Source organism: Cyrtonyx montezumae, unplaced genomic scaffold, assembly GCF_038088225.1.
Source record: "Cyrtonyx montezumae isolate F1298 unplaced genomic scaffold, pur_monq_1.0 scaffold_17, whole genome shotgun sequence".
Classification (NCBI taxonomy): domain Eukaryota; kingdom Metazoa; phylum Chordata; class Aves; order Galliformes; family Odontophoridae; genus Cyrtonyx; species Cyrtonyx montezumae.
Window position 1 is genome coordinate 10,893,916 of NW_027071903.1, and position 72,089 is coordinate 10,966,004.

Below are 72,089 nucleotides of genomic sequence, written 5' to 3' on the forward strand. Positions count from 1 at the left end.
GTGACAGTGTTATGGCCTAGATAAGTATAGTCTTCATGATATATGGATGTGGTCCCAAAGTAATTAATATAATATTGCAGAGCCACTGAAACGGTAGCTGTTACTAGGCTGTAAAACTAAGGCAACACCCAACTTACAAAAACCTCTGAAAGACAACAGAGAAGCACATACTCAGGACAGATTGTCCATTAGCCATGTGTCTCACAGCTTGATAATCAGAATTAAATACTGCCATTCTTTAGCCAGATGTTCTCCTCGATAGCAACCTTCTGTGCTTCCTTTCCATTACGTATATAACGCATGGGGTATGAATTTTGTACTCAGGTCAGAGCTGTAGAGATTACCTCAAACAAGAATACACCTTCTCTCACATTTGATGGAGTGACCATCGTTTGTATTTTTCACTCCTGCCAGGGTTGATTGTTAACCTTTCCACAAGTCCTCCCTCCACAGAGAAGTTAACTTAGGTAGGATTCAGCATTCTCAGAAATGGCAAAGTGCTGTTTGACTGGCTTCACCTGGAGGAGGAAACACCTACAATTGGTGTCTGAAAATGCATCCTTTAGATTACACTGACTGAAAAGATATTTTTCTTCTTGAAAGCAAATAATTTTCCCATAAGCAAGCAATGCTGTTGATACTGCAGATTCGAAAGTGCTTTATTCATAGTATTTTCCTGACAGTCCATGCGAAATTGGTTATGTTCAAAATACTATCAAAATAAGCAAACCATACAAGATGTTTTGGTACAAATTTATTTCTAGAGGTCTCTTGATAAGCTTAGGTCTAGAGTAAATATAATATTTCCTAGCACATGTTGAGAAATATTTGATTTTTTTCCCCTATGAAAGTTACGTTACCTTTAAAGGTAATTTCCAGTTATTTCTCTTTCAAGATACTGTGTTCAGGAAAAGGAGCAGACAGCTTTGCACTTTAATTCAGTTACTCTTCATTCATTTTACATACTCCCGAACTGTGAGCTCTTTCAGGGAAAAAACCCGTACGGGATCTTTTTTTGCCTTCCATTCTTCCAGTTTCTCTTGCAAAGACAAAAAATCCTTGCCAAGCTCATATGCCAAAGTGATCATGGCTTCTAACAACGGGATATAGTACTTGTGACTGTTACGTGCACAGAGGTGCGATAGAGCCTTTTCCCCATATTCAAAGGCACTTGCTGGGTTTCCCAAGTCCTTGTGGCACACCACAATAGCACAGAGAGTAGGCACAATTGTGACAGGGTTGCCTCTTGTCAGCCTCTCCTGCAGACCGATGACTTCTAACAGGATTTCCAAAGCCTTGTTGTACTGGCCGCCCCGCAGGCAGCCATATGCTTCCTGAAGCTCAGGCTTTGTTAAAAAGTCAATAAATTTTTTTGATCTCCTGATATATTTCATAGAATACAGAAGCCTCAGGTAGTCTTTAAAGGCTAATTTTCTCTCATGGATTATTTCATCTGTGAAGTTCCCAGTTAGGGCTTTTTTTGGAAAGGTCACATCTTCCATTTCCTCACTGAAGTCCTCCAGAAGACTTCGGTGCAGTTTCTCAAAATCAGAATAGCGCCGTTCAATTACAGACTTGTTGCTGTCAAAGCTTCCAGTTTGCAAAATTATGATCTTATACATCTAAACAACAAAACAGAAAAATAACATGAGAAGGACCATCCTAACCCTAGTGCAGCCACATCTCGGGTCTGTTAGTGCTTTGAAAAGTCTGCTAGTATACTGCTCCTGCTGAAACCCTCCTGTACCAATTTTATGCATGTAATCTTGTATACTCCTCTGGATTGATGTGGAGCTGCTAAATTAGATGCTGGTTAGTATAACAAACAGTGTAGGGCTGATCTTTGAGATCTGTAGCCATCAGATTAATAATTCCCACCTCCAGCTGTTTTGGATTTTTGTCATCATATTTAGCCTTTGCACATGAGTGAGTTGTGGATATGCAAAGCTCTAACAGATCCTGTTGTGCAAAGTGCTGAGGAAGGTGGACTAGAAGACTGATATGTATAAAATCCATTGATCTGTACAAATATTTTGTTTGTAACAGCCATGGGTGCTGCAGTCGGTCATTGTCAGTGAACAGAATGGATTTCCCAGACTTAATAGTGAATGCAGTGTATTTTATGTTGGCTGTAGTACTCAGAAATGTTGCTCGTATCAGACATTTCTAGGGATTTGGAGGCATTATTGATGCTGTGAAAGAAGGAATATTTGGCATTAAAATTTAGTGTATACAAAAATAAGATGGAACAACTCTGGAGCTGCTTTTCCCCTCCAAATCATTGTCCTGTAATTCAAACTTACTTGGCATGTAAATAATTCAAAGAAGTGACATTTCTACAAAAGTCTGTGTGTGCTAGCCCAAATCCTTCACTAACAGCTAACAGCAACACTGTCCCATGTTATCAGTTCTTGAGAATATGGCTTCTGCAGCTCTTTGTTGGTGTAAAAGTAAAATAACTAATGAATGTGATATCCAAAATAGCTGCAAAATAACACTGAGCGTTATGTGTTGTACAAATATATTCTCCATTGGTCCTGATCCAAGTACAGTATTGTTGAGGAAGGGCCAAATATCTGATATGCGTAAACCAGTGGAGCTCCAGGGAGGCCAGCTTAGCTGTGTCCCTGTGCAACAGCCAAGGGCAAGGACTGTTGGCTTGCTGGCTTTTGGATGATGACCATGACCATCACATTCAACTTTCTCCTGTTCTCACTGAATTACACAGGAATTAGAACAGTTTAATGATCATGAGTTGTTTTCAGCACTGATATAGAAGGGTGCAAAACTGTACTAGCAATGGTTTCTTTCTGATTCTATTCCTTGATTTTCCTGAAAGATAAATGCTCTGTTTTAATCTTCATAAATGATCTTTACAGGCACTTCTTGAAAGGTTTGTAAATTCGAGCTGACTTCTCTGATCTCTTTTCATTTGTAGGCACTGTGACATTTTCCTATAGTTTGCCCTGCTCCCTGCTGAAAAGTGTATATACTCTTGAAGCATATCCAAAGCAATCATATGAGCAATTTTTAAGGTTATCATTTTATCAAGGGCAGCTAAGTGAATAATTTACAAGTACTTGATTTTTTTTTTCTTTATGGAACATGCATGAGAATGGGGAGAAATGCCATTTAATTAAACTGTCATTCAAATTGGCTCAATTTTGTTGTAACATAGCTACATTTAACTACCTGCACGTACACCAAATGATAAACTTGTCCTCTTACAGCTGTACTAAAATATTTTTAAATTATTCAGTAAGCTGGATACTCTCTAGCATGTGCAAGACAGTAGCATCACACATAGGTGTGTATAGCATGCAACTGGATCTTAGGACAGTCTCTAGAATGTAAATGTACCTGCTTTAAATTCTACTGAGCTGCATCACCCAGCATCAGCAACACCAGTATGATTATTAGCATTTTTAATCTATAGATCTTAGAGGTTGTTGCAAACAAGAAAAACATCCCTTTCTGAGCATCACCAACCAGAACTCACTCTAGCTCAGTGCTCTAGAAGTCTGAGAGTAGAATTAGAAAAAAAAAAAACGAATCTCACTGCTGGGAGAAAGGATATCAGAAATCCAACCTGTTCTTTGTTCCTGCCCCTCATACTCATTCTTCACTACAAAATGCAGAAGAAAAATGACGTTTAATGGAGCTCTAAGTAAGGAAGGGGAACAATCCCAGAAGAGTTCTAGCTGGAGGACATCTTAAGCTTTGTCAGCAGCAAACTTGAGCTAACATAAATCTTCAACATGGAAGTTATATAAATATAATGCTGCTGTTAGAGCAGTCTAGCTCGGTGCAGGTGTAACCACATTGATATTTTTATACTTGTGTGAATTTCTTTAATGTTGACAAGCCTTTAGGTGTAAAGGTATTTGAGTACTAATTTGCTTGATATCACTTTTCTACTGCTGCAGGTTTTATGAACCAATTGTCAGAGGGTTTCTTAGGGGCAGATTCCACCAGCTATGCCTACGTGAACAGTGAGAACAGGTTCCACTCAGTATGATCACGGCTTGCAAAACTCAGGCACCAGAGAGGCTTTCATGTAGTGAAGCATGCTGTGTGCTGTGAAGATCCCTGTAGAGTGAATCAAAATTAATGATCTTCTTACATATTCATTTTTTCACTTACCACATATTTAGATAAGTGGTGCTCTACAATTCTGGTTGATGGAATTTCAAACAGGAGTTTGACCTGTCTGCACTGGCTTTTTTCATTCCTCCAGTATTCCTGAAGCTCCTTAGTGGTCATTGAAGAGTTGGGACTTAGGGATGCATTGGAATCTAAAAACAATATATTCAGTGTTTCAAATTATAACTTTTGTATGTGGAAGGAAACCTTTTACACATTTATTGTGAAAGCAGAGCTTAGAATTTCTGTCAGTGTAAAAGCAAAACCTAAAGCATGACAAAGTAAATGATTTCACTGCCAACAAAGACAGCTCCAGATTCTCTGAGGAAGGCTGTAGTGCTCTGGACTATGAATGACAATAAACTGGCTGCAACACATAAATTTATCTCGTTATGGAAAAGCATTGACAATATGCATTGTATATCCATGTCGTAACCTCAGGCACAGTCTGAGCAGGAGGTACACGTCCCTGTCCCACAAGCAGCCCTACAAACCCTGACTTGCTCTTTCGAGTCAGATATTTCTCTGGGCTAAGAGAAGATGAGGATGTTTCTATGATTGATAATGCAATGCAGATGCAAATTCAGACTTACACTGAAATACTGACCATATTCACATATTGTGAAGTAACAGATTAAAGCCGAGAATACATCAGCATCCTAACCTTAAAGGAGAAACTCAAATAACCAGTGCAGCTGAAGGAGAAATTCTCACATCCTCATTTTCTTTTGTAGCTGAAGTGATGCCACAGCAATATTTTATTTGTGCACCTCCCTCCCTCTCCACCTACTTACAGTAACAATCATGCAAAAAATCCCCACCATGTATGCACATGTAAAAATGTAGGTCGGCTGGCTGAAGTGTTTGCTCACAGGAGAATTTGACATAGCTTTTCAAAAGGGTGAGTTCTCTGCCTTTGAAATACGGTGACAACAGTTTTCATGAGGTGCCATACAGGCTACCAAAGTGGATAAAAGAAATGGAGTATCTGTATTTCAGTGGGCACAGCATTCTCCATCTCCTCTCAGCAATGTCTCTGTCAATGCAGTCAGCTGAAGTCAGTCCAAAACTTATCCAGCATTCAGACAGAGGAAATGAATGACCACAGATGAGTGGGAGGATAACTGCTTGATGCAGAAATAGAAACATGAAGGCTCTGTAGTACTTCCTCAGTGGCCCCATTTTTACATGTTGTTAATCGTTTGGTCATACAGTTTCAATTATCAGTGCCTCTGGGGTTTGGCTGACTCTCTACAAAGCATAATTTCTTAAGAGAGAGGTGCTGTTTATGACAGCTTTACAGGCTGAAAATCTTGATGAAATCGCATATATTATGGGTTATATTTTACATTTTATTTAACAACATATGACAGTAATATTAGGCACAGTAAAAGCCCAGTGCTGCCTCTTCACAGGGCATGTGAGAGACTACTGCTTCAGGGTAGTATCAGTCAAGCCTGGTGTCCTTCCTTACTGATACTGCTTTAATACTGGATAAGCATTTTATAAATAAGCATTTTTTTATTATTTTAAAGGATTAATAGCTACATAAAATGAAAGGATGGCATCTACCTTGGAGGTCTCCTTTTTCTGGATTTTCTTTGCTCAGTTCACAAGACATTTCAGCTTCGGGTTGATTCTGTTCTTCATCAGGAGGTGCTGAGATAGAAAATGTAGCAACCCTGCTTGCAGCTTCCAACAGCTCTCTTTCTTCTGTGCTCTCTGAGTCCTGCTCCATTGCAATGCTGTCACAAAAGAGTATAAAAGGTGACATTACTTAGTAACATGCCTTCAGAAGATCCAGGCTGGTTATCTTTTTTATTGGCTTGCTCTCTGCTCCCTGTGAACATGTATGAGGGCAACTGTTGCTTCATGGGAAATAAAGGGAACCAATGAAGAACATAAGCATCAGTGGAGGGCGATTTATTCTCCTGGTATTTTGCCCTCAACCTCACAAGTATTACTTCTGATCTAAACTCAGATCTCTGAGATTATTGATATCTATAGCAGCCTGGCTATCCTATATTGATAGAAATTACTGTTCTCAAGACTCCCAAACTTGCCATCTGCTCTTAATCATGTTGTTGGCCTATAAGGCAAACTAAGGCGATATCTGTAACAGTAAAATATTTTTGTTTTATTTCATAGTTTCAGGTTCTCTCCAGAGATTTGTCAGTGTATGTTGAGAACAAAAAAAAACTGAGCCTGATGACACCTAGGTGGAAGGTGATCAGAGTTTTCTAATTATTATGCGTTGCATTTTCCTGTTACTTGTTCTTTTAGCCCATATACTGTGCTGCTGATAAGTTTGTAGGTCTGTCCTTGGACAGACATTTCACCAGATACTCATAAAATGCTTAACAAAATCTACTCCTGATCCATAGAGTGGATTGGTTATTCTGCTATGTAAATGTCTCGTTAAGATTTTGTTGTTGTTGTTAAGTAACTACTCAAAATGTCATTGTGTTCTACTAGCAGTTGAGAATATTTAAAGAGCATCCTAAGAGCTCTGCCAGGGGATTGTGTTTGGCTAGTTAGCTTGAGGGAAGTGTTCCTCACAGTTCATCCAGTGGGTGAAAATCAAATAACATGAAAACCTGCTCTAAAATAAATCCAAGTTTCCTTGCTATAAATGTAAAAATAATGTGCAAGGAGAGGTTATTAAGCAAGGCAGGCAGAGGTGTTGCTACATATCATTTTGCCACCACTTGTCTACCACACAGTTGAGCAATGCCTGGCACAGAGGTGGGGAAACTCCTTTAGCAGACCTATTGATTTCTGGTAAACTACACAAGAAAAAGCAATTACTTTCCCCTCTGGAAATAATGGAAGTGCTTTCCTCTTAACAACAGCCTTTCCTTCGCCTGCCTTGGCCAAACAAGAATGTACACACTGTCATTCTCATTATTAAGAGCATCATGTTCCCTTATTTTTGGAATTTGGACTAGGGGATGAAAGTTCTCGCTGTTCTAGTCCTCAAAACCTCCTTCTGAACATTACAAGTAGCCAGACATTTCCAGCTGCTCAGCCCTTCTGATAGCTGTCACAGTTTGTTCCAAGAGTATAACCTTTCAAATCTTTGTTTTTCATGTAAGGATAATCTCATATAGAGCAGATCAAATGAGAATTGAGAAAATTTTTCTTGCTTATGAGTTTGTCTAACCTGATAAGCAAAAGTGTATTTATATTCAAAATATACATCTTTCTATATATGTATAGTTAATGTTCAATACATATAAATATATGTGCATACACGTGTAAATATAACTGTAAAATATGATTTGTCAGAGAAATACTGTGATATGCAAGACTTCACATGTCTGCCTTGAAAACTACTCGTACTTCACAGAAACATGTTGTTTCACTTTCGCATCTACAAGTCACTGTAAGCAGTTTTAACTAAGCAACTATTTTTTTAACACTAAAAAAAAAAAAAAAAAATGTTAAACAATTCAAGGAAACCTGCAACAAATGACACAATTTTACTTTGATGAGACACCGGGTCTGCTCTCTGTCACAGTAAACACCACTCAGATTGAGTTACGAGTAACAGCAGAAACCGAAGTGCACAGAATGCTCACCTGGGGAATGCTGAGGAGGTTTTAGTTGTGGTGCATTTGTAGTCCGTATGAAGTCAGGAGAGGCCTGCTCTGCATTTTAAAAAACAGAAAAATATGTCTGTGTGTGCTTTGAGCAGGCACATTCTGTATGTTACAAAAAGGAAGGAAGTAGTCTTGATTAAATCAGACTTCCTCGTCCAATTGGCTTGCTGTTTTGGTGCATTAAATTTTCTATCTGCTTTGAGCAGCCCAGCTACTGTCTGCAGACAAGATGCAGCAATGCAGCTCCAGCCACGAGAACAGGGCTGCAAACCCCAGTGTCAGTCCTACATGTGCAAATACAAAATGTGGCAGAGGAAAGAGCTCAACAGTCAATGCGATTACAAAATCGATGAAAACACATCCGCATGGGTTTCTGAAGCCAAAAAACCCCACACTTAGCAAATAAGAGATTAAGAAAAACGAGTCAAATATGTAAATGCACTTATGTGGAAAAATAGGCCCTGTAGGACATCTTTAAAATACAGACTTAACATCTAGTTCAGGAAAGAACATGCAGATAGTACCACAATAAATAGCCTTGTTCAATGTAAAATTGCACTTCTGACAGAAATCTGAATTCCACACAGTCCTTAAACATGTGATTGATTTAAAATATCTGCTTAATTGAAGTTCAAAAAGGAACATTATCATATTTGATGTGACTACTAAGCTTGAAATGAACTTATGTGTGTGCCTAAAATTAATCCTGTGCTTCAATTCTTTGTTGAGCTGAGGACAAAGTTAAGAATGATGCATTAATCCACGTGTCCAGTGGCCAAGATGCTTCCTTTTGTAGTTCACTTCACTTTGGAAATTCGCTTTAAAGCATTAGCATAGCTATTTCTGGGTAAATAGTGTGGACGCTATCTTTTTAGTAATGTAAGTTTCCCTCTTGCCAAAGCTCACTCAATGAAAAACCAAGAGATTTTAATGCAGCACAAATGTGGGAGGCAAACATCCAAAGAACCACATGGATCCTGCCCCACACATTCCTTTAGAACAAACAATTTCAAATAATGTAAGATCAGGGCCAGAAACTGACAATGTCTCTCTTCAGCTTTATTCACAACAAAGAACAATGCCAACTTTAACTTGGACTCTGTTTAAATGTAGACGTTTTGCCAAAATTGCTGTCAGAATGATGAAAAATCGCTCCTATGCAACTGCAGCCATACTGGCAAAACCCCTAGCATAGATGCTGTTACATTGGCAGAGTCCTTCAGCCCATTTATCATGTTCCATGTGGAAAGTGATTTAAATTATACCAGAAAAGAAATCTGTGTTTGCCAATACAGCTCTAAGGTGTAGCTGTACCAGCCAACGCTTTTAAGTGTAGACAAGGCATGGGTTTCTGGCTCAAGTCTCATTCCTTTAAAGTTAGATTTACGGGTTTGGTTACAATTGTGAATGAAATCCAAGGAGGATTCCAGTGCATTTCACTCATGCTGACAGTTCACAGACGTATCTGAGCTTTGAATTCTGAATTTGCTAATTTATGTGTTGCCAAAAAACAATGTATTATTTCATGGAGCTTTGTGCCCTTGTCCTGGTCTTGATGAAGGTGATGGAAAAGGAGAAAGTACATAATGACCTCTATGTTGAATTATCTCAGAATGAGTACCTCCTAGTCAAATTAACCTGGATGATTAAAAAGACGTGAAATCTGCTACTACAAGCATGACTGAGTGATATGGGATAGTTTACAAACCAAAGGTGTTCTGCAGGAATGCTGCCTGCCTTGTCAGCTCAGCTGTTCTGCATACAGCTGATTCCTGAGGCACCCCCAGGACCACTGCCATGAGAGGACCAACCCCATGAGCAGTGTCACCCATAGCATGTTATCTGGCTGCTCCTCCTCATGCTGCTCCCATTCACTTGGGCTTGGTCCCCACAACCCTTGGCCCTTCACTGGGACTGTTGTTTGTCTAGCAGTGTTTTACTTTTTGGAATGTCTGCTTGATTAAGCACATTAAAAAAAATCTACAATATACATTGATGTTTGCTAGCAGAATGCATAACTGATAGCTCTTTCTTTGTACTTTCAGTTTCACTTTCAGCAGTCAGATACTATACAAAGGATTAAGCAGCAGCAAAGGAGAACATTCACAGGGGCAGCATACCATTCTGAGAAGAAGGAGTGCTCTTACACTGTAAATTAATCTGACTACTCATAAAACTTTGGTAAGTTTTAATGAAAAAAAAAAGTGCTCTGTCATATTCAGTGATGAAAAAAGGTTGCTTATACACTGGCTCACTCAGAATTTCTATTCTGTACAAGCACTGACTTTGGCTGGCATACGTAAGAGCACAGTATTAAATGTATTTACTAAGGGATATGGAAAAATAATGTTCTGCAGTAACATAGGAGCAAGGCAAGGTTAAAATTGATATACTGCAGTTCACAGAGTTGATTGTCCTAGAAGTTTTGTCCTCCATACATATTTAAGAGGAAAGGACTCATTTTAGGAAGAGTTGCCTAAAACCTGGTAATTAGCCACCAGATGAGCTAGCCCTGTGATGTCACATTAAGGATGCCTGCAGGGAAAGAGCAGTGTTCATGCTTCTGATGGTTAAAGAACCAGAAGGGACTGCTACAACAGTGTAAAACATCGTGTCGATTTGGGCACTTAACATTTTCCCAATCTGATAGTTACAAAAACCCCAACGAAGAAAATATTTAAACCTCATATTAGCTTGAAAAATGATGAGATAAACCAGTGTTACATAGGAACTGCACTTTACTACCAGATTTTTCCAGTTATAACAGGCATTGTGAACTCCTGTTTGGGTTAAAGAATATGGTTGTAATTCCCTGTAATAAAACCTCTTCAGCTCCAGCCCCATGAAATACAGCTTCAGATCACCTCCTAGGGCTTGTGCTGCTTTTCCGTCTCAGGCTCCAAGCTATGTAACTAATCCTTATTTATTTTACCAAATCATTCGTTAGAACTGTGGGTAATGAAAAATACCAAGAGGAGACAGAAATACCCAACATGTTTATCCACGTCCTCTTCTACCACACAACTAATATTTAGAAAGTGCTCTGATGTTGTCTTTGATGCTTCTGCAGGAACTTTTCCTCTCTTTTTTCTTTTACTGCAGCTGCATAAATACCTACTGCTTCCATGTTTGAAGAAGAAGAAATAATCATATGTTCTGCACGAATGTTCAGCACTTTTGGGTACTGATAAATGTATAACATGCTACTACCCTGGCACAGCACAAAATACTGTTCCATGAGGTTCATATAACGTTTAGTTGTATGGTGGTGTAACTTTTGAAAGTGGAATTTGTTTACAATGCTTCATTATTACAAAGCATGGTTGTTGTTTTTTTTTAAATCAAGAGTGCAGTTATAAAACACATTGTGCCACTTAATGGCAAGTACCAAGTGCTGGCGTTACAGACAGGGTTTCTAATATGAAAGAAATGCAACAGGCCCATTTTACATTTCCAGAATCCTCCGTTATACTTCTAACGGAGTACAAAGGAGCTGCAAAGCAGCAGGCGTGGTCTGCCCTTCATCTGTGCTCCGTCGGTGGCACGGAGCTGCAGCTACAGTGTCATATTAGCTTGGGTTATGTTTCAGGAGCACTGCTGCATCCCTGTGTAATGACAGGCTTTCTAGACAGTGTATGCATGCTGGCCATCTTCCCCGCTGATAACATTGAGAGCTGAGTACATAATTACACGGACTAGATAAGTATTTTCAAATATTTGTTGTTCAGCTCGTAGACATGCCATGGCTTGTGTTTTGTTACCTAATTCTTAGGACTTCGGATTCCGTCGACTTCTTGAGCACGAGCACAGCGTGCTTCGGTTAATGCTTACAGTCACGTTCCACGTGTGGTTTATTTATAGCCACGTGTAAATAGCAGAACCTTTGGGATAACGGGATTTCAGCACACAGGGCGCTTGCAGCAGCAGCAGCGCGGAAGGCAGCAGAACGCAGCCATAGATAGCCACCTGGAGGCTGAGCGCAGCATAGCCTGCTTCTGCGAAAGGAAGGAGACGCAATACTTAAATCTCAGCGCACTCGCTCCACTGGTTATTCTTTATAAATCAAGCAGCTCCGAAGGGGAGTCCTGCTGTTACGCGACCAACCCCACCGCCGAAGCGCGGGCAGCACGCGGCGAGGGCCGCACCCCTTGCCTGGCAACACTGCCGGCTGCACTCAGACGTTGGGCTGGAGACGAACCGCACCTGGCCTCGTTAAGCCCACATGCGGCACTGCTCCGTGCACCTGCGAAACCACCCCCCACCCACGGGCCCACCATCGCGCGAGAAGCCACGAGCCCGGCGGGCCGCGCCGCCAATGGGCGGGCAGCGGGCGCGGATGTCATCCAATCGGCTCCCGAAGTCAGTCCCTGCTCCCGCCTCCTGCGCGGACAGCCAATCGGCGCTCTCCTCAGTTCCCGGAGCCCTCCTCTGCGGCTCACACAATCTTGACGGCGTAGAAACTTAGAATCTCACCGTCACTCGTCGGCGCTCTCCGCCAATGACGTCGCGAAGCGGCCGCGCCGGCGCTCTCCGATTGGCTACTCCGGGGACGGGGAGGCGGGCCCGGCGGAGCGGCAGGCTGCGTTCGGGCCGCGCCGAGGATGGGGCCGTGATGCGGGGACGAGCAGGTGAGGAGGCGCGCGGGTGGACGCACGCATCGCTCGGCGCCCTCAGGTAGGGGCGGCCCTGCCCGGGGCTCGGCCGCTTCGCTCGAGCGCTCCCGGCGGTGCGGCGTCGGCTCTCGGGCCCTTCCCGAGGCCCAGGGAGCGCCTCGTACGGTGCGGGCCCGGGGGCTGCGGGCAGCGGGCCGAGCCCCAGCATTCGGGTGTGCGCTGCGGCCGCTGTGGCCGCGTCGCGCTACGGGAGCCCGGCGGTGCTGCCCGCGGTGGGGGTGGGAGGGGGCGGGCAGCGGCTCCGGGGCTTTCCGCCGCTCTCCTTCTGCGCTCGCGCTTCCTCATGGGCGCTGCGGTTGCGCGGTGTGCCCGGCCGCCGTTACCGACTCCGACGGTCTTCAGATCGCGTTTGCTTTTAGATGGGTGTGCTGGTTTCTGTCGGGCGATGTTTTCACTGGCGCTCTGCTCCCGGCCGCTGGCGGCACCTGCTCTCGGGAGCAGCGTTATAAATAACGCGTTTCCAGCGCGTGCGGTCCTCGGCAGCCGCTCTGTGCCAGCACACGGCTGCTTCGTGGCCCCCGCCGCTCTAGGGCGGTGCGTTTGGCGTGGGGAAGCGGTACATAAGTGTTCAGAGATGTGTTTACTAGTGATAGCAAGCTGGTAATGAACTTTGTCGTCGTGGGAAGCTCGGTAGCGCTTCACGTAGCGGCTGTGTGCCGTGCCTGTGGGTGCCGGGACTGAGGAAGAGTGATAGTGCGCTACATAAAGTTATTTTGTGATCTGACTGTGGCTAGTAATGTGTTCACTCGCTGAGCTCTTTGCTACTAGGGGTGTTGAGATTATATAACACTGCAGTGGACAGGCAGGTGGAGCAAATCAGGGGGTTCGGTAGCAGCAAAACCTGTCCCGTTCCTCGTTTCTCTTTTTAAGCTCTTGAGCCTTCTCATAATACGCTGTTTCCACACATCCTTAGTATAGCTACCGAGAGTGAAATAAGGACCGGGGTCTTTGTAGCATCAGCGTACTGGGCATTGCTTAGCTGTGTGCAGGGGCTCAGGGAAAGGGGAGATAAGTGCCTCAGCTGAGACCTGCTGCAGAACTGTGAAGGGCACAGTGGTGTCTATTGATTGCTCAGTGTCTGGGAAAAGTAGAGGGGGAACACAACTAGGCAGAACTTGGGTAGAGCTTGGGTTTGACACCCGAATAGACTTAGAAAAAAAACGTGGTCATTTCAGTACATTCCTTTTAGGGAAAAAAGGATCCTGTTTAACTCCTGATTGTTCCTCTTACGTAATATTACTGTTTCAGTCTGATGTTGGCTCACGGTGTCAGAGGTGGATGTTGGTGGGATAGCAGTAGAGGTTGAACTTTCCCACCAGTATTCCATTACACTTTGTTGCCATGTGACGGATGGCAGTAGAGGGACAGTCTGACAAATGGTGTCTGACATGGAAGTGGATGAAGCAAAGAGGTGTTTTTGAATTCTTCATTGGGGAAAGTGGCACCCACTGATGCTTGCTGAACGTTTATGGAGATCTGACAGTGGATGTGAGCTCAGAGGGGCAGTGGATTGTGTGTTTCAGCAGTGGTGACTGTAATGTGAAAGACAAGCCATGTTACTGTTGGCCATGCAGAGCAGTCACACCATGAAATGAAGAACATCTCAGCCACCTTGTCTGTGGTAATTGGTGGATTATGACCACAGCAAATAGAGCTTAGGTGTATGGAGCTGAGTATCAGCTTCACTGTGTTGGAAACAGTGGTGGCAGTGTTGGGATGATATCATGGAGTTTGCACCATGTGGGTCCCACAAATACACAGGAAGAGAAAGAACACTGTGCACAAGTTTGTCGGACCTATTGTACCAAAATAGTACTGAAGGTGACCATTTCCTGCATCACATCACTACTGGTGATATGATGTACCCACTATGAGCCAGAGTCAGAACAGCAGTCCATGGAGTGGCTATATGTGAATTCCCCATCATAGAAAAAAAATCAAGATGTAGCCCTGAGCAGGTGAAGTGATGTGCTCTGTCTTTGGCATAGAAGAGGGACAAACTTTCTGGGTTTCCCTGAACCTGGACAAGCCTTGTTAACTCTGACCACTTCATTGTGGTCATACTGTTTGAGGACTGTGGAGCACATTGCTGGCTGTAACTGGACTGTCCTACCGTACCCATTGCATAGCTTGGATCTGGAGTGTTTGGACTTCATCTGTTTGGCCTGATGAAAGATCAGCTGTGTGAGCAATCATTTTCCTAGCAGCTGTGCCATTATAGCAGCTGTGAAACAGTGGGTTGCCTCTGCTGGTGCAGGCTTATGAGTGTGGCATGCAGGCTCTTGTTCATCACTGGTGAAAATGCATAGTGAACTGCTGAAATATGGTGTTTTGTAGCTGAGAAATTGCTTTATCAGAGAGTTTTATTTTGCACTCTGCATCTGTTGTAGTCTCTGGGGAAATAAAGGGGCATTACTTTCGGAGCAGCCTACATGTATGCATGTTACTTGTATTTCTGCTGCCATGAGTGATTAAATAATGTAGTTACTTAAGTTTATTGATTGTGAACTGTAATTCTTAGGATAATGTTTAACAAAGGTGCTTTCTTCCAGACTACTTTATGAACTGATGTATTTCCTATTTTCTTGAAATGGATTACCTCTCTGAAATGATAAAGAAAGCTGCTAGGTTTGTCTACATAATAGAATGTTTCAGCACTGATGCAGTTTGGCTTTCATACGTTGTTTATTGTTCACTGTAACTGCCCATCTCTGTTGCTTTAAGGAGTGACTATTGCAGACGGGTGGAATCTCCACTTTCTGTTCATTGCATTACACTGACACAATTTTCTACTTCACTAAAACAAAGTGTTATCTGAGATGACAGATGTAGTGCACTTTGTCAGAAGTCAGCAGTCACTGGGCATGAGGAAAGGTCTTCCTAGCAAGAAGCTTCCACAGAATATTGTTTGTGTTTGTGAGGCTATCTTTTCCAGTTCATTTGAAGTTGAGATTTTTTTTCCTTTCACTTGAGTGGTTCCCTCATTTCAGTGTGCTTTTTTCATAGCCCATTCAGGGAAACAAGGGAAGGAAATCATAGCATTTCCAAGCACAAGTGTGTGTGTGTGGTCAGTGGGACTGTGGCTGTTTAGGGTCTGTTTTTGCTGCCTTGGATTTTGCCGAAGTGCTTTTGCTGTGTTGGAGGAGTGGTTGTGGTCACAGATTTGAACAATTTTCTGTTCTTTTACTTAAGACTAGCAGAATTTCCCCATTTTAAATTCCCCTATATTTCTGTTTTTCCTAGGCCTTCTGCTCTGGATTTGGTTCTTTGCAATATGAAAACTGAATCATTTCACAAAGTGTGGACCTTTGAATAGAGTTTTTCAAGATCAGTAGACATAGATCAACAGCTTTATTTTTTTTTTCTTGAAAACTTCTGTGCAACTTCTGAAGTTTCAATCACAATGAGTTCAGGGTTATGGAGTCAAGAAAAAGGAAGTTCGTCCTATTGGGAAGAGCGCATCTTTTACTTGCTTCTCCAAGAATGCAGTGTCATAGACAAGCAGACTCAGAAACTGTTGAAGGTGCCCAAGGGCAGCATTGGGCAGTTTTTTCAAGACCGTTCTTCCCTGGGGCACTCCAGAAATATTCCTTGTAAAGGCAAGAAACTGCAGATTGGCTTGAAGATTCTGGAACAACCTCATGCAATTCTGTTTGTGGATGAGAAGGATGTTATTGAAATAAATGAAAAGCTAGCTGAACTGCTTTTGGCAATTACGAACTGTGAGGAAAGGTACAGCTTGTTTAAAAGCAAAAGCAGGTTAACTAAAGGCATCCAGATAGATATTGGCTCACCTGTTAGAGTACATCTTAGGTCGGGAGAAGAGAAGTTTCCTGGAGTTGTTCGTTTCAGAGGACCCTTGTTGCAGGAAAGGTCCCTAACGGGGATATACTTTGGAGTAGAGCTGCTGGTAAGTTTCTTGCTAAGGGAGAGCATCATATGTATTTGATAAGATGAATTGAAAATGCCTTTAAAGAGGCGGTTATAAAGAATTTTGGACCTGTTGCCCCTCCATACAGCCACCCCAACTGTGTAGCCTTTGCTCTTTTCATAAGTACTACTGCCTGTGGAATCACACCGTATTGCATCAGCCTTAAATGCACAGCATACAATGAAGACGTGTGCTGGCAGAAAGATTCAAATATATTCTGACTCTTCCAGTCTAGAATGAGTTAGTTACTTATGCTTCCATCACAACAAGTATCTGACTGTCAGGTTTCTGTTGAGTACCCTGGTTTTCCATGCATGTGGCAGCAGTGCCAAGATGCAGTCAGTCCATAAGTGCAGGCCTAGATTTTAACCATGTTGGAGAGCACAAACATCCCAGTTGCAACTAGTTAAGCAGAGGGTATTGCTGTTGTGTGCTCCAGTGAGGTGTTAGAGCACACGTGTTACCTAGCATGTGATGTTGAAGGATTAGATTCAGGAGAGTGCTACTTGTGCTCTAGGAATGAATTTTTCTAAGTTGTTCATTTTTTTCCACACTCTTTGCAGTTGCCAGTAAGAACCTCAGGGAATGTCAGGCCTGAGCATGGGTGAAAACTATCTCTCTGAGTTCTTAACGTTTGTGTCTAGTATGAGGTAGTCTTGCAAATCTGGCAAAAATTTGATAATAGAAGGAAAATCTGCTGCTGAAGAATATGTGCTTCTCCAAGTAAAAAGCCTTCTGCCTTTTAATCCCTTAGGATAGGCAGCGTGTACATTTCCCACAAATTCTGACTTCTTTTCCCACTGTAATGATAGTTCATCAGGCTGATTCATACTGTGGGTTCTCCAGGTCAATGGGATTATATTACTGTTTCTGAATAGCCTGCGTTTGCACAAAATGCACTGCTTTTTTTCTTCTTTGCTCCTCCCTCTGATACTCAGGAAGAAGGTCGTGGCCAGGGCTTTACTGATGGACAGTACCAAGGCAAGCAGCTTTTCAGATGTGATGAGGATTGTGGGGTTTTTGTTGCTTTGGACAAACTGGAGCTGGTGGAAGATGACGACAATGAACTGGAAAGTGACTATGCAGCTCCAGTTGACACAATGCAGGTAGAACTTCCTCCTCTGGAGATCAACTCCAGGGTTTCTCTGAAGATAGGAGAGAGTATAGAGTATGGGACAGTTATATTCTGTGATGTCTTACCAGGAAACGAAAGTTTAGGATACGTTGTTGGAGTGGACATGGTAAGAGAATAATCCGACTTTAATAACTTTTGCATGTGTGTTAGCTAGTAAATTACATGCAATATAAAAGAAGAAACATTATCCACAAGCTGCTTCAGTGGAGGCTGACCTAAAATGGGAAAGAAACAGTAGTGCTTGAAAAATGTCCCTTGATAGTAACTGTTTTTTGTCAGTAGGTAAATAGTACCGTATTCGATGCTAAATGCTTCAGGACAAATATTCTGGTTCTGCTGAGGAGCCTCCACTGAGCCACTTGCAGTGTTCCATGTCAGTCTTCAAGTAACAGCGTTGAATGTTTGTCTTGTGAGACTGGCTTTGTTCTGCCTTGGAAAAAATAATTAGGTTGCATTCCTATTTTTTTTTAGTTATTTTTTTCCATGTAGCTTTCGTCTGTTTGTATTTTAGTTTATCCTTAAAATTCAGTATTTAAAGGTTGATGTTTCTAGAAAACATGATGTTTTTTATAATTAAAATTAGAAACTCAAATTTCTTAAAGTGAGCTACTTGAGCAAATTGCTGGCAGTTCAAGGGTGCTTTTGAGACCAGGTGCTTCTGTTTCCTTGATTGCCACAGCTGTTACTTAACAGCACCACAACTGTTCTGACTTGTGTAAAAATGACGAGTTTTAGTGGAGGAATGATTGTTGAAACAGGAGATACTTTAGAAAAAAAATGTTTGTCTTTAATGTTTGACTCAGTTTATACAGAAAAGATATTTGCTGTCAAACTTTAATTTTCCTTTCTACTACAAATGGTTAAACATGTTCTTACAGACACCTGTTCTGTAAGCCCTACGTTTTTTCTTGGTGTACATGTAACGTGTTTTCCTATTTTTAGGATAACCCTATTGGAAACTGGGATGGAAGATACAATGGCATACAGCTATGCAGTTTTGCAAGTGTTGAAAGCACCCTTCTTTTACATATCAATGATGTTATACCAGGTATGCTCTACTTTCTTAATCCTTAGGCAGATGGATAACATCTCAATCAGGCTCAGTTATGTGATTAAAACAATAGTGTGAAATTACTGTATTCTGAATTCATTTGAATTTGTATTCTCTTCAGTTTCTCCCTCCTATTGTTTGCAATCTCACTTGTGGAGACTGTTCTAATGTTGAACAAAGTTCATGTCAAATTGTACAGTATAAGATGTAAGCATATGTAAGTATGTGAGAGGTGGCAGCAGAAATCATTCTTGAATATTTTTTTACTCAAGGAATTTAAATACTGGGGATCGTTACACATTTCTTCCTTGGATTGAAATGTATTGGCAGCATAATTTATGCATTCTGTGAATACACACTTGAAAAGATTCTGAAAAATTCATAGCATTCATAATTCAGTTACCTTGTGACAGCTGTAATCTTGTAATTCCTCTTCTGAAGTAAGAGAATAGTTTCATGTTATTTATTTGTGCTCTCTCTGAAATCAGGTGGGAGTGTGGTTTTGTCCAGTGTGTAGCTATTGTCCCTTCTCTCTTCAGCCTGGCCAGCTTTTCATAAGCTCACCCACTGCTTGTTGACTTGCTGAGGTGCATGTTTTTGGGCTCTCTTTTCACTGAAGAATTCAAGGAAACGTTTTCTGGAGTTCTGTTTGTAAGAATTTCACGCATTTCCTGTAGTGTAAGCATGAATTGTACATTGAAGAATCTGAAGTCAGTCTGTTTGGTGTGCTAAATAAATGCAGAATTAGAATAAATAATGGTTGATGCAATGGAGGCAAATCCTGACAAATAGAAGAAAACGTTGGTTGTGTGTAGCGAACACTGTTTTACCCCCTTCAGCTTGAAAACTGTGTGGCAGACCTTTAATTCAGTTGCATTTCAAGCAGAATTTTTGCAAGATGTAGAAAACTAATGTTGCATTCATGTGCACCATCTTAGAGACTGTGTCACAAGACAGGAGGCCTCCCAAGCTTGCCTATACTGCGAGAGGTGGTGATAAAAGCTCGTTCAACCACAGTAAGCCAAAGGCAACAGGTATGTATGAGAGGTCATTTTATAGCGTAATATTACAAATTTATATTGCTTGAGGAAAAGCATTGCCTTACACTTCATTTATTCTTGCTGTTACTTAGAGAAATTTAACTCAAAGTAGTGAATGCTCTGATATTTTTGTCAACTTAATTTTCACAGTAAGGATAGTTGACAGTTTTCTGAGGTGTTTTTTTTTTTGTTCAGCAAAAATTGAAGGGCATGTTACCTCACAGCCCAGTCCTTCTCTGAAGCTGTGGTTTATTTGTTTTTAAATTGAGTTTGCTGTTGACTTTGTTCTGCTTAAGAAACTTCCAAATATTTAACGGTGGAGCAGATCTATTTAATAACAAGGTTATTAATTTTGCTGTGATTCAAAGCCAAAATGAACTTTTATAAAATACAGGCTTATTTTGACTTTGGTTTTGGCTAGATTTTTCCTATGGGAGGGAGTGGAAGGAAGTAATATGTGTGTACATATATTTTTTTAAAAGGCATAAATCAAAGTGCGGTGTCGTCTTATTTCTGCTGTCAGTTTTGGGTTATGGATTACTAATGACAGGATGTATGCTCTGTAAGCTGCTGTTCTCCCTTGCATCTTCTGCTGACTGAGATGGATGGTGTTATGTCAGCACAAGTTAAAGCTGTGTGGAACTGGATTGATAGTTTATTTGCCTTTTCAAAAGTTTTTTTTTTTTAGCTTTAAAAGCAAGGATTAAAAAATGCCTAACAATGTGTTTCTTAAACTGCTTTCTTATATCCATAATTCATAGTAATGGAAAATTAGCACTTGTGGGTGGTTTTCTGCTTTTTCAGATTCTTTAATTTTCAGTCTGAGTGAAGTCAGGGTAAACTGCTCTATGGTTGCAAGTCAACAACTGTTGTTCTTGATACATGAGTTGCTGCTTTGTGGAAGGGCAGTTCTGTTGTGTTGGAATTACAGTAACAAACCAAGTTCTTTCATAGTATAAACTAACCAGCTGTGAGTGGCAACGAATCTCTTCAGTGCAACATGCTTTCTTTTCCAGGATCTACCTCTGAGCCTGGAAATAGAAACAGATCTGAAGTCTTCTACACGTTAAATGGCTCATCAGTTGATTCTCAACCTCAAGCAAAAACAAAACCCCCGTGGTATATCGATGAAGGTAATGAGAGGTGATAGTCTTTAAAGTACACGTGCATGTTATTTCAAAAGAAAAGCATATGTATATTTTTTACATAAAACAATTAGAATTTAGAGCAAAACAGTTGGAGTATATAGAAAACATACTCTTGTAAAGGGATTTGGAATCCCAGTGCAAATATACTGTCTTAATTGGCAGACCTGTTTGTGTCCTGCATGGGATTACATCTTGGAAGTGTATTTGCAGCACTGTGGGAGCGTGTGTGTCTTGCAGGCAGAATAACACCTTAGTAGGAAGACAAGATACTCCTTGTTGTAGGCAACTATATACAGAAACTGTACACTGTCTTCTTAATATTGTAGTTCTCTTAAATCTGTAATGCTATAGCTGATGAGTCTTGAAGTAGGAAGAAAAGTTACAAACATACACATCTAAATAAATTACTTTTAGGAAATCTCTCCGAATTTTCACAGGTGTGGGTGCATATACCGAGAGCATTACTGGATTTTCATTTGCTTCTGGATCTATTGCATATATATATATTTTCTGATTACTGTTTCCTGCGGTGTGGCTAACTCAAGGGATAAATACTGAACTAGTAACATTGGTTTACTGTGGAAACCTCCAGTAGAATAGGCCCTGCATTCTGTGAACAGTAGAAGAAAATTAGTTAAAATTGTTCGTGAGGCTTTACAGATGTCAAGCATGGAAATATATTTAAAAATCAGTTTGTCTTTTTTAAGAAAAGAAAAAGTGACTTTTACTCTGTAAATATCAGTTGTGTAGTAGAGACAGCGTAGAGAGATGAGAGTAGATGCAAAACATCTGTGTTATTACATCTAGTTGTGATCTCATTAATTAAGCACTACATTAGTTATGGCTCATTAAAGCCCTTTATTCTCCATGGACAGAGATAGATTCCCTGTACTAGAACTGAAGTATGTTGTGGTGCAGCCAAGGGGAAAAAAATGCTTTTCCAGTTGCAAATCATGTCCATAAGCAATTACTTATTTCTCTGTTAACTGATCTGAGCTTTCTCCTCAGTTGTTCAGTGTTCCTAGTTTGTCCCACTACAGTAGTAATCCTTGGGGCTGTTAACTTGCATTCAAACACGAGTTCTGCCTTGGGTTACTGAAAAACATTAATTTTTCCTGTAATTTCTGGTCAACATTTTTCTTTTTGCTGTTTTTCCATTGGTTGTGTGATGCAAGTTGGAGGGCTATAGTAGTTTTTCCTCACCCAGTTCTGTCTCTGGTGCTGTGAAGTGACAGACATCTTCCTGCAAGTCTCCAGCTTACTGCTTCCTGTGCAGGACGCACTCATTAGATCAGATGTAGTTGCAGATATATTTATTGATTTTTACAGCTAAGCCTCCCCTTTGGCAAGGAGAGGGAGGTGCCTCAAACAAAACTGGAGGTAACATCTTGTTTTTGATTCTTAACAGTTGCTGAAGACCCTGCAAAATCACTTACTGATTCATCTCCTGGATTTGGGCATTCTTCACCACCACTGCAGCCACCTTTAACAAACTCTGTGACTACAGAAAACAGATTCCACTCTCTCCCTTTTAGTTTGACAAAAGCATCAAGTACTAATGGTGCTATTGGACACAGTCCACTGTCTTTATCTGTTCAGTCAGTCATTGGTGATGTAAATACCACAGCTAACCAGGAAAGTCCATCAACAGGAGGCCCTGTTGGTAACTCGCATGGTCTTGAAGCAGGCTCCTTGGCTGAAGTTAAAGAAAATCCCCCTTTCTATGGAGTAATCCGTTGGATTGGCCAACCCCCGGGGGTAAATGAAGTACTGGCTGGACTGGAACTGGTAAATATCATCTGATAAGTTATGGTTCATATTAATATTATCTGCTTGATTTTTGAGAGTTGGTGCCTCTATGCTTAGCAGTAGTAGTCAGTTTGGAGGAAAATTTGTCTCATTGCTGCTTGATCTTCTTGTGACATAGGTGAAATGTCAGATGGGCTCTGACTTTCATGGCTGCCCTGGGCCTTATTCTGTTACCAGGCTCTAAGGTGGCCTTGTGTTGTGAAGCATAATTGGGTCAGAATGACTGTAGGTGACTGATTTGCTTTGTAGGTTACTTGCTTAAGTGGAGTATCCTTTGTCTACCTTACTTATGAGCTTGTCACTGAAGCAAGAAGCCCCACACTATTTAAAGGTTCTGTGATACACAGTTCTGTAAAATAAAATAAAGTCCTGGGTGTAAGAGCCTCTAGTAGTGTATGTGGCATGCCAGCAAGCAGACAGTGTCAGGGTCCATCAGCAGAATCGTAATGCTGGTTTTGGTAATCGATGGTAGCAGTATTCTTGGTCCAACAGCTGGGTGTTCTGCATTCCTACCAGCCCTTCATCAGTTCACAGTTGCTGCAATGCATGAATTGCTTTTATGTATTTAGAGTTACTCTCTAGTTGCATCCACAGCAGTGAATGGCTGTCACTTATTCTTGTGTGTGCAAGTAGAAAAATCTAGGTTGGAAAAGGCTTTCAAGATCAAGTAACTGACCTGACTTAACAAGTCCTGTCACTAAACTGTTAGGAATGTGGAGTTGTTTTTTTTGGGGATAATTTCTGATAAAATTTCAGATAAAGTAGTGTACAGTTATATGAAATAAGTTTTAGTAAAGTGAATGCAAATGAGACTGTTGGAAGAATCCTGACATTTGTGGCTTCTTTGGGTGACGCTCAGTGTATAGTTTGCCACAAGTGTTTGCATCTTAAGATGGCTTTTGTCAAGCTGGGCTCTTGTGCCTGTTTGTTATGCATTTCTGCATTAATCCTAGCAGTTTTTGTAAGCAGTAATATACCTTAAGTCATGTTATCAAAGCTATTTAATGACTATAACTTGTTATACTTCAGATCTAGCTTGTCTTCCTTGATGTGTCGTCTGTAGTCCACGTGACACTGAGAGTATTCACACTTCCAATGCTTAATGATTTTAATAGAGTTCTGAAAGATGCTTGGTAGTACACACGTTGTTTTTTCTACTATAGAAGGTATCTGGATTAAGGGGCTAGCTTAGCTAAAGCTCTTGTCTCCCACCTCCCCCAGAGTTTCTTCTGAAGGAGGTGCACCTCTTAATTTCCTCAGTGAATTCAGGTAAACTGCACCTCAGCTGAAGCTTTGTGCACACACTGGAAAGCTGCAACATTGCTTACTAAGCTTCAGAGTACTCAAAGGGTAATTTGTGGGTAGTATTTTAGTCATATAATTACAGAATTCTGGAAATATGAAATAACAGTGAATTCTCACTTCATTTTCAGGAAGATGAATGTGCAGGTTGTACAGATGGAACATTTAAAGGAACTCGATACTTCACTTGTGCTCCGAAGAAAGCTCTTTTTGTTAAACTGAAAAGCTGCAGACCAGATTCCAGGTTTGCATCACTACAGCCAGTCTCCAATCAGATTGAACGCTGCAACTCTCTAGGTACTGAGCTTCTACTTAGTTATTTATCAGCTGGGAACTGACACGGGGTTTGGTTTCATTGAACACTTGGAGATCTCTATGGGTATTAAGTAAGGATCATGAATAGAAAATCAGTCTCTATAGAGCTTCTCTGGCTTTTTTTGTACATAATGGTAATTTAAGGAAATTTCATAAAGCTTGGGAATTTGTTATGCTGTGTATTTCTTACTTTAGAAATTGTAAAGCAGTGTTGCTGAAGATGGTATTGCAATCCCATATTGTTGGATTTGCACATATCAGAAATAAGAGTTACTTCTGTCAAAGGACTAATTAAATACTGAAAGAGTGTACTTTTATGATGAAAACTAGTGGTGGAAAAGTTTTTTTCTAACTTTATTAGCTTTCTTGGGTCACGTCATTTTGTTTGGGAGAACAGCAAAGGATAAAGCATCTCGGTATTGGGAAGGTGGCCTGAACAGGGCATTGAAACTGAGAATTTCACTCCTACTGAACAGAACTAATTCAGTGCTGCAGGCTATCTGAAGTACTCCTGTGTGCACTGTGTGGAATGTGAGGCCTTGTTTGCTTTCTGGAAGAGAGTTAAGTCTTAGTATAATAAAATGCTATTCTAGTCCTGAAAATGAATGTTTTGTGCTAAGGCAGAAGTTTAGCTATAAAACATTAATAGGAAAATCTCAAGGGGGATAAAATTGGAGGCTTTAAAGTGTCTTTTGAAAAAAAAATTTCAGCCTTTGGAGGTTACTTAAGTGAAGTGGTAGAAGAAAACACTCCTCCAAAAATGGAAAAAGAAGGTTTAGAGACAATGATTGGAAAGAAGAAAGGTATCCAGGGTCATTACAACTCCTGTTACTTAGACTCCACCTTATTCTGGTAAGTTCACAATTTGTCTAGTGGCATCCCAAGGTGTGGGTTAGTGGGAGGTAACATTAGAAACACAGAACACACAATCCTTGTTGTAATGATTCTGTTTTTATTACTGTGCAGCTTAAAAAGTCATGCATTACACTCTTTAGCACATACCATGCTCCTTAAATATGAAAAAGTTCTTCAGGATGTCCTGCTTAGCTTGAAGTGCTCATCAGTCACCCATGTGTCCAAATTGTACCGGGCTTTCAGGATTTAAAGGGAGTTTATAAAAAGGGAAATTAACTTTGTATGAAGGTAGATAGTGACAGGATGGGGGAAATGGTTTTAAACTACAGGGTGATTTAGATTAGAGAAGATGTAAGATACTGCCCCCCAGCTAACAGAATGGAACAGGTTGCCCAGAGAGACTGTAGATGCTCTGACCCTGGAGGTGTTCAAGGCCAGCTTGGATGGGGCCCTGGGCAGTACTGGACCCAGTGGCCGGCAGCCCTGCCTGCAGCAGGGGGCTGGAACTTCATGATCCTTGAGGCCCGTTCCAACCCATGCCACGATTCATACTCTTCTTGGTTGTGTGAATCTGTGGACTTCTGAAGGATTAGGGAATATGTGGGTGGGATAGGGTCAGAGAGGAACTCTTTTTTACCTGCTTGCAGAATACTGCCTTGGTAACTGGTTTTGTACTCTGCTGGTGTGAGGGTATGGGGTTTGAGTGGACCATAACTACTTAGTACAGCTGTGTTGTCCTGTGTCTGTAGTTATCTCACTTTGTGCTTGTTTAGTTCTTCAGTTCTTCCCGTGGCTTTGCTTCGCTCATCTTGTGTTGTTCAGCTGGTTCTGTCTTCAAAATCAAAACCAACCTGCCTTTTTCTTTCCTCCATAGCCTGTTTTCTTTTAGCTCTGTTTTGGACACTGTGTTACTCAGACCTAAAGAAAAGAATGACGTAGAGTATTACAGTGAGACTCAAGAGCTATTGCGAACAGAGATTGTGAATCCTCTTAGAATGTAAGTAGAGACATAAATGGGTCTTCAGTCTAAAATAAATGTTATAATAAAGCCTGCTGCAATTACATTCTTGATGCAAACCTGCCAAGTTTCCCTGTTTAATAATTGCTCTTCACAGTAAACTACATCAGTGCTGCCTGGAGATAGTTGCACATAGTTTGGTGATGAAATACATTAGTCTCTATTTGGAATTAGAACAAGCATAAAACTTTTGTAAAATTTATACTAGAATGTTGGTAAATGAGTTATATTCATTTATAATGTCCCTATTTATATCTTTTTATTGCTGTTCTTGACAACAGAAGTATTTGGGGTCAACTTACACCAAATTTTCACAGTGTCATAGATTCCTGGGGGCTTACAAAGCTTCAGTAATTCTGCAAGTGACCAAAATGCTTTTATTAAACATGAAATAATAAACATAAAATAAACTTCATAATTTCTCAGCTATAAGGAGCAAAGGGAGTGTGGTGAAAATCTTTGTATGGTGTTTGCTTTCATACTTGCAAATAACACAATTCTGAAATTCTGTGGGCAAGACTTTCCTTGGATTCCCAGAGGAAGATGATGTGTTGTGAACCTAGTTGTTGTTTCCTAGTTTGCCTGGTGTATTCCAGGGTTCTGTAGTGCAGGTAGAGGAGTGCACATAGAGCACAGCATTCTCAAATGGCTGAGAGGGCTGAAAGGGTTGCTCTGCCTTTCTACCATGCTTACAATGTTCTCTGTATTTTCTATAAAGTTTGAGAAGGTGGCAGAAAGCATCAGCTCCTCAGATCAGAAATGTACTTCTGTATCTTTCCTGTATACAGTAACTCTTTATTAATGACTCTGATGGTGCTGTTGTATATGACATCCTGAAAATGCTGCATTAAGTGGTGCAAATTAGTGTGAAAACTAATCAGAAGTGACTGACTAATCAAAGAGTACTCCTGGTAAGTTACAGTTTAAAAAACCCACTTTTAACAGTTATGTAGGAATACTGAGTAAAGTTCAACATTTACAGAGCTTTTAGAAACCTTGGAGTCAGGTGAGTATGAGGAATCCGTACATAGGTTTGCAGAAATACTGCACAGTTACTAACAGATCTACAGGCCTGTGTTTCAGCACTTGAGTTTTTTTTCCCTCTGACTTGATTACAAACTAGCTAATAGCTTGTTAAACCCATTTGTCTTAGATACGGGTATGTATGTGCTACAAAAATAATGAAACTGAGGAAAATACTTGAAAAAGTTGAGGCTGCATCAGGATTCACTTCAGAGGAAAAAGGTAACTGGGAAGGCTTTTCCTTTATTTTATAATTTGTAAGAGCTGTACTACAAAATAATGTATTATACAATGTAAAACAGATTTTTTCTGGAGCAACAATATATATATTTTTTTGCTTCCTCCCTTCTATAAGAAATCCTCTAGCTTTATTAATTTCTGTATCCAGTTTTTTTCTGACTGGATTTATTGCTTTCTTGTGCCCATGTCTCTATGAGATGAGACACTCCCTTCTAGCAGTTAGGGGTGATCTCAGAAAAGACTGTGGTACGGTTGTGGTCTCCGTCCTCTTCCAAAATGTCACTTTGCTTCTTTTGATCTTCCCCACGACGTTTTGTCGCCACAGTGGTTACGTAGTATTCTAATAAATACAATGTGTAACATGTTAGGAAAATCAAACTCAATCTTTTGATCTGCTTCTGCATATAATGATGAATTAACATTTTCATTATGTAGCTGTTCTGATTTTGTGTGGGAGAACACCATGTTCTTTGAAAATGCTAAATGCTGAAAACCAATATTTATTGCAGTTAGTGGCAGGAAGTAAAATAAAACAAAAATGCAGGAGGTGATTAGATCTCTCGGAAGCTGATGCTGGTTTGCTCTTCGCCAGAGGGCTCATTCTCTAGGTTAGATGAACTTTATACTGCGTGTCTTCATACAAGCGTTAGCTGTCATGTCTCTTCATTTGTCAGTTGTATTTTGAAAGCTTCTATTTCTCCGGGGAAGGGGTGTGAGGGACGAGCAGTGAGCGAGGGGAACAAGTGTGGTACCAAATGATTCCTCTGAAATACAGAGTGTCTTTGCAGTCTGTGCTGGAGAACCTTGTTAGCGTGTTGAGAACATGCATCTTTTTGTAGTGTCGAATGGCCTTAATAGAGGCTTGTGCCATGAAAATGTTCATAGTTTGTCATAACCTTACCTTGACGTATCATGAAATTGTACAAATGAAACTTCACATTTTTCTTATTTAAAGTTTTGTGACTTTTGTTCTTAATATATAAAAAGCAGCATTAAGACAACTTTATTTTTTTCCCAGATCCAGAAGAATTTTTGAATATTTTATTTCATCATATTCTAAGAGTTGAACCACTGTTGAAAATAAGGTGAGTCTCTGTTCTTTGTTGAACTCATCTGTCTATAGAGGCTGATGTCACCTTTCTCACCGAGCTGCACGTGGGAAAGCCTCAGTGTGTTCCTATTAGTTGTACTGGAGAGAGGCACAATAATACTTTATTAATGAGGCCTACAGCTTATAGCTACTTATTTTTGGTACAAGCTGCAGGGTTGTAGCTGAAATATTTGTGCTTAAAAAAATGCTAAAGTAGAGAGGATGTTGGATAGACTAAGTTCTTGTAGTTTGTGTTCTTTGCAAAGTATAGCTGTTGTTATGGTATGTCTGATAATTTCTTCCCTCTCTGAAATCTGTTTTTAGATCAGCAGGTCAGAAAGTACAAGACTGTTACTTCTACCAAATTTTTATGGACAAAAATGAGAAAGTTGGAGTCCCAACAATTCAGCAGTTACTGGAGTGGTCTTTCATCAACAGCAACTTGAAATTTGCAGAGGTTGGTGACAACTGCTGCTTTGTCAGAAATGGTGATGGCTCTGTACTTACCCATTCAGCAAGGGGAGAGAAGTGGGGTTGGGTATGAAAGGAAAATGCTGGAGTGGTCAGTGGAACAGGCTGCCTACATTACAAACATACAGTTTGGTTGGCTTGATGCGTACGTTACCAAGACTGCTCCCATCTGTTTAGCCAAAGAATTACTAGAGTAAAACTCTTTGATTACTGTAGGTGACTTGCCTTAAGGACTAGTATTTTGGGATTCCTATGTTTGTGAAAAGCTTTACAAAGGAAAGACTTAAAACAAAAAAGCACGAATTTTTTTTAGCTGTAGATCTTTTTTTCAAAGACTTAGTTTTGTCTTTTTTCTTAATATTTAAGACAATGGACTGCAAATCTAAATAACATTTAAATACATTTATAGCATTAGAAGTATACTTTATATTAGAAGTCTAAATTTAAATAATAGTCTTTTTCAAGCTTGCCTGATTATTTTCTTACCTTTTACCTAGGCTCCTTCTTGCCTGATTATTCAGATGCCTCGATTTGGAAAAGACTTCAAAATGTTCAACAAAATTTTTCCATCCTTGGAGCTAAATATAACAGATTTACTTGAAGACAGTAAGTATACAGTATTGTTTTCTGGTAGTCGCTTTCAAAAACTCACTTTCCTTACACAGTCAAAGTACTCCAGGTGGTTTTTAAGTACCTGTGTTCAGAACTGAGTAGCATGTAAACCTACCATGCAGTGATGGTGCACATTTAGCTATGTATCCCACTTGTTCATTTTTATTTGCACACCTAAATTTCTCATGCTTGTCACCACTGAGTTTATTGTACTCTGTTACCTAAGGAAAAAAATACAATAATTAATAAGACTACTAAACTTCAATAGAATAATCATCTCTGTTCTGAAGCTGTCACAGTGTTTTCTTTCACCGTCGTAGCCACTGGCTTATGTTATTCATCTATTTGCTGATGTCAACAGAGGTAGAGGCAAAGACTGATACTTCGAGAGAACTACTTTAATAACAGCCTGTTTTCACTTGTTCATGAGTTGATTTAACTTCATTTTTATTGCTGTTTGCAGCTTCTTTTCTTCATTTTCAAGGGAAGAAATTAAATGCAGTTTCTGGTTTGATTAGCAATATGGTTTTAAGCCTTTTAAGAATGTAATCTCTCTGCAAAGTAATAATCCATCTTTTCCATACCCTTCTTAACTTCCAACTTCCCAACTTAAAAAGACCCCTAAGTGGTAGCCTAACATCTTGTTTAAAAATGCAGCTCCCAGGCAGTGTCGTATCTGTGGAGGACTTGCCATGTATGAGTGCAGAGAATGTTATGAAGATACTGATATTTCTGCTGGGAAAATCAAGCAGTTCTGCAAAACCTGCAATACACAAGTAAGCTGCTGTCTCTTCTGCTTGGGTTTACCCCAAATGGAGTGCACTGCAATAAGAAAAGTGTCATGAGAGTTAATGAACTGCCTGCCAGGGAAAGCTGTAGCCTTTGTGGCAAGTTGGGAAGGCCACAGGACCCTGAAATGTGTTCATCAAGAAGTTCTGCACTAAAAATGTGGTGCAGGCACCTTGGAATTTGTTCCCAGTATTCCTTAAAACACAATTCTACATCTTAGTTGTTAGAACTGGTAAATAATTTCATGGTATAAAACCATTTAATTTTTAGAGCTGTTTGTTATTTTGCATGAAGCTGTCAATTTCATGACTTATTTTCAAGTCTTGAACATATTAAATTCTTGCACTAAATCTGACTTTCCTTCTTAAATTTGACTTCTTCTTGGTAAATACTGCACTACACTTGATATGGGGAGGGGAAATAAATGTTTGCTGCTGTTACTTTGCAGTTCCTTCTCTGAGACCATTAATCTTCAGTAGAGCTGTTCTCAGCTTTGTCTGCCACAGAAACAAATAATCTTGAGTTGGCTTTTTCTCTTCTGAAATATTACTTCAATTGTAGGTTCATCTTCATCCCAGGAGACAGAGTCATAAATTCAACCCATTGTCACTCCCTAAAGATCTGCCAGACTGGGATTGGCGACACGGCTGTATCCCATACCAGAAGATGGAGTTGTTTGCTGTCCTCTGCATAGAAACAAGCCACTACGTAGCATTTGTCAAGTATGGCAGGGATGAATCTGCCTGGCTTTTCTTTGACAGCATGGCAGATCGGGATGGTATGTCTTTAATCTGTTCTCTTAAATTTTGTCTATTTTTTTTTACTTGTATTACTGTTCTAAATTTTAGCATCTATTTCCTAACGTTTGGTGGTACTAGTGTCATCTCCTTCGAAGCATTTAATGCTGGGATGTGAATCCTGACCCAGCCTTAGCACGTTGATATCATAGCAGACTTAATGGTGTGGTCAGATTTTCAGCAAAATGGGATGCCTTAGTAAGTGTATGGTACAGAATTAACTGGAGGAATCTTCCAGTGGGGCTTTTTCTGGTTTTCTGTATGCTGTAAGCTTGGCAGAGAGAATTTTATTTAAAATGAATTTATATGAAAGTTGCAAGAACACTAAATGGATGTACACAACTAATTGGCAGATAATTTGCAAATCACTTCTTTTGCTTAAATAACTTAGTGAAGTTGTATTCAGAACTGCAGAAATGTGGTGAAATCTGTGCTACTTATTTGAGTCTCTTCAGAGTTAGCAATGAGAAACAGAAACTTACCTTATAATAGCACGCTTTTGTCACACAGAATAACACACGTTTGTCAGGAAAACAGGAAAACAAATATTGCTGCATTAAACAGTATAAGAGAATATCTTTAAACAAGGACTGTGTTGAATTCTGCTGCCTGTGAGAGTAATAGATGCAAGTACTGGACTGAATACAGCAGTTCTTTGCGCGCAGAATTCTTGAGTTCCTCTGTGTTTTTTCCTTTTTGCAATTATTTTTATTTTTGGGTGAGATAGGGGGACTTGCCTTCTGCCAGAAGTGAAACTGCTGCAGGATTAAGGTCTTCTTAACACCCACATGGTAATAAAGTGTTGTTTTGAGGGCTTGAAATGTGTATGACTTAAGTCTGTTAAGAAGCACTGTATTCCTGGAATGTAGGATCACATGAGATCCTGCTGAGCTTCATTTTTTGTATCACAAATATTTTTATTCAGCTGGCTTTATAAGCTAACCAAGTGTCTGCTAGGGAACACTGCCACAGATGTCCGTACTTGTGATCGAATTTGCTCACTTTATATTTAAAGCAGCCAGGAGCAAACTCCCCTTTCAGTTTTACAAGTCAGGTACTGACAGTCCTGGCTTATAATTTCATTTTACTGTTATTTCAGATGTGGGAATATTCCATCAGAAAAGCAAGTGATTATGATTGATATTATTTTTCATCGTACTTTGAAATCTCTGTGCAGAACAAATGATGCACTGATTTTCTTTAATGGCAATCTGTAATGCCACAAGCTGCTCTGTAATTTCTCTGGAGCAAATCTGCTTTTCACACCTTTTTATGAACCTCGAAGAAGTCCAAAATGACACGTTTACATTTTTTAGAAGGTATCTGTAAGGATTAGTTATGCTGCTGTAATTTACATCCTTTTACCCTTCATAATGTACTTTGATGGAATCCTAACTGTCCTCTGTTGCTTTCCTTGTGCATGAAAGGAGGTCAGAATGGCTTTAACATTCCACAAGTGACCCCATGTCCAGAAGTTGGTGAATACCTGAAGATGTCTGTGGAAGAACTGCACTCACTGGATTCCAGGAAAATTCAAGGCTGTGCACGAAGACTGCTTTGTGATGCTTACATGTGCATGTATCAGAGTCCGACAATGAGTTTATACAAATGAACAAGGCCCTCTGGAAAAGAGAGGAAACCAAATGGACATTTCTACTGTTGCGTTCTCTGCATTTTTTTGTTAGTTTTGATGCAACCGTTGCAGGCGATGGATGCGATGACGAGGAAGAAAGTTGACCTGGAGAACAAAAGGATCACTGTTCTGAAAACTACATGTGGAGTTCTGGTGGAAGTATTTAAGCATTTTGCACTCTAGGAAGTGTGCTTGTGTGTGTTTGTTTTATAAACAAAGTCTAAATGAAGTTACTAAAACAAAGCTTTAAGTGCATTCATTATATATAGACATTAAAAATAAAAGTGGAGTTATTAGCAGGAGAAATCTCCTTAGTCCATTGAGAATGTGCAGGTGCAGTGTCACTGCACGGTGAGTTTCTGTGGACCAAGGATGATAGTTCTTGTTTCTCTCCCCCCCAGCGCTGCCTTTTAGCACCATCATTTCTTGAAGAGAATATTGTCAGTTTTAATAAGATAAATGTTAAACTGTTCGTTCATTGCATATTGATCCTGTCCTGTTAGCTGTCTCCTTCTGTGTTCTTTTCAGTTCATACATTTACATTTTCACAAATTAACATCCATTTAAGTATCTCAGTTCCTGTCCTATGAAAGTCAAGCACACTGATTTGCTCTTTGGGAAGTTGGGATTTTGGGGGAGAGGAGAGCAGTAGTAAGGGGAAGGATAATTGCTTAAACAAAATTAGCAATGTGGGGTTACAGATCTTTTTCTAACTGCGTTTGTAAAGAAAGCAGATTGGAACAGATCATCAAACTGACAGATGATGGGAGGACGAAATAAAACAAGGACTGCCTCAGGGAATGCTGCTGAAGTGGACTCTAGTTCTTGGTGAAACAAAACTGACTTTTATACAGTACATTAAGCTACTACCTAGGAATATATCACACATCTGACTCTTGATGTCAGGATCATTGAGTATTCAAAACTTCTGCCAGGAAAAATGAAACCAGACATACTGGTAGATCAGTTTTACAGTATACCAAGTACTTAATGAAAAGCTGCACAACCTGGATTGTGTGAAATGCACCTGGAAGTCTGTTGGTTCCTGTTTGCAATGGGATGTTTGGGTTTTTTTGTTGCTTTTTAGCCACTTCTGTAGCTAAATGCTATATGTATGTGTACACAGTGAGATCTGGTTGTACAGAGGAGTTACAAATTGTATGAGCTGTACGTTTTCAACTTCAGATGTTTTATATGGAAACTTCCTCCATGGGATCAAGTCCCTAGAGAAAATGTAACAGGAAGAGCTGCTTTATCCACTGTTTTAAAGAGGATGCAGAGTGATCCTGTGTTGTAACATTTTCTTGAAGGAAAACAAGGGTCTCCATGTGGGATGTGTTCCCCCAGGGGTTGTGGTAGAGCAGCATACGGACGGAAGGGCTTGAAGGACTCATGTGTCAGCTCTATGGAGCACAAAGCAGGGCAGAGAGCACTGCTCTGTTCCCTGGGCTGCTGATGGGGGGAGCAAGGAAGTTTTTGTGTTGTTGCTGCTTTTGCCTCTAATATTCTCCTGGCAATATTCTCCTGGCTTCTGAGTCCTGTAGCCTTATTTATCTCATCTGTGCTCCTAGCAAAATGCTGATTCTCTAGTGTCAGTACTACTTTGATTTCTTCAACTCCTTTGCTCCTGAAAAGCTTCTGTAAGGCTTTGTTTACCTGCTGGATCCTGTGCTCACCTGCCAGTGGAGGGGCCTGTTTGCTGGCCATGCTTCTTCTTGGCTCTGGGAAAGCAGCTGCAGGTGCTCTCAGGTGTGCTGACAAAGATTCCACAACAGCAGCCAGTGGGTAGGGGATGGAAAATAAAAGGTCAGGCACCTGATGATGACTTTATAATGCCTCTTATGTATTGGGAGCACAAGGTATGATACCCCAGCCTCCAAGAACCACACCTACCTGCAAGTATTTAGAAGCAAATAAAGAAGTTTTACAAAATGAGCGTAAGCTTCCAAAAATGAGACCAATTTAATACCTGCATTTCTTCTCCCTAGATTTATTTTCTAGTAAAGATAAAGCATAGGGCATAATAAGTCTGACTATAACAATCCACTCTTACATAACTGCAACTATCCAATGATTTTTTCTTTTCCTCAGAATGCACATTTTAACAACAGCAGTGAATTAAAGTAGGGGGGTGTGAATAACTGAACTCTTGGCTTCCCGGCTGCAGTGTTTCTCATCTGACTGCTCTCTGGTAATCCAGCAATGGAAATGAGATGTCATGGAAACTGGCTTTGGTTTTCTATCTCAGGAAGGACTGCACAGCAAACAGATTTCACTGTAAAAGGAAAAGCACACAGAATTCAGCGTGCTCTGAATGGGGACTGAGTATGCTGGTTTGAGGAGGCTGCATGCAGTGTGTTACGTGCCCTTCTGGTAAATGCAGTGCACGAAAGTTCCAGTGGCAGAGCACCCAACTTTGGTGTACATAATGCCTCTGGGAATGTCCCAGTTAGCTTTCTCTTTTCTGTTTAAATACGGAGGCTGCGCCCATAAATTAACAGCACTCAGCTGACTGCTTCACAGTTCGCCTCTCGGCTCTAACCATGATCTTAATGTATGAGAAGGAGAGCTCCTAATGGCCTGCGAGCAATTCAGGTGAAGCTGGGGAAAAAATCCAAGGTCTGCAGCACCTCATGCTTACCAATGAAGATCCCACAGCACTGCAGGTATGGCAGCACGCTGCTGCCCTCTGCAATGAGGAAAGAAACTGCAAGATTACCCGTTGTCACTTAAAGGTTTTATCATGTAAAGGTTTTATAACGTATGTGTGTGTTACTGCTCTTGAGAACGGAGTACTGTGTTCTACCAAAGCCTTTGAGCGATGGCAGTTGTGAGCGAGCACTGTGTAACAGCAGTTACTCACAGAAGTGGTTGCTTCATTTCAATGCACTTATTTTTCTTGTGCACTTTATGGTCCGCTGAGCACGGTCCCTTGGTCGCCACGCTCCCTGGTGCAGCTGGGCACAACTGCTGCGGGTTGCCACTTGGTGGATCCAGAGCTGAGATGTGTAAAAAGCAGCTTGAAAGCTTTGTGTACTTTTACCACTGTAACAAAGCATGTTTTCTCTGGTCTTGATGTTTTGCTAAATAAACATCTCATGGTTTGTGCACAGATCATCTCTCTAAACTCACAAACGCTGTCTGCAAGAATGGGGTAGGGAAACAAACCATTGTATCAGGTTGCCCTGAACTAGCCTTAACTTTTCTTCCCCAATGGTAGAAAGCAATTAGCTGCTGCTGGAATGTACCATGTGTTCTTTCTGTATTAATTAAAAGTATTATTCTTATTGCTCTCTGTACTTCTTGTGGGGGGAGGGGGGGTGATAAAGAATGCTGTATTGGAAAAGATTGCATTACTTACTTAGTCCTTTGGTGGGTGGCTTTCAGTTTCAGTGTTTGTAGACAGCTTCGGAGCAGCTGCAGTTGTGCGGGCGGGTGTAGCATGCTGCTGGCATTGCCTTGGCACCTCGTGCTGAAGGGAAGCCAGGGAGGAGCTGGTGTAGCTCTGTGGAATACACTTCAAAGCATGCTGGTAAAGTGACAGCACAGCTGCTCAGCCCCTTGGGTCTCATTGGAGCTTCAGCACTGCTGCCACGCAGGGCCCTGCATGTACTGCTTGCGATGTACTCTCCCTGAAAACTGTTAGATTGTATTTGTCCTGGGCTTTTGAAATTCCCTGAGTATAATCACGAAGATTTTAGAAGCCCTTATCTTACTGCAGATAGATACTTGTAAGACTATCTATAAAATGTAGCTCGAGGGAATGTATTTCCGTAGTGAAAAGAGGTTTTTTCCCCCACTCTGAGGCAAGGAGATGCCGGAGCTCGTCGGGAGCTGAAGCGCGGCCCCTCCGTGCGCCGCCGCTCGCGCTGCGCTTCGCGTGTTCGGCCGCCAGAGGGCGCTGCGCGCTCCGCCCGCCGGGCACTGCCGGGGACCGCGCGGGTGCGCACTCACATGTGCGGGTACCGCGGTCCCACTCGCGCGGTGCCGCTCTCGGAGCACTACGGAGCTGATGTCACGCGTAACCTCCGCACCGTGGGCACGTGCTTTATAACGGGGTCGAGGCGCGCGGGCGGTGCAGCAGCGCTGGGTCCACGTGGAGCGGCTGCTCGAGGGGCTACAGCCGGGGCTGCGGGGAGATGCGAACTGCCCGAGGGGTTTTGAGGCATTAGCGGCGCTTACTGGAAGCTAAGGAAGCAATGTGAAAGCGGCAGTGGCTTTCAAATACAAACGTGCACAGCAAGAACAGCGTGATGGAATGAAAAAAGCACAAGGTGAGTCGGTCCTCGCCCTCACCTGCCTGTCCTGGCCAGCTCAGCGGGTGCTCACGAGCTGTGAGTACAGCTGGTGCAGCTTTTAACAGAGCTAGCAGTGCAATCAAAGCATTCACAAAAAGGCTGGGGGTGGGGAGGTGGAGGGAAGCCCGATTTCTGGCCTGAACGCTCAAATTTTGCATCTGGTTTCCACGTGGATAATTTGATAGCAGATACAGGTATGTACACATCCACAAACGTGAACAAACTGTGTGTGTGCATCACCACTCCTGTGATGGGATGCAGAGCTGGCGGGGCTGCTCCTCCTGCCGTAACACCCTGTCCTGCTCATGGGGACGGTGACGCTCCGTGTCTCACCTGGAGCACAGGATTCGGAAGTATGATTTGTGACAACCTCCTGTGCAGCCCATCCCCACCTGGCACTGCAGGCAGGAGCCATGTAAATACAGCTTTTGTAAATGGGAAAACCACCACAAACAGAAACGCAGCCTCAGCTCACCCAGATGGTTCGCAGACATCCTACCTTTACGTTTCTGACGTTTGAGTCCTCTTCTCATTCTATTTATCACTCCTCTTCAGCTGACTCCCCACTACATGAAGAAATCACACATCTGGCAATGTAAATATAAATGGCAGGTAAGTCCCACGGTCATTTCTTCTGCACCAGCATCAAAGTTGGCTGGGTTCACCTTCACTTTGTAATGAGCCCAGTTTGTGCGCCAGTGCTCACACATTAAGATGCCATCCCCTAGGCAGCCCCTCACACCCCACACTGCATGTTTTGTGGTCTTTTTTTTGTTTTGTTTTGTTGTTTTTTAAACCATGCCAATTTCCCACCTATCAAATTCATTTGCAAAGGTAATCTTCTTTCTAATCTATTACATTAAACCAGTGAATAAATAAATTATAATGCAGCAATTACGTGTGTAATGAGATGGGCAAGAACTATTCATAAATGCAGAGCTAGTTGCCTAAAGGTGAACAGCCTTTCCCTCTCTCCTTACAAGCCAGGTAATGATCTTTCTATGATGGAGAAACAAGCAGCTGCTACACATGTAAATGAAACCAAGGGATATATGAGTTCACGTTACAGTGCTGTTCTTCAGCCTCATTATTATTGCCACATTATCAGATCTTCTGTGACTTTTTCTCTGAATATTTAAAGATAGGGTAGGGGATATGCAATTATTTTTAAACATCCTTCTGTCAAATGCCTGTCTGAATGAACACAGGAGTGCTGCCTCACTTTGCTACCCTCTGCCTTGCAGTCCCAGCAAAGCTAAGCCAAAACCAGTGCTGCTCTGCAGGAAAAAGCCAAAAGAAAAGGGAGAAATTCTGAAACTCCACAAAGAACAGAAATTGCTTTTTAAAATAAAAACATCAGTAAAGCTGAGCGAAACAATATAGAGGATATAATACTGTCTCTTCTTAGTTAATGGTTATTAATTAATTATATACTGTGCTCAGTAGCTTGGTATTGCTCTAAGGAAGAAGCAGAATGCTCTTAGTCTTTTTTTTTTTTTTTTTTTTTTTTTTTTTTCTTGCCCCAGAGTTACTGCTGCATTAGCTGCCATGTTCTGGGATGCTTCATGTCCTTCATTTCATGTCTAGCTACAGTGGTCATATAATAACCTAAGTTGGAAGGGACCTGTAAGGATCATTGAGTCCAACACCTATTCACAATTACAGACAGAGCGTTACCTTTCGGTATGGAAAGCCCTATCCCTTACTTCAGTAGCCACAGCAGTGGGAAATGCCATTTCAGTCCTCTTTCCTCCAAGTGCTTTCTCTCCCCCTCTCCCTGCTCTCCCCCATCCCCGTGTTTGCCTGTGTTTACCCACACACATGCTCCACCATACAAGATCACATTATTCAGAAAATTTGTTTTCAAAGGAGTGATTGATGCCTTTACTGCTCTTGTCCCAGCCTGAGCTGACTCTGGCAAGAATAAGCCATTAACACAGGAGTGAGAAGATAAGCAACTTGACATTCAGGGTGATGCTATATCTCAAACTTCTTTATATTTAGAAGAACTAGGGCTTTCCCCACGCCCTGCTTACAGTTAGAGAATTTCAAGGGCAGCTCCTTAGTTAGCAAAGAATTCAGTGAAGCTACAGTGGTTGATTTATTGTAATAGATGGCAGGAAATAGAATTATATCTCAGCAAATTAGTTGGGCTGATAGGGAGGCTGCTCAGCAGATAAGATGCAGTGCTGACCAGGTCTGCAAACGCTTCTGATGGAGGCAGACAGCTTCACTGGTGAGGATAAGCACAACAGAAAGTGCTCAGGAAGTGCAGTGAGCAGGAGGGGATGTGGTGGGGCACACGTGCAGCACCCTACCTGGGAGCAGCATCCCTCAGATTGCCCCGAGGGTTCTGGCCAAGGGGAGGCCTGTCAGCTGACCCGCTCATGATCTTTATGCGAGAAGCTGTTTCACAAAGGAAGGTGGGCAAGTTTCTTTTTTCTAATCACATATTGCAGCCACAGAACTTCAAAGGTAATTATCCACCCTATTGAAGCTATTTTTTGGCTTTCCATTGCTGCATCTGTCTGAGGCCTTAGCACGCAGCAGCAGCTGTGATGGGAGTCCTGTGGCAGCCAGTTCACCTGAGGAGCTTTTACTGAAGATGTAACTCCTTCGAGGTCATACAGTCAAACACGAAAGCATCTAACTGTCCACCAACACTTCACTGACCACCTCCGCCTTTACACAGGTAAAAAAGAAATCCCCAAACCTGTAATGAGTTCAGAGTACACATTACTTAGCCTGCCTCTAGGACAGTATGCATGAAGCTGTTTAAAACCGGTCAGAGAAAAATAATGATACAAAACGATACAAGCAAGCAGATGATGTGAGAAACTCAAATTTGAGAGGATTTCAGTTTGGGAATCATCAATAACAACTGTGTATGTCCATCCTCACACAGCGCACACTGGGACCAGTGGGTGGTGGAAGCATTTCCACCTGTGGGACACCTCATTTAACACTCGTACCAGCAGCGTGCAGAAATAACAGCAAGCTTAGCAGCATTTGCTCCACTTGGAAGAGGACAGGAAAAGTGCTAGACCTTCTCCAGCCTGAACCAATGGCCGCCTCTCTCAGTTCTTACAAGCATGGGGAAATTACACGATAAGCATAGGCAGAAATTACAGGATAAACATGGAGGGAGGAAGGGAAAAATGAACTCTTTATTCATGGTAAGAACTCGGTGATAAATAGATCCGTGCATATTTCCCAGCCTCATTCCTCACTTGCCAAGTCTGATGCTATTTTCATTAGGTCATGTTACCATACGTGTCATTTTATACAAAGGTGCAGTATATCACAACTGGAGGTTGAGGTGCTTGTAGTGAACACAAATGAGCTTGTAATGGTCCATCTGCTTTGATTTTATTTAGTGATCCCTCAAGGGCTGGGAGCTAGAGTGAGAATAACAATGCTTCAACCCATCTGCTATTGTAGTACCAGCTCCAGTTGAATTATCACATGTTCTGAGTGGCTGGCATATGCTGTGACATAAAGCTACAAGAAAGTGTTGCTCTCCAGCTGCTGTGTTGACAAATACTTTTCAGCCAGTCATTAAGTTCAGCTCAATAACCAGGGGGGAACTGCAGCTAAAAGTTGATTATTATTTTATTTTATTTTAAGCATTAGAAATCGCAAGTACAATATATTTTATTAAAAAATGTGTCACAAATGTCACACATTGTAAATGAGCTCTAACAATAAAAATTTCTTTGTGACGGCCATAAATTTGTGTGTTATAGGATTGGATGGGCATCCCTGTAACCGACAGTGTAAATCTTAGTAATGAAACTATGGCTAACCTCGTTTTAGAAGCAGCACATCTGAAGCTGTGTATAAACTCATATAAACTCATCGGCTCCATGGTGCTATGGGCCACGAGCATGCTTGACTACACAAAGAGAGACTCTGAAATAGATTGCGATCTGAGCCCACATGCAGTGATGGATAACAAGCTTGTCTTTAAACTGAGGAGGGAAGCAGGAAGAGCTCCAAGCAGAAGCATCGATCTGGTGGACACAATGGTTCAAGGGCTCACCTGGCCCTGCTCCTCAGTCCCAAGGTGTGACTGTTGAAAGTGGCTGCTGACTTTTACCCCTCTTCCACTGTTGGTGGCCTACTGAAGAGTTCTGGTTGCTCTGGAGGTACCCTAATACGTGCCCTCATGGGATATCTACTTCAGGAAGCCTCACTGGGGTGTTTGGGGACCACTGCTGATGACAGTTGGATTTCCCTTTCTCCTTCCTCTTTCCACCCCAGCCCTCCCATGGCTGCTTTGGGCATTGAATTCACCACCATGGGAAGAAAATGAAGGGAATTTCTCATAGGTTCAAAGGCTGACACACAGCCAGACACGTGCTGGAAATGTGACATTCCCTGTACTGTCTAATGCTCTCCTCCTGCGGAGAATATACCCAGAGGGATGAGGTGCCTTTTGGGCACTGTCAGACTTTCAGTGCTCCGTGAGAACAGTGCAAATAAATAAACTCATCCCTGGTATTCAAAGCCTTCTCTAGAATTCTCACTGCTCACTTGAGAACAGCTTGCTGTGGCAGGTGGAGGTAGAAGGGATTGGTAAGAGGGTACGACCAGGTCCTGTGTGAACCCTCAGTGCTGCCCCCGACCCAACAAGGCAGGGCACGCCGTCTGGAACCCAGCTCTTGTGCATTTCTGTTAACCACTGCATTAGGGATTCAGTTCTTAAATACAACTTATGCTTGTATTTTGTCTCAGAAAAACAATAGGCCCTGCTCGTACTGAAGCATTTCATTTCTAGAGGTTTATATTTCCTATTGTATCCAAAGACCTGTGGGTGCCAGCTGTCACTGGTATTATGATCCCCTGGCTAGTGCAGGAATTGTTGATTACGTTGCCTTTTGAAACAGTTGATTACCATGAATAATATGCCAAAAAGGCTGTCAGCATTTTGACTTTAACTATAACTGTTACAATTAATTATGGGTTTAATTAGCATATATGCCTAGCAGTAGAGAATATAATACTTCATGGGTAACAGATGATCCTGCAGCTGTAACATAAAGCGTGATACAGGTTGGGACACAGATAGTTATTAATAAATGGCTTCTATTGTGTGAGGTCCTTATTTATACAAATTAGCAGGCATGACAGAATCCACCCAAACTGTATAATTTATAATAATTGATTTCATTTTGACTGACCACCAATCGTCCTACTACATGCCCTCAGAAGAAAAATAGCCCTATTAGGATAAGTTTAATCCTAAACATAGCTAATGAATCCTATTACTTTAAGGTCATATTTGAAGCTTTTGTTAATTGTCAGAACCATTTTAAATTGATTAGAGTTAAATTAAATCAATGTAATGTTTAGAAAAACAATATTTCTAATGGATGAGGCCAAGCTGACCTCGAATAAACATATTTATCAACCGATTTCAGTGAATGAGAAGGCTAGCAGCTGGGCTCATAATTCACAATTGTCTATAATATGGGAAATGTCACTATCTAGGCAATTAATTATGTCAGGTAATAAATCTGTTGCTCACAGTTGACCATTTGCGAGTTGGGGTGACAATTCCCTCAGCAAGTTTATGATGTTTAGAGACACCCTCTCCTCCCCTAAACTCACACAAAATCTCAACACAGTATTAGGGAGAATTAACAGGATGTATTTTCCTAACTGCCAATTACCTGACAACACATCAAGTTGAGAGAACTTGGTAAGGAATCATTTTTCTACCTGGTCATTTTGAATCCACTGACGCTCTAAAATTTAGAAGTTTTGCTGAACTGTGTAGTAGCACTTCCCATTCTGGAGAGGTCAGAAGGTATTAACATTTCCTCACAGACAACCACAGCGAAGTGGCTGGTTTGCAGTAAATTACTGAATGGCAGAATGTACAGTAATTAAGGGAACGTACGTCTTACACAAGCTTGAGAGTCAGAAATTCAGAAGAGGTTAATGTGAATGAATCTGCATTATATTTCACAGGTAATGACAAGTACAGTCATACAGCAGGGCATAGGGAAAATGGTAACACAGAAGTAGGATCAGTTTAAGGTTAATCATGCAACCAACAGATTGGAAAAAATCCTACCATTCCTGAGGACAAAAGCTTAGAAAAGGCAAACAAACCAACAACCCACTGCAAGAAAAAAACAACAGAGGTAAACTTTCATAAAGAAAGGATAGAAAGTAGTACAAAAACGGCAGAAGAGTAATCAGGAGCAGGTAAATTCTCTTTGTATCATATGTGCAGCACAAACTGTCTTACACTGAACATCTGACAGTGTGTAAAAAACACGGTATTTCTATTAAAAAGCAGTAGGATAATTGATGAAAATTTCACAAACATCAAGAGATTCCTACCATTATTTCAGGGTACTTATTGTCTAGAACTAGGCTTCTCATTTTGGACATAAATACAAGAGGACACATTATGGCTGTCATGCTGAAGTGGCACTGTGTTTGCCATGGGCAGATTGTCCTCCTACCAGATGCTTTGGGAACATCTTGTTTCTTATATTTCAGTTTAAACTATGGGCTGCAGCACTGAATTTCACCATTAGGCCAGAACTGCATTGTACTGCATACACGGTCATATCCCGACAATCGTAATCAAAAGTGAATACAGCCTATGTAATCTCAGATTTGGCTCCAGGAAGGTATGATGTCAGACATGTCCAACTTGCGGCCTAGCCCAGCTCACACTGTGTCTGCCTCCTGCCCCATGGCTTTATTAAATACTATTATTGTCCTCTTTATATTGCTTGTCATTTACATGGAAATAATTAAGAGGCATTACTTTCAGAGCAACCTTCAGAGATGCAGCCCTAGATAATTCCTCTTCATTCAGTGTGGTCCAGGCAAGCCAAAAGGTTGGACGCCCATGCCTAACAGGTACACAATGTACTGCATGTGTATGACAGACATGCTGGAACTGAACTATTGGCTCATGAATTAGGTGCGTGTGTCCTCAGTGACATGAAATGATTTATTCGCCACAAACACTATGAGTGTTGGCCTCTTCTGCCTGAAGCTGTGGCTACAAATAAAATAGTAAAAATGAGTACTCACATGCATGTTGTAAGTGCATATGTTATGAACAGATACATAGAAGGCCTTTGAGTGATAATATAAAATAGCATCCTATGAAGAAATGAAAATGCAGATGATTTCCATGTGGCCAAACAGACAAATGAGAACACGTTCACTAGAAGGTCCTGCCAACAGGGTTTTTGTGTCAGACAGTTGTTGGTTTGGACAGACACTTGTGTCTCAGGAAACAAGAAATAACAAACAGAACTAGAAGTCATCAGACAGGATTAGAACCTATGTATGAAGCACTTCCACCCCATAGAGGGGGTGACCTCATCTCTGCTGCTCCTCTCACAGAGCTGACATGCAAGAGAAATCCCTCTCCCACATTCACTTTCCCATGATGGGAAACATTTTGGGTCTCACAGTCCAGCTTCCCTCACGTTTCACCATGACTCTGCTTTGTGGGCTGGCGTGCCCAGCAGTTAAAAGCAGCTGCTCAGCCACCACTTTTGATAAGGTTTGGCACAGCTGATCACAGCGGATAAAATGCAGCTTTTCTTTCTCTTAGGACAAAACTCTTCCATTAAGCTATTTGCATCACTGAGAATAAGACATCAAGCTGCAGTAAAAGAAAAAGCCATCACAGGCTTCACAGGCCGTGCAGAGACTTCATTTAGAGAGGGCTGAAGCTGCCACTCGACTTCACATCCCTGGCAGATACTCTGTAGATACTACTTGCCATTAAGCATTTAAACAGAAATTGGTTACATTTGTACGTAATTTATCATCAGGTTAGGAAGAGCATGAGAAAATCAAACCATCAGTTGTGAAACACTATAGTGGATGGCTGCTGTAGGATTTTAAGACACTTCTTTTTTGTGTCTGTATATGTGCAAGAGAGAATGAGAGACTCTGTTTGTATGTGTATATATAATTACTATTTCATTTCTTGGGTAATGTCCCCCCTCCTTACCTTTACGGCAAGGAAAATTGCTCTTCTAACCTGTCTTCAAAATGTAATAACTTTACTTGCAACCAACCACTGTAGATACTGACTGGACTCTGAATTATTACTGTGAGATGAAACATTTCTTTAACAAAACCGAGTCCTTTAATATCCCCCATCTCTGTTATTAGATGGACAAATGAATTTTACTTTGAACATAACATGTGGCATTGTCTGAAAATTGCTGGTATGAACTGAAGTTGGCAGGTATTTTCTTGCTCTCCTCGTCAGTGATTGCCATTTATTATATGTTGCACCTTTATCTGTCAAATACTGCAGAGCGCTATATTGATTTGTGTCTGCTGCAAAGCAAAGGTCACTTTGATCAACATACTACAAAACCAGAAAAAGTAGGGTTCTGACATTTCATTACCTGGGAAAAAAAGGACTAAAATAAATAAGAATATGTTTGAGAACAGCGCACTTCAATATCACAGTGTGCAGTAACTGTAATTAACAAAAGAACTGCTCTATTGAGGTTAAAGAGGAGAAAGAGAAGGCAGGTTTTCTTGCAGAGACTATTCTTTACATGACTGATTCTGTAACATTACAGCTGTGATCTTACTGAAGGGTTACATTCATTGCAAATCAAATACATCGGCTTCTCAGATTTGGACTTTTAATGAGCAACAAAGATCAGGAATTCTTTGGGTAACTGGGCAGCATTTTACAAAACTTCTAATTTTGCCTAAGAAACCCTACAGGGACTTCCTGTGCTAATTTCAAACGGAGTGGTGGTTCCTACATGAGGAATTTGCAGTCTCAAGAGATAAAAGAACTGGATCCACTGCTACCCGTGGCTTGCCCAAGATCCACAAGGAGTGGAAGGAAGAGCTGAAATTTAAGCTCTGATCTTTATTTCCGAATTCTAGTTTGCAGCAGATTACTCCTCTTTCACGATTAGCACATAATTAATTTAAGTATGAAAGAACTGTAAGAAAAGTGCTGTCCCAGGTGACCTGTCCTTGTTTTTTCCCCTCATGCCCAAGGCTTGTGGGGAACTCCTACAAACTGCTTCGCGGAGGCAAGCAGACACTTCTTTGCCTTGCAAACAAACACTGCCCAGCATTTCAGCAACATTTTTCATTTCTGCAGAAATAACTGTTTCGCATTTGGGGATTTTCCTTTTACCATCACCACAGCTCTCCTCCCCTCATCCCATACTTTCTCACAACTGTTTCATTTATCATCTAATTCTGCTAGTAAGCGTACAACCCTTTCTCCTACTAGGCACTCGCTCAGTGCTCCCATTCAGGAGGTGAATCATTGAATGGCTTGGGTTGAACGTAGGTCATCTAGTTTCAACCCCCCCTGCCGTGGGGGGACCAGGCTGCCCAAAGCCACATCCAGCCTTGCCTTGAATGCCTCCAGAGATGGGGAACTGTGAGTGAGGTGCACATTTTGGGGAACCACATCCCTCTTACCCTGTAAGGAATCAGTGATCCTCTGAGTACCTTGTTTGACCTGAACAAAATGATCTAAATGTTTTCCCATCCTTACTTCTGGGGAGTACTTTTTTACAGAAAAATCCACGTTCACACTGAAATACAGCAAGCAGTTCTACCTAAATTCTTTTGTTACACCTAGGATCACTGGGGTGCATATCACAGCTTGCACAACATATGGCAGTGCTTATCATGTCGATAACGAAGTCTGAATAATGCAATTCTTGGTTGTAATTATCTTTTATTATTATCAAGGGTCATTCCTGGGCTCTTCATCTTTTCATCATCTCATGTGGAATTTTCGTCTTCCTTATTAATTAAATAGCCACTGTTATTGAATTAACCAATTAGCTCTGCCTGAAGGGATGATCACTGATCCAAATAAAGGGCCTGATTCCATCAACTTGTTGCTTTGAGGGAGAGTCTTGCACAGGGCTGTCTGGCAAGAGTGGGCCTGTGGGACATGGCAAGCTATTGTTTGCCTGTCCCGGTTAATTTGTGTTTATTATACAACACCAAAATTTTTTCACTTGGATATTCTCCTACCAGGATAATACCATGCTTATTAAACATGAAACCTTTCACTGGGGACACGTTTGCTTTTACTGAAAATAATGTATTTGAAAATAGTTAGACATTGACATACTGTGTCCTGATGTTATCGTTCATTTCCCAGAGTGATTTAAAATATTTGTATTGCCATTTAGAATTTGTAAATTTTAAACTGAAAATCAGAACACAACTTTGCAGCATTAAGAGTCTTGACTCCCTAGTCTCTAAAGAAGAATTAAGAGAAGAGAGGAGGCATTAAGAGCCTTGACTCCAATAGAACTATTTTGTTGTAAAATTTTATATTACAAAAAACATTGCAATGCACAAAAAGTTAGACTTTATCTCACCAATGCACATTCCCTAATCCTAAAGCATGGATTTAAATCCTCCACAGCAACAGGGCTATGCACATTTGAGGTACTGGTGCCTAAATGGTGCACTAGTTATGCATGCAAACGCAGCTAATCCCTTTCATGCTCCACCATTCTCACTCCCTTTTTCACTCTTTTTATCATGATACGTTTACTATTTCTTTAACACTGCACTCCACTGAAGAGCAGATCAAACTTCAAAGCAACTTTTAGTTTGAAATTTGTTTCTGAGCTCCTAAGCTATTCTTTTTCTGACAGCAGTGGATAAGAAATTGTCACTACTACTGGTGACATGTCATCAAGAGATACAGCAATAACAGACGGGCAGCAGTGAGATAGCAGCAAGTAACTTGAAAAGACTGTGTTGACATCACCAACTATGAGAGCAGAGGCAGAATGACCCCCAGAAAGGAATCCAATCTGCTCTGTTCTTCAGGACTCACAGGTGTTTTGCCTATTTGTTTTTAACATAGATAATAGTTTTAATATAGATAATAGTTTTAACATAGATAAAAGTTTGAACTATTAAAACTGCTATGTTAGAATTAACATAAACTATCAGTAAGGATTAAGAAAAGGATGAACAGATTTAGCCACTAACTTCAATATTTTAAATGATGCCACTGAAATAACTTTAGGAGTGCTGATGTAACTGGCACAGACGAATGCCATTATTAACAGCCAAGAATCCATGATTGCAATGTGAGATCAATGGGTTATGACATTTTGATGTCAGGCTGATAGATCTGACTTTCTAAATGAAGAATGATTGATTATGACTCTTAAAAGTATGGCTCATTATCAGCATATCTAGGCAACTGTTGACATCAAACATGCATAACACTCACTGTGGCATGTCAAAAGCCATCACTTTGGTTGGCGGCCATGATTTCTGAGAAAATTAATTGTTCTGATTACTGTAGAATGTTACAGTAATATTGCATAAACATAACAGCACATAGAAGCTACATGTACTATACAGGCAAAAACAAAATGGTGATTTTTAGCCCTGAGTGCATTTTGTTAACAGATGGTCCACACAATCTATAAGAAGCCTGTTCTTTCTAATGGTAGTAGTAAAACTGCACAAAGCACAACACAGCTACAAATCCATCATCCAAACTGAGAAATCACACAGAGCATGAGAAAACCTTTCTTAATTTCAAAGACAGCAGAGTTAGTACTAATTAGTTCTGAAAGTTTCCTCTATGCAGCACCATATACTTTATATGGTTTTGAAATCCGATGGTGTTTTATTTATAACACATTACAGTCTGTTGTGCGTGGGCTGTACAGTGGGTGACACAGAAACTGCCATGCAGAGTACACTGAATGCAGAGCTGAACAATATATTCATGGTAATAATACCAAACAGTCTGGCTTCACGCACCATTCTGTAATGAGCATTACTATCAAAAGAAGTTGATATTACAGATGAAAATGTTCGTTATAAGAAAAAATATTATAATAATTGTGGTCTGTGCACTAACACATTATGGTTTTCTGTACCATTTAGAGCTCTTGGAAAGACCCTAGGCCATCAAAGGAAAACCAGTCACAGCAGGAATTTTTTGCCACACAGTCTGACACAGATAGAGCTTTTCCTCAGGAGATCAAGCCCCTACCTTCCCCCACTTCTACTGCCAGAAGCTCTGGATACAGGTTATGCACGATTCAAGCAGGCAGTTCAAGCAGTTTCAAACCAACACATTTAACATTATATTAATTTGGCTTGGGGATATCATATTGTATTGACTTTCCATCTAGAAAACTAAGACGTTGGACAATTACAAGTTCAATAATATCACTAATTCTGCCAGGTCTTGCCAATTGTTATGTCTCCCAAAAGATTAAAAATAAAGAGAAGTTTCCTACAGAGAAAATCATTTTATTTTTTTTTACAAAATGTTAAATGAAAATCTGCTGTGATGAAATGTTCTTTTAAGGCAAGAAAGGATCTGCTGCAAGAGATTTTTAATTTAATCTTCTTGGAAAAAAAAAAAAAGATGTCTGGCTGAAATAAGGCAGCAGGCTTTCAGGTGTGGATTCATTTAGGTTGCTTCAAGTGCAACCTAAACCTATGGAGCATTTTTTGAAAGTCTTAAAAATATCTTCTTAATAATTAATTACCATGCAATCAATTTGCAAATTCCTCTCTGCTTTGGAAGGTCACCACATTGTTAAGCAGCAGTGATTTAGGCATACTGTTTCCGTTTAGTGGCTGAAGAACATCAGAATGGCTTTGGAGAAACAGCAGTTTCCTACACACTACCTGTTCTGCTGTTTCAGATCATGAAACAGGAGGTCCCTGTTTGCTGGATTTATGCGTTCATATTCGCATATGAGGTACTGACTGATAGTTACATGGGACAGAATTGGTTGCCTCTCTAACCCAGCACTGAGCATGCAGAGAGAGCTCTGCTCCATTTTGATCTTTTCTTACTTTACATATACTGACAGGGGCAAGTGATCTCACAAATTACAGGACAGCATAGAGCCATGAAGACGGCCAGCCTTCAGCATCTGGAGTTTGGTTATTGCATGAATTAGATGTTTGAGGAGAGCAGCTCTTCGGGGCTTTTGTCAGATCTTAAGAAATTTGACTGGTATACTATATTACAACAGAAAAATCCTATTAAGCCCTAAATGTCAATTCAGTATTCACAGTACTGGATTTGTTTGTTTAAATTAGGCAAAATTAGGGAAAAAAAGGAAAGGAATGAAAGGGGAATACTAGGGGTAACAGGAAGGAAGAAAAATGAATTTGTGAAATCTGGTTTGATGGGATGTGGCTGCAGAATAGCTCATAATTTACCAAGGAAAACCTTGTGAGCAGTTCACTGGTCACTGAACATAAGCCAAAGTTTTTATTCCTCCTTAATGGAGAAGTCTGCTTCAATGTAATAGGGATGCTGCAGAATGTTAATTGTGGGTTTATAGAGATTGCTCTGCTCATTTACAGAATTCACTGTACCATTTTCATCAGCTATGCCAGTTTGAATGCCTTAAAGTAGAGAACGCTGTTCTCCATCACTTTTAAAACCATGAGACGGAATCGGTTTGCTGCTGCTCCAACAGTGGGGCTCCTGGGGAGCTGCATTCCCCCAGTGGGTCTGCAGGCCACCCTGGCACATCTTCCCATGCGGCCATTTGCTTGTCTGCCACTTCCCTGGCACTGCAGTGGGACCCTCACCTGACAGCTGCCTGCTGCGATGCTCTCACGAGGCACACACCCTTTATCTGGAGTTGGCACTTTGCCTAAAAACACCCTAAGGCAAAAACCTTCCAGATATGTAAATATCAAACATTCAGCCACATGTTCTTTCTCTTTGGCTGCTTCCCTTCCACCTGCAGCACTTCATTTTATATTTTAATTTTTTTTAGTAATCCTTTTTGGTTGCAACTTCACTGAAAAATATCCGTTCCACTTTCATCCTTCAAAACCAGCAAGTCAATAGCCAGGGAAGCTCCTGAAATGGCTGTATGTGAGGTCAGCTTGATCTCACCAGTACGCAGCCAACACTGTCCAACACTGCATGCTGAAAAGGATCAGAGCTACTACATGTTCTGCTTCCTTTGAAATGCTGTGAAGACACTTCCTAGGAAAGAACATAACTGCATATACTGTTCAGTCTGAAAAACACAAATAGGGAACAGAAAAAACAATATAAAATCTACCTGTCACTGTTAAATTCTTTCTATTATTTCCTTTTGATATTTTCTCCATGACCATTCAAGTTCCTTGTCTTACTATGACACATTTGTAAATGGTAGCCTGGCTTTTGCATTGACTTGAAAGTTATAGATTCGGTCATACAGAACAATAGCTCAACAAACAGAAATGAAAACAAAAACTAAGGCATGAAAAGTCATCCACTGGAAAAAAAAAAAAAGAAAAAAAAGAAAAGCACATCAGTGGAATTTTAGCACGACACGTAGGTCTAACAGTTACAGAAGCAGCATACCAACACTGTGGCTCTCAGACTGGTTTCCACACATCACTGGTGGCTCATGACATTGCGTGGCATTACTTGTCAGGGATACCGAGGAGTGCATTGGTTATAAAATACTGAAAGCACAACAGGAAGATGCAGCTTTACACCATGGACTGATTCACGGATGTTCAGAATCTCACAAACATCTGAATGCAATCAAGGGTTTTTTAAGCAAGCGATGACTGGTTTAACGCAGCGTTCAAGTGCTGGGTAGCATTGATGACCTTTGGACTAACTGTCCATGAAGATGGTTCAAGAAGTTTTCCAAAGTGAGCTATCTTCATTTGTGCCAGTAACTCTTAGTGAAGGCGCACTTATAAAAACCCCAGGCCCCCAGTATGTTTTGTGAGGTAGGCGGTGGATCATGCCTAGACTCCCAGTTTCCAAGTTTAGGCAGCATTTTGCTGTCAGATATCCAGGCAAATATGAGCCCAGGGTGACCAAAGCAGCTATCCACTGAGCACTTGGGACAATCACCTTGTTGTCTTACACATTTCTGGGAGGCGTAAACCCAGACACGCAGAGATGGCAATTTAGATGTCATGAGGAATTACTGAACTCCCCATGTAAAAAAGATCTGTACATTTTGCTGTGAGCGACATCTCATCTCAGTGTCACAAGAGGGTGACAGCCGAACGATAATGCCACTAGTTGTTTCTTCCTCCATCACAGAAAAGCAAAGCATAGTGATACAGGGAACCCCCTTGCAAAGCTCCAAAGTCACTTGTTATACTGATAACTATTTTCCATTTTTCAAACCGTACAGATGTGTTACACTTGGTGCTATACAACTGATGACCCATTCCTCAAAAGGTTTTTAAAGAGCTATCCAAAGAAAGGTGTGCTGATTCAGTCCTGGTGATTATAGCAGTCTGCGACTTCAAGTTTCATTCATTTGCATAGAGTAAAATGAGTGTTAGTCCTCATTAGCTAAGCTTGGTTTGAGAGCTAGAAGAGTACCACTGGCAGAATGAGCTGGAGACCAGCCAAAGACAGGACAGAGCTGTGCAATTATCAGAAGGGTAGGAAACAAGCAGAAGATGCTCTGATGCAGAGAAGTAGTACCTGCTCCCTGCCCACTCTGATTCACCTTTCTTGTCAGGATGAGTCTAAAGGACTATATTTTGGGAAGAATAGTAGAAAGTTTAATAAAAAGACAAAATTTCCTTTACCATAGTTTAAAAAGAGTTTAACCGTTGCATTGAAATCAAATTATTAAATTTCAAAGGAGTGCTTATTCACAAAGGTACTAAGTTAAGTGTAAGAGTTATGGAAGGAGACCAACTTCAGTTTTAAGAACTCATAATCTCTCATTGATGAAAACTACAGACAACCAGACAACTAAAGAATCAAAAAAGCAATACCTAGGCTATGATACTTAGGGTATCACTTCAGAGTTTCAAGATGAAATTTACCCCACCCCCTATCCCATCCCACAGAAAACTTGTGATTTTATGTGCTTTTTTATGCATGTATTAAACAAATGGCACAGCTGAATAGCTTTTCTTAAAAACTGGACATTCACCAAAAAGAAGTTTGCCAGCACAGACAATTAGGCTTTCTTCTTTTAACAATAGATTGACTGACTGGCACATTTGAAATGCGAGCGTATTTTTTATTCCTCCGCTCACCCTTTGAGCTGATAAACATGAACAATAGGAAACAGCTGGGACAGGAAAACATTTTAGTTTGTATTTTCAAAGCAAGCAAGAAATAAACCCATCAGTGGGAGCCAGATCACATCTTCTGCCTTAGGGGTAGTCAGCAATTGGGGGGAAAAATACGATCCATATTTTTAATCAAACATTACATATTTATTAATGTGCAGCTGGCCTATTGTGTGCATGATTTTTTTTTCTTTAATGCTGCGCTGCGTCCGTCAGCCTGACATTGTTCTGTAACTGACATTACTCTATAAGGATCTGGAAATGCACGGATTTAATAGGAATCATTGAGACAATTGCTTTCTGTATTATTAGGTCTGTATGACGTAGGTAACATCTGAAATTCAATTTTAGAAGAAAAATAAGATATTGTTCTATCAAGACAATTTCATGCACCTGTGATACAGTAAGACTATACATCCCCACCCCCTATTTTCTTCCTCACTTGTCTAACTTTGTGGGTATTTAATGATACATGCCACTCTTTTGTTAAAAATGTTTGGGTAAATGTATTTTGATGCTTACTGAGATTAAACTTCCAATACATCTCATTGGTAGCAAAGGTTGGGCTGTTCATTAGTTGGAGGTTTGGCCTTGTCAGGTTCCATTGACTGTTGGCTAAAAGGATCACTTTATCATCATTTGTCTGCAATGGAGACAGTCTTTATTCATCCTTGATTCCTCTAGGGTCGTAGTTGTCATAACTCCACTTGCCCTATAATGCAGAGCCCAGATTCACAATCCCCTTAGGTAACTGCCTAACATATTCAGTTTACCTTAATATAGGTAACACGGTACTTAGAAATACAAAGGAAAAGAAGGGATGATTCTGCTTATAGCACCATCTTCACCACCTACTGCCCAGGTTCATCATTTGGAAATGATGTTGAATGCAAAAGGGAAATGTGTGCATCTTTCTGAGTTTCTACTGCCATCGCTTATTGACAAATGTCATCCATAGAACTCTCAGGCTTGTTTTTCCATTACTAACTCCATAATTTCACAAAGCTATGGTGTTTTTGAGAACAAGACCTTCCTTTCAAGGTCCTAGAAGAAGTCTGTTGGAACCTGGCTTGTCTTCATTTTGGGGAATGTGGTTTTCATAGAATCATAGAATTACTCAGGTTGGGAAAGACCTTCAAGATCATCAAGTCCAACCACAACCTAACTGTACTATCCTAACTCTAACAACCCACTGCTAAATCATGCTCCCAAGAGCCACATCCAAATGGTTTTTAAAACACATCAGTGATGGTGACTCAACTCCTTCACTCAGGAGTGAGGTTTACTGAAGCACATTAAAAGGTTGCAGCACAACGTGTGTTTTCATACATATGTTTGAAACAGTTTGCCTGTTGAAAAATATAGTTTAATTCAACCAGAAACTGTAAGATCAGATACTAATCAGCAAGGAGAAAGATATGCTACTGCTGCTCTTTTTCCAACAGGGTACCCACCCAAGGGCTCTGAGGAGGCTCTTTTACAGAGCTAGTCCAACTTTCCATCTCTTGACCCAGGAACTAAAAATTGTATGATTTCCTTCAACACAAGGACACTGAATTAGTCTGTCTCCAGGTGACTTAGTTAAACTTAAAATGTTTTAGGAAAATTGGAACAACTTCATCAGGGTATTGGAATAAGCCTATTTTTGTCTGCCTTGGTAGCTAATGAATGCCCCCCTCACAGATTAGATGTTGGTTTTTATAGCATCAGAACCAGCTGGACAGCCAAGAGGAAAGGGGGCTAACCAGTTCCAACATTTAATCTTCTTAAAATTCCCATTAAAGAATGATAAAAAGAAAAAATCACTTTCATTTTTCTCACTGTTGACACTGCTTTTCCAAACATTTCTAAAATTTCCTGGCAACAACAGTTATTGTAAATAAGATCTCACACTTCTCATTTTTTGTTTTACAGCTTTTTATGAACTACAGGGAAACATCGGAAACGACACTACATAAATTGCCCTAACAATAATGCTTTGCTCTTCACTTCTATTTTTTCCAATAGGAAGAATGATGTTGCTGAAGTACCTCTGCATAAAACAGAGGCAGTTCTGAACAAGAAGATGTTAATGTAAAGAAAATCCACAATGAAAAGTAAACAATCTGCGATGGGAGCTGAATCTTCAAGGAGGGAAATAGGTTTGCAAAGTTGTACTTGCCTGAGCATATGTGGAAATTCAAAGCCATGAAATGGCTCTACACTTCCTAAAGAGGTTCCAAACACCAAAGCCTCTCCACAACCCACCCACTGGTCCTTTTTTACCCCAGTCTGTTTCTTGAATGAGTAAGTGTACTTAAAATAATAAATACATCATCTCAGCAGCATACTCCTACAGTACAGTTTCCTTCAAACTCCGCAGAATTACACCTTGCGTTTGTATCTATGCACTAGCTAGTGTTAAATATCACAACTAAATTTGTATTTCATTTAAACTTCTCAACTGAATGCCCAAGCTCACCCTACTGTAATATCTTAATTACTGTTGGAGGTTGATCACCAAATAAGAGAATAGAACCATAATGCTGCGGACAGTGATGTTCCCCTGTAAATACTAGATTTTATTTTATTGTTATTACTCTCTCACAAATATTTTCTTTATAATAAATGAATAAACATGGGAAATAAACATGACCTAGCAGAAGAACAAGAAGTAAGCAGTATTTTTGAATGGTTGGATAAAAAAATGGATATAAATGCTGGTTTCAAAGTGCACTGCTGGACCATCCCTGAAGAGCCTTCAAGACAACTCATCTTACCAACAAAAGTGCCACTAGATATAGTGTTGATCATTAGGTGTACTATAGCACATTAGTCTGCTTGCACCCCACTTTGATTAGTATACAGCAAAGATGGCCATAAGCACTCAAAGTTTTATTGAGGTTTAAATCTTCATTCAAATGATGCAAAGGGGCACTGAATGAAGATTTAGAACTCTATAAAGCTGCTTGGCAGTGTTTGTTGCAATCTATGCCAAGTAAAAACTGAAATGCTTCTACTTTGTTATTGAAACATTTCTACTATAATTCCTTAATATTAGGTAGCAGGCACAGTGTTGGGATATAAGCACATCTGCAAGTATTCCTCTTACCAAGGAGCTTGCCTGATATTAATGGCGTGGGATATCACAGAACGTATGCAGTGTTGATGTTCAGGAGATAAAGGAAGAGGAATTGTTACTGCAATTACGTATTATTATGCTTTTCAGAAGATAATGTGGGTTCATTCATGTGAGTATTCTGAACTAGCAAATACCCTAATTGCTTCCATGTCTATCAAAATCCTATATCCAGTTGACACATCTGATGCACTGTTGCTTTTTTTTTCATCTGGCCAGTTGCACGTGTGCTCTTTACAACCACCCTCAGACCTGTGTAAGCTGTGCAAATAAGGAACACAAGCATCTGTGTGTTCCCTTTGAAGTTTTAGCCTAAATGAACACCCAGGGAAAGAGAGAGATGGAGCACTGTAAGCAAGTGCTTCCCCCTCCCCCCCTCCAGGAATACAGAATTAGCTTGTGCAAGAGCAGGATAAGTGCAAATGATCTGATCGTGCTATAATGACAAATTTATGAAATGAAGAGTGCGTGCTTTGCTTCAACTGTCCTTTTACAACATACTGGATTGACAGAGAACGTGTGGGAAATTATTCCCCCATTCTCTTAACCAGAAAACAAAGGGAGATGATTAAGAAACATCAGTATTCTGAAGTGGCAACCAAACTGACCCAGCCAAGAGATGCTGCAGTCATTTAGCTTTATAACCATAGGTTTATGGCCAGCATTGTTTTGCAGACTTTCTTGTGGTAGCAGGCAGGGAGACAGAGATAACAACAGACAGCTACAAGGGAACAGCACTGTGCCTGCAGCATTCTCACATTCACATTCAGTGACAGGAAATGCTTGGAGAAAGGATGCATTCTTTTATAAATTCTTGCTTAATAATCCACTAGGGGGAGCTTAAGTATAATCTCTGCTAGGCCAATTATGTTGAAGTGCTTGGTTTCGTGTAATTAACACAGACGAGGTAGATAGAGAGGGATACCTGCACTGCTTTCTCCACGTGCCTACTTGGAGCAGAGTGCTTTCGGTGTCTCCAGTTCTAACCAGAACAGCGGCTTCTTTTCTGACTGGCCCTGGCTGGGATTCACTTTCATCATAACAGACTTGAACCTGAGAAACATGTTCCCCACTGGTTACAGGGATATGTACTTCTGATACAAGAACAACAGCAACTTTTAACTTTCCAAATTGTCTGGCTTTGCCTATTTTAATTCTGACTGTAAAGCAATGATTCAGCCTCTATTTTTTCCCTAGAAACAGGGAAACAAGCAGAACTACAGACAGCATTTTCTTCTTCTCTCAGTAAGACAAAGCTTTCAGCACAGTGCTTGGCTGGGAACGCTTGCTTTCCAAGTGGAAACTTTGTGTCCCTTCTCTGGGAGGAGCTGATATAAAATATTGTGGAAGTTATCGAATTTAGAAAGTACTTGTGATAATTTTAACTAAAACTAGACACGTTTAATCCTGTCATTACAAATATGAACTCTGATTCAGTAACAAAGGTGCAATTACAATAAGAGTTCTACCTAAATCTAGAGATAACATAATTTCAAGCTACATATTCATAAATTACAGCCTAGCTAAGTGGTCAGATACACTATCAAAAAAGTTCATTGTATATTGCTGCATCCTTTACACTCATCTATGTTGCCTTTTCTCTTTCTATTTTTTTTTTATTTGTTGGAAGAGAAAACTTATGACTACACTTCAGCTGTCACTAGCTTTCAAGGTTATACTGATAGGAATGAGACACATATTCCTAATCTGCATACCAATGCATTGAGAATGCAAAGACAGGCTTTTTGCCATTGAATAGATGATGATAAGGTCTTTAGTCTTTTGAATTTCTTGTGTTGTACTTGTATTATCATATGATTTCTTAAGCTAAGGATGAATATGTAAATTTCTTGCCACTGACTTGTTCCAAAATAATGGACATTACACTTGCACTGTGGCAATTCAGAGTGTAAAATTGATTAATATTTGTTTTCAAAATGACATGCAATGATGTATGGATCCTTTTACAACTTAAATTAATACTTTAAAGAGATGAATGGTGTCTACAGAGGATGTTAAAGTTCAAGCTGAAAAATTTGCATATTTATATTACAACCAACTGATAATAATTGTCGAAACTGAACGTAATGTGGTTCGTTTTTCATTTTAATCTGGTTGTACTCAAACACAGGACCTCATTAACTTCCAGCAACTAATACAGCATTATCAGTCCCAGTAAAACAGGCTTGCCTTGAATTTATGAATTTCAAAGACTATTTCTAGTGGTGAATCACTGTTAAACACTGGGTCAGCTACTAGCACGTGCACTCCATGTCATATGCCACAGATGCATGAAAGTTACTTGGGCTAAAGTGCTTGAGAAGCCCATGGCCAGTTCCCTGGTTGCTAGCTGAGATTTGGAGTCAAAATTAAGGTGTGATGAAGACATCTCGACATAAATGACTCACTCAGACAATTTTGCTCTGAATGACCAAAGAAATTAATTCATTTTCTAGGTAAGGTAGGAGCATTTAACAGTAAAAGAGCAATAGATCTTAAGACACATTTTATATAAGGAAAAGGATGACCTTTTGCTAAAGATAAAAGCTTGGAAGTCATTGAGGCTGAAGCCCAAGTAAATGCTGTTCAGTCATGATTTAAGTAGCAACAGAATTAGTAGCATACTGCTTTCCTGAGGACAAGAACATCAAGTAAACATGCTATCAACGCATCTTAGGGAAGACAATGATCTCCAAATTAATATAGCACTACAGGCACTCCTGTACCAGATGTGTCAAGAAAATGTACCTCTAAAAGAATGAACAGGAAACAAGAAACTTCGTGGTTCCTTTGAATTCTTGTTTGTAAAATGCATATTGTGTCTTCTAATAATGGCACTCAGTTCTTTAATCCACTACAAATTGATAGCTCTAAAAAGAAGTGATACTGCTTATAAGCAAACTCTTCAGCTCTTCTCATTTTGCCATATGACTTAATTATTAACTTAAATATAGTGCAATTACCTTATTTCTAAGAACAAAGTTACTTCAGAGAAAATATTTTTTCTTTCTTATCTCAAATTTTGACAGCTAATCTGAACAGATCTGTGGTTGGGTCTGAGAACTCATATTTACCCAGATATCTTCATCTGTTCCAGACGTTTGATATAGGGCCAGTCCAGTAGGATGGGACAGCAAATGTAATTTTATTCTACTTTAATACCATAACAACTAAAAATAACTAAGGGCTGCTCTTGACTCTGAAAGGGCTGTCTGACAGTTTGTAATAGCTGGAGTGTGGATACATTTACAGTCTCCTATGGTTATTCTGACAGGGTAACATTACTAAACTAACTTCCTCTAGTCCAGATGTTGTCTTTATGCCAAGAATAGGTCTGACAGGTCAGCCTTATGGCTGCTCTGTGCAGCCCTGGGAAAGGCTTGGAAGTTTGAAAAAACAGAGGAGGAACATTCAGAAACTCTGTAAAGAAAGTGAATGTGCACACTGTTAGTGTGAATAACACAATCTTTCATTTAAATGAATGAAAGGGTCTGAACTGTCAATAACTGGAATTATAATAATTATTTCCTATGAAGGTATCCAGAGTTCCCATTACAGTCTTACAAATGACTTATTTTTAGCTCTTCTTATCAACTACCACATACCTAGAGGACAACCTGCTCAAAGTACACAGTGGACAGTCAGTAGTTGGAGATTTATAATGATATAAGAATGCAATCTTGGCATGCTTCTGGCAAAGTCAGTCTGAGAACAGACTAGCAAGATGTCCTGTTGGCTGCCCATACCTTATTGAACAAGCTATGTTACATCTAGAACACCAAAAATCTGAAAATCCAAGACATGAATTCAGTAAAAGGTGAAAGTATTAAAATACAAATTCATCCACTATACCTGTTGGTCACTAAAGAATATCATGATCTTCATTATCAAGGGAATGCACCTTATATATTATTAATTATGACTTAGCACTGTGAGTCAGCGTGGGCATTAAATGATTAGAAAAGGAATTAAGGAACTATTACAACCTACAGCATACAGTACCCCTATTTCTTGAATACATAACAGATGCTCTTTATCAAATATATTATAGAATAGTATAGCAAAAAGCAACAAGAATGAGCAATATTTTAATTTGGTTTCTGAAAAATTAAATAGACATGATTCCTGTGATTAGGGAAGAAAATCTTGAGGGAGGGATTTGAGCTATAAAAATCGGCACTAATGTGGAAAAGATGAATTAGTAAGTGTTATTGCTCACAGTATGTGAAACTGGGGAACAAACAGTGAAATCACAAAGCAGTAGATAACAGCAAACAAGAAATACTATTTAAAGTGTATTTAGTAGGTTCCTATTCAATGAAACAGACTTCCATACAATAGTTGGAAGTTGTGTGTGTGTTCAGATGATGACTGGAGAAAATTCAAGCAAGAAACATCCACCAAGGATAATTAAACATGGAGATGCAGGTGTAAATAGCAGTTCCTGAACTCCAGACTGATGGAAACAGTGAAAATGCAATGAAGATGCTTCAGCCTTACACTTGTTTTTTCTTAGAAAACATCTGCAGGAGACAAGATGTTAAGCTAGATGTCTGCACGTACATGTCTGGACTGAGAGAACGGCAGCAGCAGCAAAGTCAAGAACTAGAACACAGGAATTCTCATTCTACTCTAACCACAGCTAAAGAGATCACAGACTATTTTGGTTTCAAACCACAGTGAACATATTGGTAAATTTTCTCAGTGTGGCAAAAATTGTTAGCCAGTGAAACCAGGCAGCTGTAGTATGAATTCTTGCAATCCCTATGAGGCCATAAGAGTGTGTTAAGCCATGAGAAACATATATTTAAACATAAAAATTGTTAGCAGTACTGCTCGTCTTTTCCCGAGAGACAGCTCCATTGCAACAGTCTTGGAAAACGCATGCAGACACACACAGAAACAATCAATAGGTACACTCTAAAGCCTGTTATACCGTGTTGTGCACCACGGATTTTGATAATATCAATCATAATTGAGTTAGATATAATCCATCTGACTTTCAGTGGGCTGGGGTCAGCAGGGGACGCAATGCCTCACTTCACATCAATTACCACATATAGCAAGATGGCGGTAAGCAATTCCATTTGATAGTTTGCAGCTATAAATAATTATATGGCAATAGCAGTAAAGTTGGCTCTTGGGCACAATACAGAATCATGAATTTTCATTTACTTATATCTCAGAAGCTGTTAGGCCTACTGGTTTGAAATGTGAACCTCCGATTAGGTATATCAGTCTTTACATTAATGCAGTATAAGCAGCTGAGAGATGCTTTTGAATGAACATTTTATGCTTCCCCTTATTTTATATGAGAATATTTTCATTACAAATAGGAACAAATGACTCAAAGACTGATTGGAAACTGCTACAACAAAAAAAAACTTGGTCTCATGTTCCTTTAATATCCATCCTTCATCCACTTTAGGCTCTGCTCCACCCAAGTCTTGGTGGAGCTTTACTAAGATGCTTTTTACATGATGTAATTTTGGTAATGTAACCTATGTGAAAATAATACAACCACAGCTTTGGAAGGCACAGGTCACAGTCCGCAGAGCAGAATCTTGCCGAACACAGAACTGGTATTTAGCAGCATGAATTGAACTGCAATCAACAAGGAGCCTGATTTGTGTTCTAAATTGGTGTTTAGTAGCATGTTCTGAACTGCAATCAAGGGAGAACTCAGAGCATTTTTCTAAGAGGAGTGAATGGATAGTTTCCAATCTCATTAAACAAAATATTTGTAGCAGTTTAATTTAGATTGGAAAAGACCCAAAATTATTTTTATGTGAGATCTTCAAAGAGAGAAGTTAAACATTTCAGAGAAGACACCTGCACAGAAACATAAGGGGTGTAGCAAAGCTTCCACTATAAGTGTGCCTTTTATAACCTTCAATATCTGAAAAGTCATTCTAAAATGAGAAGTAGATATTTGCCATATATCTATATTTTTAAATATATGATTTTCCATTAACTTCTCCTCCCTGTAACAGGATGCAACACCTGTGGATTGCTTTTTTTATTTCTACTACTGCAGTGTTTCCCAGAAAACTGCAACACATTTGAGAAGAAAGGTATATTGCCTTGATGTGTCACAGGTTAGTTTCCTGATGTCAGTTACTCAGAGGACTAAAGCATATAGGATAAGGCAATAATCCCTAGACATAAATATTATTACAGAATACTGTAACCTTACCACAAACCTGATTACACCGTGCATCATCCCAGTTGGCACTGCTTTCCCTGTAATTATGTCATCAATCCATATTATACCCCAAAAGCAAATGTTTCACAGTTTTTCTCACAACTGAGCATTTTAGCAGCCATCTCCCATGCTGGTTTTGCATACTTTGTGTTTGCTTCGTGTTTTCTTTCTCTCCTAACTCAGTCACAGCCAACGGTCAATTTGAAGATCTGGCTACCCAGCCTGTTGTCATACCTTTGCATATTCATGAGTAAAATCTTTCCATATCCACATGGCAAACCTTTCAAACTGTCATAAGGAAGAAATAATCACCTTTTCTTTAAAATCTAACAAAGGCCACCAGAGCTGTGTTCTTTGTATAATAGTTAACATTGTCACTAGTAATCAATTTATTTTACTGGTAAAGACAGTATTCTCATGACAAGTCAAAGACCTTTGGAAACAGTACATCTGTGCCTGCTATTTAAGCACACACAGACACAAAGAAGCAGAATATATTAGAAACAAAAAATATGTCAGCTTGTATAATGGTTCCATTGTTTGCTCCACCAGAGAGGGATTGTGCCATAACATATGACGCTGAATGTGCTTTTCTTGTTCTTCAGCCTTCATAATCAAGTATTTGATGCAACTATTCTAATCACATGGAGAAGATGCGGATGCTAGTTGTCCTTCCTTTCGCTGCCATCCCTGCTGCCACAATAAATGCATTTTTATGAATATTACAAAACCTAAAGAGCAAATTGATGGATTTTTGGGTTAATGTGCCGGTTTTAATAGCAAGCACTTTTGCTTCACACTCAGCTGAGTATGATCCTACTCCATAAGAGACTGAGGGTAGATAACTAGAGTGTTCAGCAAATGACACCTGTATTATGACTTCCCCATTAGGTTGCTTTGTTATTTGGCACTGGATAAACAAATAAAGAAAAGACAGGGAGACTGGCATCCACCCACAGCCCCAGGCAAACACACTATATTCCTCTGTCTAGCACCATAGCTGTATGCAGACCCATCTTACAGTAAGATGGGCTTCTAGAGGTGTACAGTTAGAGTATGTTAGTTCATTCATTTACACACTTCACATCCTCCTGAGCAGGGGAAGTCTGAGGCACAACTTCAAACAGAGTGACCTTAAGTAACAAAAGTGACCCTTAATTACACAGCACAGACTATAGAATTATCCAGTGCTAAAACTCCTCAACCTTTCACTTCCTACACACTTGCTTATCAGTGCTTGATAAAGAATGGTAAACAGCTGCCCACAAGAGAAGAAGAATGGCAAGACTAACTGCTGGGAGAACTATCATTTGTGAGAGGGGCCAGGGGCAGAAAGGGGTCCCCTGGCAACCACAGCCACACTGCAGCAAGTGCTATCCTCTGCTGACAGGCAACAAGCTGCTGGAGAAGCCCAGCTCTCCTCTGGCTGTGCACAGCTCTGTACTGTCAAATACTGCTGGAAAGCTGCTATGTTTTCCGTTCTTGGAAAAAGGGGCCCTCAGTAAAGACAAACAGGACTTTCGTTTATCACACCTCCATTTGCTCTAATCCAGCTACACAGCTTGACTTTCAGAAGCAGCAGTCTCCATCCTGGTCCCACCTACAGTTCCATGCCTCATGCAGCTGCTTCTGGATTACAGAACTTTCCAGATATCTGCTCTGTGAGACTTACGTGTCTCCTTCCCAGGTCATTTGGTAGAAATATAACAGCTCTTTTCTGCCTGACTGGACTTCAAATGAAAGGACAAGGCAGGCAGACACTGTGCTATGACACGAATGTATGTACATGAAAATATTACATGTGGTTAAGCACACAAGGCTTAGAAAAATCCGAGGCTTCCATGTTAAATTACCAGGCTTCACACATTTTCCTTCTGGAAACTGTAGACTTTGCATGCACATGAATTAGCTACTGCAGAAAACCATAGTGCACCACTATCTACCTTACACTAAAGCTCATTAAATTAAGAAGACTAAATATGGTATGCTGCAGCATGCAGCCACTATGAAACCGTGAGAAGTAGAAGCAGAGACACAATTTAAAAGGTTTTTTGAAAGTACCTGTTATTGTGCCTCTCGATCCATGTGGCTATTATTGCCTGGCACAAGCAGAAGGAGCCTGCAGTGGTAAGTATAATGGCTGAAGCTCCTGGGGACCCATTAAAAACCTCAGCAACCCTTCCCCCAGAAACTGGACATTGTAACAGAATTCCTACATCTCAAAAGCCTATACTATAAACAGGGATGAAATCTGAATATTCAAACCTTCATCCCTCCTGCTGAGCACAGCTGAGCTTGCTGCAGCTTAACTTCAAAGGCAAGAGGGCCATGAGAAAGGAAGCACGGCCTTACAGGGACTTGACTCAGCACTGGTGCCTGGTGAAGCTATACGACTATTGTGTGCACTATTAAACAGAACTGTAATGTACACAGCAGATCTTCAGTTTTGGAAAAACAGACTCAACGTTTGGCTGTTCTCATGCAAGGTCAAATGCACCTATTAATTTCTTAACTGTTAATTTGCATTTTAAAGGGTCAAGCCAATTTTGAATATGTCACTCTGCCATGTTATAACTTACTGTGCGTTAGGAAACAATTCAGGCTATGCAGTGAGGAGAACACAAACTTTGCATTTGGTTTTACAGAAATCACTTGGCCTGGGCACAAGAAACAGGTTTGCACTGCAATAGCTAAGACTCCAGTGAATTAAAACTGCTCAAAGATTTAGAAATCCAACAACAGTTCCCTAATATTGCTCAACTCTAGATCTACATCATCTGTATGCCAAGCAAGAGTTAAAACCAGAGGCAGTACAGAGAAGAGCAGCCAATGTTAGGTCTCATTAACCTGACAGTGCTCTGGTTTTCCTCTTTCCTGTCCCATCCTTCTCTGGAAAAAGAATCTTTCCCCGCAGTATTTCCCAAACTTTAATGTTTGGTATTTGGATCACAGTAAAGCAACACCCTCTTTGAGAGAGTAGGATAAGAAGATATCTTACTGTGACTTCTGCAGATGCCTACGGACCATACCCAGCACTGCAATCAAGTATCTTCAATGGCATCTTAACACACTTAAGTTCATCCCTAACGAACAGGCATCAAGTAGCCTGAGGCACACACTGTATGAGCACTGATTTGTTCTGAAGGAGTGACTAGAGAGCTCCCACTTAAGCGGGATGCTGCCCAGAAAATCATTTGTCCATTTGTTAGGACTGCCACTTTTACCATTACAAGTGCTACTTTTTTGCTAGGACAGTACACAACTTACAGCACTTAAGATGAACCACATAGTAGCTACAATGCAGTCAATGGGTAGCACTGCTGATGTCCCTGGCAGAACTATTAAGAGTTGCCTTATCTGAAAGTAAGATTGATTTTTCTTTCTCCCTCTTTTAAAAACAGCACCTGAGCTGTAATCTCTTTCGTTTGCATAGTGGATTTACTTGTTGCTTCTTTTATCCTTAACAGGAAAGCACATATTTATCTTTCAGTCACTTACAATTTCTCCTCTCTCTCTCTCTGAGTTCTCAGACCGATCCCTGTTATGCCCTGTTAGCTAACACTTTCTAATTATCTCTACTGCAAGCCACCTTCTGAAGATAAAGTTATAAGAAAATTTGTGCAATCTGTGCCCAAAGTATCTCAATATGCCCTTGTCAGCCTGTAATAGCATCATTGCCTCTCATTGAGTGCAGTGGTTCCCTGAAGTCTAGATGGTAGCAATGGAAATGCAGGTTGGTAACACATTGATGGGTCTAATTTTTCACTGTCACTGAAAGCATTTTTATTAAGTAGATATGTTAAGAGTGAAAGGTTTGCAAGAGCATGCAGTGTGCTGAGTTGCAGTTGGGAAAACCATCTTAACATTGAAAACAGGAGCAGAAGTCTATCCTCACGGGTATCTTTAAAGAATACAGATCTGTGATTAATCTCACTAGCCATTGTATGTCATAAATGTCACCGAAAGCCCAGCATGTAACTAGCAGTAAAAATACCTGGCTGTTATTAAATATAAAGTGAGGCAACAATAAGTTTCTCATAGTGCAGCACACTGCTTATTTCATGAGTCACTAGTTAGGGACTAGGAAAAGTAGGAACATGGAAGAAACATCCATTTCAGGCTGAAACTTTTAAACCTTAGTCTTATTTAACAGAACACTTCTATGTATGAATTAATCCTGTACAGCTATGTGTGCACTCAGACACTTAAATATTGACTCAGTAAACTGTCTAGGTGGCATTCATCTTTGACAGTAAATGTTACGTACAACAAAACTGAACTTTCATATAATCAAGACAGATTCCTTAACAGAGATAATTTTAATCAAGAAACAGGCTAAAACTTCAAGATCTGACACAGACATAGACATATAAGACATAATAACAAATATTTCCCCCAGTACAAGTGAATGTGTACTTGGCATTTATCAGTCCAGGGCTGTGCCAAGGAAGACAGGTTATCTGCTTTTCTGGAATTGCTAACCACCCACCTTATTTGCTTATCCTACCAAGACTGAATACTACAAACTGAATACCTATCAAAAGCTCTGCTCCATTAATAGCTCTAATAATTTCCCTCTCTAATGGAACTTTGAGGGCAGTAGATCAAAGAAAATCTTCACCTGCATGTTCTGCCATCTTAGTCCTGAAAAGATGCTTCCTCATCATGTCCACAATATTTGCTAAGACAGTAAGTAAGAAAACGATTGGTTGGAAAGACTGGGAGGGAGATTGCTGCTATATAATTTACTGAGAAGTAAAAGCAACTTGAGTTTTTGAGCTAATTACTGACATTGTGGTCTTGAGATGATTAATACAGTTACATTATGCTCAGCCAGCTACTTCTTGTACAATGAGAGATTAAATATTTATTTTAATTACTACCTATAAAACAAATTTGTTCTGAAGGTGCTGTTAGTGCGTTTACAAAGCATGTTTTGTTGTAGCTCAGCTGATTAAAAAATGCAGTTAGATTAGTAAGAACTATGACAAATTACCAATTAAAAGCATTCTTGGTGATCCTAGCAGACAAGGCAAGGACTGAATTGGTAAGAAGCAAGGACAGGCTCTTCAAGGAATCCTGTCACAAGATGGGATGGGACCTGTGCTGATGGGAAACCTGCCCTGCTACTGACCATGCAGGTGTACATACAAGGCTGATACACCATTCCACTCCTATTGGTCTTCCGTGGATTTCCATCACAGGGTGAATTTTATATTTCATTAATACCCAGAAGACTCAGATGTAGCGACTAGCAATGTGATATGTCCAAAAATTCCAGTCTGTCATTAAATAAAGATATGTTTTTGCAGAGTGAAGGCGTGAAGCTCAGCTCTGTTCAATTATTCCTGTGAAGCTACATTCATTTTACTTCCTCAATCTTCTCAGTGTTAAGTGGTGTTCTTCTTTTAGGGAGATACCACAAAAGACAGATGTTCTACGAGAGCAAAGAGATTGCATACTGAGAAAGATATTTACCTCACAAATTAATTACATTTTCAAGAGATCAAGACATTGGAAAATTTGCAATTGCAAGTGTTCTCAACTGCCTCAAAAGAAAACACAGCTTAAAAAGTGGAAATTGTAATTCTTGAAAAATTTTTAGAGTGAGTTACATTTTGAAATAAATCAGTCAAGGATATTAGCAACTCATTCAAAAATTCTCTTAGCCGTGGCTGGTTATAGCATAAGTCCAGGCACATCTACAGTTTGAAGGTGGAGTAAGAACTCACGAATACATGCAGATACAAAATATTGCCAATTGATACAGAGAATTTTGTTTTCAAAGTATATAAAATATACTGCAATGCGAGGAGATTTCCTTTCCTATAAAAATTGAGGTGCCTCTAGCATCAAGCTGATTTTTTGGAGATAATCTCTCTCATTATTATTTGATTTGTGACTTGGACTTGCTTCTATGTGTAAGTACCATTTCAGTGTAGCTAAAAACTTATATTCACTACTAGGCACAGCTTAGCTAAAGATTTCAGGACCAATTCCTACTATATCACAGTCTGCAAGTTTTGATGAGAAGTACAGGTTGCATTAAAAATAAATTATTCTCTTTTTTATTCTCTACTATTAATTCTCTTCAGCACTATTTCCTTCTTAAAAAGGGAAAAAAAAAGGAATCTTAAAGTAAGCCTGTTATATTTCCCTTACTCTAATAAATGAAATCATTCTTATACAAAACAAAAAAAAACAACAAAAAACCAACAACAAAGAACAAAAAACAAACAAACCCCAAAACTTCCATGTATCAGCAAAGTAAAGACTGTCTATGGAAAAAAATAAGCCTTTTCCATTTGGACTGTGCTGATAACGTTTATTTTTCTCTTCCCATCTGGAAACCCTGTGGGTATCATGAGAATTGTAGTGAAGCTGATTGGGGTCATGTGTGAGGGCACTGGGATCAGAGCCAATGTCACGTCCAGCCTCCTGCAGCTTCAAGAGCTCCCAGAGAGAGTGTAAGTACAAATCTGTGGCATATTGGGAAATGAGGGTGGTAACAACTAAGGTCAGTGGCCAGAGTGTTTGAAATAGTCTTGGGAGCAGTGATCAGTTCTTAACCTGCAGCAGATATATTGAATGGAGTTTCAATAAAGAATGGTGGTGCATCCTACAGAAACGATGCTCTGATCCTTTTAGTTTATGAAATTCGGGTACAATCATAGAAATACAAGAAGCTTACATGCACATAGAGGGCCTTCTATCTACATCCAGCAAAGAAATTAGACAGAAGATCTCTTGCTTATCTACTTACTTGTTTAGTAGCACTGCCAAGAAGGAAATCAGAATATGGAATTGGTACTATAACTGTATCAAGACTGAACTTTCCATTCACAGAACCATAGAGAGGTAAAAGCAACAGATCTATAGCAGTAGAAGCTTCCCCACACTACTACTGCAACACCTCTCCAAGATTGAAATTACGTGGAAAATGTGCCACCTTTCTATGGAATATTTCATATCATAAACATTGCCTCACATAAAATTGTATGTCGTACAGGAACTGCAGGGCGTTATCTCAATTCAGTGAGGGCCGTAGTGAACTATCAACCTTAAATGCACTTCTTAAAGTCACACAGTTAATTGGTGAGAGCTGGGTCTCAGCCTCAGCCCTATCTATGCACTGCTATCTCGTTAAAAAAGGCTACTACATGAGCACCGGTACAGTAATTGTGAAAACCATAACCATCACTTTCAGGCTTCAGCAGGTCTCTACTGACGTTAGCACAGACCTTCGAGAAGTGTACTTACCTGTGGATGTCGAGCCTGCGAATCCCACCCACCAGGATCAGGTTCAAGATATTAAAGCACAGAGCTCATCCAAGGTGGCAGCTGTTATAGACAAGCCAAACTGCAACTCTTTGGAGCCAAAGCCTATATATAAAAAACACTGAATGCCTAAATGAGGTGGAATTTCAGGGACATTCAGAATTCTAGAGATAGCCTTGTGTTCCATTAGCAGTCAAATACACCCAGTTTCTCAATAGTATTGGCTGCAAAGCAAGTTTCCATCTTGATTAATAAATGGCTGCATCATCTTGCAGAAGGATGCATCTTTCTATTGATAATAGTTTGAAAACTTCAGTTGACTTTACCCCATTTTGTGCAGACAAAATCATAGGAAAAGCACTTAGCACAATGTGATGAATTCCAATAACTTAGAAATACTATAAAATCGAGCAGAAATTCTGCTTCCAGGGTTTATTAATTCTAGAACAAAGAAAGAATATTTGAAACAATTTGTTAATTGCAGCTCTTCAAGCAGAAGTGGGTAAGATAACAGTGATAAAATTAAAAAGATGCATTTTTCACCTGGCAGCAAGCTTTTGACTTCAGCAGCTTTGTTTTCTCTATGAAATGCATCCCATACTCATAAAAGATCCTTCTACAGATTATAGGAAATGCCCGATTTGTTCTCCCGTGGGAGCACATGAACTTCAATGCTTTCAGTGATGGAAAAATTTGCATTTTTACGTACAATGCTGAAGGAAGAAAGACAGATGCCTCTGAGGAGAGGACGTTCAGGTCAGCTTGCATTTGAATGAAATTCCCAGTAAAAATATTTCAGTTCTCTGCTATTAGAACCAATGTAACGAAAACAGTAAGGTACTGCTGCTCACACCACTGAGAAGTCCATGGGGCAATGTGAACCTACTGGAAACCTGCTGCTACGAACAAGTTCCGCATTACATGCATGAGCTCAGCCACAGCAGAGGTGTGTGCTGGCTTTTCTACACAGACCAAGCACACCAGTAACAGACAAGATCTATAGTGCAGTTGAAATCACCCCAGGGAAGGAAAGCCAGTACCCACACTGTTCTCAAGTGTCTATTTCCACACAAGAAGCCTGCAAAATACATTTTTATCTAGGAGCTGCATATACCCTATGCTATCACTGACTTGTTTTGTACCTTCAAGCTGTCCTTTTCTGTCCTGAGTTTCTTTCTTTTCTCCCCTCAGTTCTTTCCCACTTCCTCGCCCCCAGTTAATATGTTGCATCTTATTTCATGTTGTGACACTATTACTGGAATCTAATCTCCTTGCTGAAGTAGACTATTAGTGTTGGTTGGTTGGGGCCACTTATGAGGTCATACACTCACACAGCACTTATCTGAAGTAAAAGCCTTGTAACTAATGATGAAAAGGTAACATGCCATCACCCTCCCCACAGCTTGGCAGCACCCAAATTCCACTCATTTACAGTGAGACAAACCCTGAGCAGCCTAGTGGCTTTTTTTTTTTTTTTGGGGGGGGGGGGGGAGGGGGGGATTGTACATGACAGAAGCCATAGCCCTTAAGTGAATAGGATGGAATGAGAAGGGAATAAACAATTAGACAGGGCTGCTGGAACAAATCCTCCTGTTTCATTTTTCTTCTTCACTTGTCTCAGCGGGAGTAGTTTTACCTCCTATTGACACCCATTGTGCTCTTGGCTGCTCGCTATGATGCAGCTGTTTTTTTAATGCCTATCAACTCTCTGCCTTTTTACGATACAAAAGTGACTTGTTAATACAAATGTTGTTGAAACCTTAAGAACAATAAGCCCCAGTTGTGATCAATGATATTGCACCTTGGCAGGGAATATTTCACTGCTTATGGATTCATTTAAAACTCATATGCACAGCTCTATGCTTTCTTATTTTTAAAACCCACACATAAGAAATATGACTGTTGTATTAGATTGACATTTCTAACTCTACTGGGTACAGTAATACGTTATTATATAGTTCTACTGTTTCCTGTGATACCTACTTATTCTCATAGCTACCATTTTCCCTCTGTTCCAGAGACTACATTTTGACAGAAACTCAGTCCACCAATGAAACTCTCAAATACAAGTTACACTCATTCCTCTTAGGTATTCCTCAAGGTACTCTGATTCACCTGTTTTTCTCCAGAAGTAATTCTGAGACAGAACAAACAACCTCATGATTCTCAATTACCTTTTTTTCTTCATCAAACGTAACGCTATCACCACCTAAACCCCAGCTGGTCTGTCACTGCACTTACTAAGTAGCATGGTAACATCATTTCAGAAAGGACCTTATCCATTAAATTTGTGATAGGAATGGTCATACCTCAAAACACTATTGACTTCCAAAGAAAACTGCAACTGTCAAAAGCTAAACTGTTTCTTCTTTGCTCTATGGCCTGGTACCACCAAAAGTGGTATGCCAACAAAGTAATAATAGATTAATAGTGGACCAGAAAAAAGAAATT

The 72,089-nt window shown here is 40.3% G+C and overlaps 2 protein-coding genes across 4 annotated transcripts; one reads left to right on the forward strand and one right to left on the reverse strand.

Annotated features, from left to right (window-relative positions):
• Nucleotides 1-651: 651 nt before the first annotated feature.
• Nucleotides 652-7,858, reverse strand: SNX20 (sorting nexin 20). Its single transcript, XM_065733239.1, has 4 exons — nt 7,725-7,858; nt 5,716-5,888; nt 4,144-4,295; nt 652-1,622 (listed from the first exon to the last, which is right to left on the reverse strand). The coding sequence occupies exons 2-4, from the start codon at nt 5,879-5,881 to the stop codon at nt 954-956; spliced, it is 987 nt and encodes a 328-aa protein (XP_065589311.1). The 5' UTR covers nt 5,882-5,888; nt 7,725-7,858; the 3' UTR covers nt 652-953.
• Nucleotides 7,859-12,303: 4,445 nt separating this feature from the next.
• CYLD (CYLD lysine 63 deubiquitinase) lies at nt 12,304-34,185 on the forward strand. 3 transcript variants are annotated; one of them, XM_065733240.1, is made up of 17 exons: nt 12,304-12,373; nt 15,662-16,328; nt 17,288-17,590; nt 18,427-18,532; nt 19,474-19,569; nt 20,592-20,708; nt 22,132-22,511; nt 23,966-24,131; nt 24,860-25,001; nt 25,879-26,001; nt 27,176-27,267; nt 28,304-28,370; nt 28,700-28,832; nt 29,344-29,452; nt 30,116-30,234; nt 30,809-31,025; nt 32,472-34,185. In XM_065733240.1, the coding sequence occupies exons 2-17, from the start codon at nt 15,822-15,824 to the stop codon at nt 32,654-32,656; spliced, it is 2,862 nt and encodes a 953-aa protein (XP_065589312.1). In that variant the 5' UTR covers nt 12,304-12,373; nt 15,662-15,821; the 3' UTR covers nt 32,657-34,185. The 3 variants fall into 3 exon arrangements, with proteins under 3 accessions (XP_065589312.1, XP_065589313.1, XP_065589314.1); XM_065733241.1 differs by having other exon boundaries at nt 17,288-17,455; XM_065733242.1 differs by lacking the exon at nt 12,304-12,373 and having other exon boundaries at nt 16,281-16,328; nt 17,292-17,590.
• Nucleotides 34,186-72,089: the final 37,904 nt, after the last annotated feature.

Bases quoted from the DNA above. Each gene is read 5' to 3' on its own strand.
- SNX20 (XM_065733239.1), bottom strand. From the start codon at position 5,881: ATGGAGCAGGACTCAGAGAGCACAGAAGAAAGAGAGCTGTTGGAAGCT. The intron at 4,296-5,715 runs GTAGATGCCATC...TATTGTTTTTAG, and splicing joins AGAAAAAGGAGACCTCCAAG to ATTCCAATGCATCCCTAAGT. The intron at 1,623-4,143 runs GTAAGTGAAAAA...TTTGTTGTTTAG, and splicing joins ACCACTTATCTAAATATGTG to ATGTATAAGATCATAATTTT.
- CYLD (XM_065733240.1), top strand. From the start codon at position 15,822: ATGAGTTCAGGGTTATGGAGTCAAGAAAAAGGAAGTTCGTCCTATTGG. The intron at 18,533-19,473 runs GTATGCTCTACT...GCACCATCTTAG, and splicing joins TATCAATGATGTTATACCAG to AGACTGTGTCACAAGACAGG. The intron at 29,453-30,115 runs GTAAGTATACAG...TTAAAAATGCAG, and splicing joins AACAGATTTACTTGAAGACA to CTCCCAGGCAGTGTCGTATC.